Here is a 68,385-nt window from a genome sequence, read left to right on the forward strand (position 1 = left end):
AACATGACGGCTCACTGCATCAAAGCCAGCAAGGGAGTCAGCTGGCAAGATGGAAATCATAGGCTGTGCAGCCTAACCACGGAAGCGACGCCATCACCTTCCCAGAGTTCTGTTGGTCAGAACCTGCCACGAGGCCAGCCTGCTCTCCAGGGGGTGGGGAGCAGGAGGTGGGGCTACATGGGGGCCACTCTGGGGCCTGCCTGCCACAGACAAGATTAATAACAGCACGTCAGCCCCAGGGTCTCTACAAAGAGACAGCACTATTTGTAAGTGCTTGCATGGGCCAGATACACTGGGAGGTGCTTTATGACCACAAAGTGGTTCCCTGTGCCCTTAACTGACAGATTGAGGATGCCAAGGCTGCACTGAGCAAGATAACCCGGGTCAGGGGGCAGAGGTAATCTCCAAAGCAAGGACACCTGCTCATGTTACCCACTGAAGACGCTGGGGAATTTGCCCTCAGCACAGAGGTGCTTTGGATACTGAAAGGGCAGGTGTGAGTCCAAAGGGAAACGTGGTTTCTACCCGGAAGTCTCTATCAGAAAGGCTGGATGGGTGAGGGCCCCGCCCCTGCCCCTATCGAGACAGACCATTGTGTCCACCTCCTACCGCCATCTCCCAGGGCCTGACATGGGGCCCACAGAGTGGCATGACTGGGGAAATGACGGCTGGATGAATGCTATTCACTGGTCCCCTGAGGCCTTCAGGGAGCCTCCGGCTCACACCCCTCGGGGTCTGGAGACCCTCTAGCACTGCACGGAAGCTCCTCCCTTCCCGTTGGAGGCACCCAGACCACAGCCTACTGATGTTATACAACTATCCATGCTGGGTGCCCCTTTCCTGCCGCGGGCCGACCGCGCTTTGCAACGCACCATCGGGGGATCTGCTGCTCAGAGTCCTGCCTTGAAGGCCTAATAACCAGGTGACAGCTGTGGAGGAATCACAGACCAACTGGAGAAACCTGAGTGGGTCCAACCATTCAACAAAGTGAAATTTACTGAGATTTTAAAAGTGGAAGTTGTTGGTCAAAAACAAATGAAAAGGGATGAATTGTACAGTAAGCCTTATCTCAATTTTTCTAAATTTAGTTTTAAAAAACTGGTGCGGGGAGGGATGCATGGAACGAGGCAACAGAAGGTCGAGCAGGCCGCTGGGAAGGAGGAAGAGGGTCAGAAGGGCCCTCTTTGGAACCACGTTCCAGACCCAGAGGCCGAGGCGAGTGGGAGCAGGAGCGGCAAGGACATCTCCTCCGGGAGGGCCCAGCGCGGTGCAGGGCAGCCCACATGTGATCCAGCAGCGTCTCAGGAGGAGCCAAGGGACAGGAAACCCCTCCAAACCCACTCTAGCTGCCTGGACGCCTCCACCTCACGGCAACAACAAGAGGCCCAGTCCACCTGAGCCCCAAGGTTGGAGCAGCCTCCAAGGCCCCCCAGGGCTGTGGGAGCAGGCAGTGACAGAGAGAGGGAGATACAAGAGGGCGGAGAGGCCGTGGCACCAGGTGACTGCCAAGGCTGGCCGCCCCTGCCCGGGCCCAAGCAGAGACGAGCAGGACGCCAGGGAAGCCACGCTTCACTTCCTCTAAGCTGACACACATGCCTCTGAGCAGCACACATACGATACGCTTAGAGGTGTGTGTGTCATGCAGTGGAGCTCGCGAGGGGCGTACAGCGGGCCCACCCCCACCCACGCCAAGCCCACATCTAGGTCCCAAGGCCTCCTCGGCCCCGCAGGGTCCTGGGCCTGAGCCCCAGCCAGGGCCACAGGTGGAGTACCCGCCCGCCTGCCCAGCTCCTCCCTGCACTCAGCCTGGGCTGGCCTCTGTCCCGAGGATTCCTCTCGGGCCAAGGGGGGCTGCACAGGGGTCCCTCAATTAACACAACCAGCAGCAGAGAACTCTGAGCTCAGAGTGGCCACCAGCCGGAGACCCACGTTCCACTGAAGCCTGGCTCTCAGGGCACTCTCTCTGGGGCGCAAGAACCCGCTCCAGGGCAGCACCTAGTGGCGCACAGCGGCACTGCCCGCTGAAACCCTCTTAACCCTGTGGTCCAGGCACGGAGCATGCGGTGGGGTGTTTGTAAGGGGCCCTGGGGCTCTCCAGGGAGGGGACGCTGCGAACACGGGACTCCAGCAGCTACTCCGTGGGGCCCACCCGAGAGGTGCTGTCCTGAAGGCAGCACTGGGGGAGGGAGTGACACGGGGCAGGGCAGTGGGTGGGACCCCCGCCGAAGAGTCAGCGTTGTGCGTTGACAGGGAGCTGGAGAGGAGGGGATGGTTCCGCAGCCTGCGGCTGCGGGAGGCTCCAAGCGGCCACAGCTCTTCCCCCCTTCCCGGCCCCCAGCAGGCCTGCCTCAGGGAGGGAGTGGAGACTCAGCTTTGCAGATGTTTCCTTTACTGCATCCAGGCGCTGTGCCCTGCCACACACTGCCCCCAATACAACCCCTAAACCCACATCTCCTCGAGGGCTGCATCATCTCCTCAGCTCTGGCCCTGGTGCCCAGCCCCAGGCTGGGGGCCCTGCGAGGGGCTGGGGGATCTGAAGAGCTGGGCTCAGAGACCACCTCCACCACAGACCCTGGAGGAGCAGCCATCCGTCTCCAGAACAGGAGGAGCCGGGGTGTCGAGCAGAGGCCCCTCCAATTCTGAGCCCCAGGGGTGAGCCCGGGGCACTCAGACACCCCCGTCCCCACACCAAGGCTCCACGCACTCAGACCACATGGAGGTCCTGCAGCCGCTGACCCAGGCCCTGCACATGGAGGCTGCCACCCCTACACCCTGCCACGTGTGAGGCATCTGTGTCCACCACGGCCAGAGCTGCCTTGGTGGCGTCAACCTCTTGCAGAGTTCCTGTGGTGATGCTGCCCCAGAAGCCCCCAGAGTCGAGTTGCAGGAGGGAGGGGCTGAGCTGGGGCCTGTGGGGGGAAGACTCGGGTTGCACAGAGAAGGCCCACATCAGCCACATCCTCCCGGTGCAGAGCCGGGCCAAAGCCCTCCCCTCAGCCGTGGACTCCTGGGCCATGTGGAGCGCATCCAGGGCCACACCAGGGTGACGGAGGGCTCCCCCCGGGGTGCAGGACACTGTGCCCCGAGCTGCCCTAGCGGAGGCTGCACTCCCCCCCCCTGCAGCTTCTCCTGCTCCATGGCACGCACCAAATCCTGCACAAACAGCATCTCGGAGGCCACCTGCTTGGCCAGCGCCTCATAGCGGTTCTCGAGGCGGCTGAAGCGGCGCCTGAGCCCGCTGGCCCCCAGCAGGGCGCCCTTGGCCTCCTCCTGGGCCTGCCGCTGGAGCGCCTCCGTCTTGTGCAGCTCCTGGCGCAGCCGCCGCAGGTCCTGGCCGATGCTCTCGTTCTCCTCGCGGTACCAGGCCTCCTTCTCCTCGTAGATTGCCGTCAGCGCCTCGATGTCCTCGTGGAACAGGCGCCGGCTGTGCTCGAGCCCACGCAGGCCCTCCTCGGCCACTGCCACCTCCTCCAGCACCTTGGAGAAGCGCTCGAAGTTGACGTAGGTGTTGTTGGGGGGCATGCTCGAGTGCGACTTGATGGTGTACTCCTTGAGGCGGGCCGTCTTCAGGCGCCGCCGCTCCGGCTTGCGGCCACTGTCCTCCCGCCGCACGTTCCGCCGCCGGATCGCCTACAGCGGGAGGGGAGGGTGCCTTGGACTGGGGGGCCGGCAGGGGGAGACCCCCCCGGCCCATGCCCGGCCCTCCGCTCACTTTTCATTGGCACTCAGCCCTGCCCATTCACGTACACGTGCTCCTGGTGCTTCCACGCTCTGACGGCCGAGCCGAGAATGGATGGCAGACTACCTGGCCGTGCCACAGACCACAGAGCCAAAAGCATTTACTCTCTGGCTCTTTACAGAGGTTGCCAACCCTAACCCGGGCCTGGAGGTGACCCCTTTCTGGGAAGTTCTGGGGAGGGAGCTCTGCTACGTGCAGAGGGGCTGTGGACTCCAGCCGGCGCCTCCATGAGATGGTTCCAACACCACGTCCATGCACACCCCACGCCCCACACTGTCCGGGTCCGCTCCCCTAGGGACCCTCCCCCATGCCAGGGGCTGCTCACACCTGCCATGCCTACGTGGGGGCAGCCCCACTGCCTCACCTTGATCCAGGAATGCTCCAGGCTCTGGGCGATGGTCATTCTCCTCCTGGAAGAGCCCCCAACCTTAGTTAGTTGCACGTGGGCCACTTTACCATCCTCTCCAACGCAGAGAGCAGGAAGGGGTGAGCCATATTCTCCCTGCTGCAGCTCTGGCTCTCAGCCCCACCTGTGGCTGACTCAGGCACCCGCCCCTGGGGACCCTCCCAAGTCCCTAAAGTCACCCTCCAGCCCAGCAGCAAGTCCCTGAAATGACCGTGAAAATACAGGCACCATGAAGAGCTTCCACTCTGCTTGGCCAACCACAAGGAGCCCATCAAGGGGACTGGGGGTGCGGACTCCAGGGTCTCCATGTTTTCTGAGGGGTTTCGTTCACAGTGTTGACACCTAACACTGGGGTCTCACAACTCAGGCACCTAGAGGAGGAGGCTGGGGAGGACTGTGGCCCACGGGAGCACCTCTGTGTGAATGAAGGCTCCGTGCTGCCAGCACAATTAGATTTTTTTTCTAGGAAAAAAGACAAACAGTAATCTGGAATCTTATAAAAAAACCTCCTATCTTAAACGTTGGCCACAGATTAAAAGCTTAAGAGACAGCTTCTTAAGAGGGCCGACCGGGCTTCCCTGGTGGTGCAGTGGTTGGGAGTCCGCCTGCCGATGCAGGGGACAAGGGTTCGTACCCCGGTCCGGGAAGATCCCACGTGCCGTGGAGCGGCTGGGCCCGTGAGCCGTGGCCGCTGGGCCTGCACGTCCGGAGTCTGTGCTCTGCAACTGGAGAGGCCGCAACAGTGAGAGGCCCACGTACCCGCAAAAAAAAAAAAAAAAAAAAAAAAAAAGGGCCGACCTAACTCCTCTGTGCTATCTCCAGCCCAAAGCAGAAGCCACGCCCGATTCCCAATAACAGGAAGGTGGCGGCTCGGACGGATGTGTTACTTGTCCTCGGCCAGAGCGCCCATCCTGGGGGCCTTGCCAGGCCCTCCCTGCCCAGCCCAGCGCTCCTACTTGGGGTCTTTGACGAGCAGCCGGCGGATGAAGTCCTTGGCCAGCTCGCTGGTGTTGCTGAAGTACTCCTCGTCAAAGTCGTAGTTCACGGCCGAGATGTTGGTCAGGGTCTCCTGCTTGGTCTCTCCCAGGAATGGTGACGCGCCACTCAAACTGGAAGGCGGACACCGGGCTCAGTGGGGCCGGACATCCCTGCGGTCACCCCACAACCAGGCCACTGCCCAGGCCACCACCCGACTCCTCCATGCCCATAAAGGGGGCAGACGTGGAGGAAGGCCGATGCCGGGCCCTGGGCCACCAACCACAACTGTGCCCAGCCTCCAACCAGAGGCAGTGAAAATCCACTGCCCAGCCAGTGAGGGGTGCTGAAATGAGCGGGCAAAATCTCTGCAGAATCTCAAGGTAGACGCACAGCCTCGAAGCACTTCCCTGAAGCGTGTAGTAGTCAGAGGGAAAACGGCTAACTTTGGGGGGAGGTGGCGGGAAGTCCTGGCCGACACTGCAGACGTCATGTGTCTTCCAGACATGCTGCACTGAGGCCACAGCACCACACTGTAAGGTTATGGGTACGTGATGCTGTGACTTAGGGTGACAAATGTATATGTGGTCTTCACTCCAATCCTCAAGTACACAGATCCAAAAACCCTTGTCATTTCCTAAAACCCAAGGTGGCAGCATCTTCTGTTATAATATTTGGTCTTTGTTCCCTTTCCTAAAACAGCTCGGGGTTTGAGATGAAAGGAGTGTTTTTGTTGTTCACAACAAGCCCCCTCCAACCACACCTGAGTTGATGCCATTGAGGTGACTTTGGAACGGCCCTAAGGAGGGGGCCAGTGGCCAGGGAACCAGCAAGTGGGGTTACAGTGATGGAACTTTCATCCTCACCCCTGACCTCCAGGAAGGGGAGGGCCTGGAGGCTGAGTTACTCTCCAACGGGCCCGTGACTGAGTCCACCATGCCTAGGAGCTGCCAGCCAGAGGATGAGGGGGACATGCCGTCCCGGCCCAGGGCCTTGCACGGTTGTTTCACACAATGAGGCCCTGCCTTCTGAACTCTCCTGAACACACCTCTCTCTCCTGCACAAATTCATTCATTCACTCATGCATTCGTCCATCCATCCAGAGTTCCCGAGTGCCGCGACACGTCAGAGAACTGAGGGTGCTGCCTTCCACTCGCTGTCCCCGCACAGAAGCCTCCCTACCCTCCTCTTGACCCACCAGGGCCCCAGGAAGGGGCAGGAAGCGCCGAGCAGGTACTCACAGGATGTAGGTGATGACGCCAATGCTCCTGGAAGAGAACACACAGAAGAGATGGGGGTCAGCTCAGCCAGGGGCACAGCACCCCAACCCCAGAGCCCCAAGGGGGCTGGGGGGCCCAGAGCCCGGTCGGCAGCAGGCCCATCAGCCCCAGGGACCCTCTCCCTCCAGGGGCTGCACAGCCCCCAGCAAGGCCCTCGCTCTGCTCGGAGGGTCTCAGGACTGGACACGGAAGTGCCTTTGACCACACCTGCCTGTTCAGGCTCAAACTGGCCGGGGTCGGGGCGGTGTGGACAGAGCCCAAAGGCACCACAGACATGCAGACGTGGGGCCCTCGACGGGGCTGCTATGGCCGAGGGCAGGGCTGGCAAACTCCTCCTCTAAAGGGCGAGACGCTGAGCGGGGCTTTGGGGGCCACAGATGGTCTCTGCCACATGTTCGTGTGTTTTTAACAACCCTCCAGAAACGTGAGAACCATTCCGAGCTCATGGGCCTGGGTCGTCGGCCAACCCTGTTCTAAGGCAGCAGTCTGTCCTGCCCCTGCCCCACAGCTCCAAGACCAGGAGAACAGGCTACACCCCGGCCTGCGGCTGTGACCGGCAGCTCCTGGGGACAGATGGGGGATGCCCTGAGGAGAAGCGACGAGGGCAGCCCCGGGCCCGCCGCCCCCCACTCACCACATGTCCGCCTCCAGACCCAGGGGCTCGTAGTTGACAATCTCGGGAGCTGCAGAGACAGGGAGACAGGGTCAGGTGCCGGGTATGGCTAAGGGGGAACCAGCGGACAGTGCCCACTCAGGCAAGGCTGGCCCTCGGCAGGGAAGGCCGGGACGGTGACAGCACCAACGCCAGGCCTTGAGTTCCCCATGTCCAGCGCCAGGGCCAGGAAGGGAAACCTGAGGCCAGTGGGCCTGCCTCATCCCATGCCAGCTGGAAATCCTCCAGTGCCCCCCAAGGCCCACACCGGGCCTTACCCACGAACTCCGGGGTGCCAAAGATGTTCTTGAACTCATTCCCTGCTTCGATTTTGTGGGCGATGCCGAAGTCGATGAGCTTGATCCGCGGGTTGGGCACATTTTTGTCCAGGAGCATGATGTTCTCCGGCTGGAGGCAGGGCGGGAAGGCAGGGCGCTGGGCGGGAGGCAGTGCTGCTGCCAGCCCGCCACCTCAGGGAACAGCACCAGGTTGTCCCTGAGCACCTCCCAATCCCAGCATGCAGGGTTTGTGCAGGCTGACCCCGCACAGGTCCAGGCCTGAGCCAGTCCGTCTCCCCAGTGCCCCAGGCAAGGACATCCTGTGCCGAGGGGAGGTGGACCCTCTCGGCCCCCATCCTCACCCTCCCCGGTCAGGCTGGTCCCCAGCTTTGTCCTGAGGGCCCAGCGGGGCTACCTTGAGGTCGAAGTGGGCGATACGCTTGGAGTGCAGGTAATGGACGCCGTCCAGGATCTGCTTGAGGAACTGGGTGGCCTCGTCCTCTGTCAGCGACTCCTTCTCCGCCAGGAAATCGAAGAGCTCCCCGCCCGAGACCAGCTCCAGGATGAGCACCACGTCGGTCTTGTTCTCAAAGATGTCGTGCAGCGTGATGATGTTGGGGTGCCGGATCTCCCGCAGGATGTTCACCTCCCGCTCGATCTCCTCCCGGCTGACCCCCCGGCGGCTGGACGACAAGCGGCGCTTCTTGATGAACTTGGCCGCGTACTCCTTCCCGGTGCCCTTCTGCCGGCATTTCCGCACAATTGCAAACTGGCCGCTGCAGGGACAGAGGGGGAGGGGAGAGTGGGGAGTGGGCGCCGAGAGGGACACAGGACTCTTGGGACCGGGCCACGCGCGGATGACGCAACCTCCTGGGACAGTTCGTCCCAGCTCCTGGCACCATGCTGAGGTGCACCCCACCAGCTGGAGAATGCACCCCACCCAGCAGGGGTGCTCCCACGCGAGTGCAAATTGGTGCATAATACAGTGGCTAACTGGCGTTTCTGCAGCAGTGAAAGAACAGAAACGGCTCCACGTTTATCAAAAGGGAGCTGGACTCCCATCATGGTAAGTCAGGCAGAATTTTCGCAGTCTTGGAAAAGAACGACTCTCCATGTGCTGACCAGAAAGACACCCATGGACTTCCCGGGTGATGCAGTGGTTAAGAATCCACCTGCCAATGCAGGGGGCATGGGTTCAAGCCCTGCTCTGGGAAGATCCCAAATGCCGCACAGCAACTACGCCCGTGCGCCACAACTACTAAGCCTGTGCTCTAGAGCCTGCGAGCCACAACTACTGAGCCCGTGTGCCACAACTACTGAAGTCCGCGTGCCTAGAGCCCATGCTCTGCAAGAAGAGCCATGGCAATGTGAAGGCTGTGCACCGCAACGAAGAGTAGCCCCTGCTCGCTGCAACTAGAGAAAGCCCATGCACAGCAACGAAGACCCAACGCAGCCAAAGATAAATAGTTAAAATAATAAAATAATTTTAAAAAAAGACAAGACAGATACCCATGAAGACCGGCTCAGTGAAGACAACTGCAGGATAACACAAGGAACGAGATTTTTCTGGGTAAAAAAGGTACATGCTGTACCCACCTGTATACAGGTATGTTTATGTGTGTAGATGCAGGAAAAGAGGTCTGAAGGACACACACCAAGCTGTGAGCAAGAGACATCTCTGAGGAGCACGACTGAGGGCAGTGAAAAGGGGTTTTTACTTTTTATTTGATATGACTCTATAAGATTCAACTTCTCACAGCGTTATTTCATCATTGTTTAAAATCTAAGAAAAGATAAAAAACCACTGAGTTCAAAAGAGCTTCTTATTCAGGGACTTCCCTGGAGTGCAAGTGTTTAAGACTCCATGCTCCCAGTGCAGGGGGCACGGGGCCAATCCCTAGTCGGGGAACTAAGATCCTGCATGCCATGTGGCTCTGCCAAAAAATAAATAAATAAAAGGATGTCTATCACTTAAAAAAAAAAAAGAGCTTCTTATTCAATAGGCAGAGTGAAAGAAGTACACACATTTTCACAACAAGAGAGAACAGTGAGGATGTGGAGAAACCAGAACCCAGGTGCATGGCTGGTAGGAGTGTGAGACGGGGCAGCCACAGTGGAAAACAGTCTGGCGGTTCCTCAAAAGGTGAAACATGGAGTTACCATCGGACCCAGGAACATCGCTCCACAGAAGCTTGCACACAAATGTGCACAGCACCATTATTCACAGTAGCCATAAGATGGAAATAACCCAAATGTCCCTCAGCGGATGATGGATACACAAAATGTGGTCCCTCCACACACAGGCACATCGCTCAGCCATGAAGAGGAGAGAGGCACTGACACTCGCTGCAACGTGGATGGACCCTGAGAACACAATGCTCAGCGAGAGAAACCAGACACAGAAGGACACACAGGGTGTGATTCCATTGATGGGAAACGTCCAGAACAGGCAAATCCACAGACACAGAGGGTGGATTCCTGGTTGTTGGGCTGGGGGAGGGGATGGAGGTGTGCCTGCTCGTGGGGATGAGGTTTCCTTTTGGAGTGATGGAAACGTTCTGAAAGTATTTAATAGTGATGGTTGTAAGACCCTGTGAATGTACGAAAGATCATTAAATTGTACACTTTAAATGAGTAAATTGTATGGTGTGTGACTTGTATCTCAAGACCCCTGGTATCTGAAGAGAAAGAGAAACTCTCTTTACTGCACTCCAGGGAGCTGTCCAATGTCCGTATTCTTTCGTTATCTAGGAACTTACTTTAACTTGCCTTCACTCAGGAATTGAGTGAAAAAGGCCAGAGGGTAAATATTTTAAGTTTTACGGGCCATGTGGTCTCTGTCACAATTCTTGTGTGTTTTTATAACCCTTTAAACAAGGAAAAAACCATCCTACGTTTGTGGGCGGGCCATACTGAACTAGGTGAGGGCCGGATGTGGCCCAAAGGCCATGGGTCGTGCACCCCAGCCTCCAGAGGATATATGAACACACACATGAGCAGAGAAACTAATTCTAAGACAGAAGGCACACATTCCAGACAAGAAACATCAACCAGGCACCACTGGGGGTCAAGGGAAAGGAGACTAGGTGACTATGTGACATCTTGTGGAAATGGGGGACGAGCACGCAGAGGAAGGAATTGTGCAGACGGGCCTTGGGGACAGGAGGGGTCTCTTACGTTGGTGACAGCACAGGGAGGACAGGCCAGACAGAACGAGAAACGAATGAGGGGTGCCTCTGCCAAGCCAGCAGGGCCCTCAGAAAAGCCAAAGGACCCAACTGGGTGTGTCCCAGTAAGTGGACCTCACTGGGACGCCCAGGACCACCTGCAGCCAGCAAACACCTGAAGCGCTGCCCTCGTGAGCATCGAGACACAAAGGCGCCCACGGCAGACCACTGCAGACATGCTCCGAGCACACTCAGGCAGGTGAGGATCAAGGTGGGGAGTGCAAATTATTACCAACCAGGGTAGGCTAAATAAGGGTCCACATCCGAATCCCCAGAACCTGTGGACACGTCATCTCATGGGGCAGGGGGCCTTTGCAGACAGAATTAAGTTAAGGCCCCTGAGATGGGGATGACCCTGGATTCCCTGGGGGGCCCAGTGTCATCACAGGGTCCTTGTAAGAGGGAGGCGGGAGGGTCAGAGGCAGAGAGACAGGAGATGCTGCACTGCTGGCTGTGAGGATGCAGGAGGGGCCGCGAGCCAGGGATGCGGCGCCTCTAGAAGCTGAAGGCGGGAACCAATGCTGCCCTGGAGCCTCCGGAAGGACCAGCCCTGCAGGTCCATTTTAGACTCCTGACTCCCAGACCTTTATGATAATAAATGGGTGTTCTTCTAAGCCACTAAGTTCTGGTAATTTGTTACAGCAGCAACAGGACACTCAAACACTAGTCTAAAAGCCAAGAGGACAGGTCAGACGAGAAGTGTCAAGTGTCCCTGATCAGGCCTCGCCCCCCGCACGGAAATCCACGCTGTGCTCCTGCCCCTACCTCCACATCTTAGCTAACATTCCCCACACCTGAAAGGCCTTTCCCCCTCCCCTCTGCCGACATCAACCAAGCAAGTTCTTCCAGGTCCACCTTCCATCCCACAATGACGCCAGACAGTAATAACTTCGAGGGCTGAGTGTTCGCCACGTGCCAGGAACACTGCTAAGCACTGGACGTGTGGCCTAATTCTCAAATACAAGGATTTTTCTCCCCTCTAGCTTTATTCCAAGCTGAACTAACAAAAAAACTAACAAAGAAAGAGTTCATGGGAAGAGGGACAAAGACACTGTTAGGTGCTGAATTGTGTCCCCCAAAATCCTAACCCCCAGAACCTCAAAATGTGAGGTAATTAAGTACAAATGAAATCACTGGCGTGGGTCCTAATCCAGTATGACTGCTGTCCTTATAAGGAGATTATAATAAGGACAGGAGATTAGGATACAGACATGCACAGCGGAAGAAAATGTGAGGACATGGGGAGAAGGCAGCCGTCTACACACCAAGGAGAGAGGCCTCAGAGGGAACCAAGCCTGCTGACACCTCAACCTTGGACGTCCAGCCTTCAGCACCGTGAGAGAATCAACCTCCACTGTTCAGGCCCTCCAGTCTGAGGCACTTTGCTACAGCAGCCCAAGCTGACGAATACAGACACACACAGCTCTCCATGACGTGGAAGCCAGGCTGGAGGTCTACAATGACCAACAGCAGATTCATTTATTTCCCAAGACTGTCCAGGTGACTTGAATTAGGAGGAAAGAACCCTCCATACACATCTGCACAGGCACACAAAGAAACTCACTCCCAGTTCATTCAGCCCGTGACTCTTGGGACAAGGAAACACGACCGTGCTTTGCTCGAGACAGGCAGAAGAAGCTGGACGCCCACCTCTGGTTCCAGCACTGGCTCCAGCACGCCTGGGCTTTGCAGCCGGCAGGGCGTGGCCTCAAGGTCTGAATCCTGCCTGGCCACTTTTAGTCTGTATAGCCTTGGGCAAGACGCTTCCCTGCTCTCAGCCTCAGTTTCTTTATCTATAAAATGAGGATAATAACAGTACCTCCCTGGTAGGGCCTTTCACAGATGAATGGAAATGTAACAAAAAAACAGCCCAGGACTCAGATGTCCAAACAACATCTGTAATTTATACAAATTGCAGCAGAGTATGCACAGTGTTCTGTGGCATTAATCCTTCACCTCATGTGTCTCCAAGAATGTTCCGGATCATTACATAGGGCAGCGCTGTCCAAGATGGCAGCTACTGGCCACATGTTAGCTGTCCAGCCCATTCGAATTGACATGTGCTGTGAGTGTACAAGGCACACCAGATTTCAAAGGTGCACATCAATAAAAAGCAGTAAGCTATTTCATTAGTAATTTCTATAATGATCACAAGCAAAATGATAACAGTTTGACATATTGGGTTAAGTAAAATACATTATTAAAATCATTAAAATTAGGACTTCCCTGGCGGCCCAGTGGCTAAGACTCCACGCTCCCAATGCAGGGGGCCTGGGTTCGATCTCCAGTCAGGGAACTAGATCCCTCATGCATGCCACAACTAAGAAGTCCGCAAGCCACAACTGAAGACCCCGCATGCTGCAACTAAAGACCACGCATGCGGCAACAAAGATCCCGCGTGCCGCAACCAAGACCCAGTGCAGCCAAATAAATTTTAAAAATTTAATTAAAAAAAGTTAATTATAAAAAATATTATTAAAATTGACAGAGCTACTAGAAAATTTCAATAAACTCCCTACAAGGCTTGCATTATACAAGTTGCTGGGCTCTTTTTTTTATTTAACATTTTCATTGGAGTATAATTGCTTTACAATGGTATGTTAGTTTCTACTGTATAATAAAGTGAATCAGCTATACATATACATATATCCCCATATCCCCTCCCTCTTGCGTCTCCCTGCCACCCTCCCTATCCCACCGTTCTAGGTGGTCACAAAGCACCGAGCTGATCTCCCTGTGCTATGCGGCTGCTTCCCACTAGCTATCTATTTTACATTCAGTAGTATATATAAGTCCATGCTACTCTCTCACTTCGTCCCAGCTTCCCCTTCCCCCTCCCCATGTCCTCAAGTCCATTCTCTATGTCTGCGTCTTTATTCCTGTCCTGCCCCTAGGTTCTTCAGAACCTTTTTTTTTTTTTTTAGATTCCATATATCCGTGTTAGCATACAGCATTTGTTTTTCTCTTTCTGACTTACTTCACTCTACGACAGACTCTAGGTCCATTCACCTCACTACAGATAACTCAGTTTTGTTTCTTTTCAGGCTCTTTTTAATGGCTGCATAATATTCCATCGATGAGCCTATGGTGCTGTGACGGGCACTGAAGAGGCTTCCCGTCTTTTGCTCACAGAAAGTCCTTATAGCAACTTTCCCTGTCCCTAGATCCTTAGGTCCATGTATGTACTACTTCCACAGAATTAACTCCTAGCAGCAGAATCAGTGGGTTAAAGGGAACATACATGGTATTTTTGCTGACTTTTGCCAAACTACTCTCAGCAGCAGGTCCTAATACATTTTCAACAACAGAGTCTGAGACTTTTTTGGGGGTGGGGAGACGGCCTGCATTCTCTACCACTCTACCGGAGGAAATTCCTAAAGGAGGGACTTCAGAATCCTAAATGAGCCCCATACACTCTCTCAGCAAAGGCCTGATGAACAGCTCAGTTATGGCTCAGTTATTTACATTCCATTCTGGTGACATCATGGGGCTGGCCAGCAACAAACTCACCAAATAAGGTCTGAAGCTCTGTGGGGGGGGGGGGGGGGGGGGGGCCGGGCGGGTCGGGGGGGGGGGGGGGGGGGCGCTCCCAGGGGACGCTCCAAGGCCCAGCCCAGCAGGAAATCAGCTGCTGGCTGGATCGGGAAACCTCTGCTCTTTCCCACAAGAATGCCAACCATTGGCAAGGGTGTAGGCCCAGACGGGAGGCCTTCCCTGGAAACGTACGAGAGCCGGGGAGACTCAACTGCCCTCCCACAAGAGAGGATTAAAGAGAGGGACAGACCCTCACCAACAAAACCTGCCAACATCTACTGCTCTCACGCCCATGCCAAGCACCGTATTAGGTGCCATTTGTGCTCAGTTATGTTTCTCCCCAAAGGAAATGCACAGAGGATGTCAGAGCAAGAATTCCAGGCCCAGACTGGCTGACTCCAAAGCCCAAACTCGTTCCACAGCACATGATATCGACTCATCCCTTCTTGGAGAGTGGGATAAAGGACAGGAGAGGAGATACACCCAGAAAACCCCACAGCGGGTCTCTCCCCCGGTCGGAGCCCCATCAGAGGGGAGAACTCACCTGCCCAGCTCCTCCCCCATCTCATAGTGGTCTTCCACATCTTCCTGCCTGAATGTGGACATAGCGGCCGGTCTGCCTTCCAGCGCCTTCCACTCCAGTGCAAACCCAGTCACAGTGGCCCGGGGGACAGGACCTCAGGGAGTCCTCTAGCCGTGACCCTGGAGGAGGACACAGGGAAATAAGAAAGGAGTGAGATGCCAGCCATTACTTCTAGGTCAATGGAGTGACCTGCTCCCCCAAAAGAGGTTTCACATCACACCATGCTGAAATTCCACGGTCCTTGTAGAAAGCACTTGCAATTGGTGGGCGGGGCACGTCCATGTGTCGGTTCATTTAGATACCACACCGCCCCGAGGTCAGTGTTAGCCCCGCTGTGCCACCTCCACCCCCATAGCTCCCAGCCACAGACCTCTGCTTCCACACACAGCACCGCAGTCTTCTTCTGCCTCTCCCTCCTAGGCTTCTCCCAACCTGCTTGTCCAGAGCCCCACACACTCCTGCAAGCTCCCCACACTCTTCACACCCCCAAACCCTGGGGCTCCCTGATTCCCTGCCAGACCTCCAACACGCTTCCATCTCCCTACCCATCAGCGGCCTCAACCCCTCTTTCCCTTACCCACTAACCCCTCCTCCTCGGCTGGTCTCTTAAGACCCTCTGCAGCGCTGTGGGTAATCTCTTGCTCCCCCCAATCCTGAATTCCCCAGGAACTGGACAATGGCTTCCAAGCTCCTCCGAAGGCCCCGACCCGCTCTTGCTTCCCCTGACCTCCACCGTCCTAGCAAAGCTAACTTCTTCCTCCCCCCGTCCCCGAAGGCACCCCTCCAGGTTTCAAAGGCCCCCACCCCGGTCTCCACACTCCCAACGGGCCTCTTCAAAGGGCCACAGCTGAGAGTCTCCTCCATAGTCCTTCTCCCCCGACCTTCTCCCAAGCTCCAAGGCAGACCCCGACGGCTTCCTTCAGAGACGCCTCAAAGATCTCCCCAGCCTCTGACGTCCCTGCTCCAGCGTCCCAGAGACCGCCACGCCCCTCACAGGCCCCGGCCCAGCTTCTCTCCCGCCCAGTCATCCCACGGGCCCCCAAACGTCCCCCCCCGCTAAGACCCCCAAAGGCCCCCCCAACCCGCCAGCCTCGGACCGAGCCCGCTCCGCACCCTCCTCGGCCCCGCGCCGCGAACCGACCCCTCAGCCGCGCTGCCAGCCGCCGCGTCCTCAGGCCCCGCAGCCTTGGCTGCCTCGACGCGCCGACCCGTGCGACGTCACCGCGCCCTCCAGGGCCCGCCCCCAAGAGGTGGACCCCACCACCCATTGGTCAGTGCGCCCGCCGCTCGTGAAGCCCGCCCACCGCCGCCTTCCAGGCCCAGGCCCTCGCGCGTCCCGCCCTCCTCACCAAAATGCTGCCTCGCCTTTGGCACAGGCTAGGCTTCCCGCAGGTGATTGGCTGTAAAGAACGCCTGTCAAACTTACGGAAGTCGGCCTTCCGACTTCCGGCCCCTGGACCGCCCCGCCCGTTCTCCTCTGACCGGGGTCCTGAAGCTGGGAGGCGGGATGCTGAAATCCTGCATCCCTATTCCTGCCTACCTTGGGCATGAGATAACGCGAATCCAAGGCCCAGCTCCGGCATGACAGCCCGTGAGGTGAACCCTTGGGCTGCTTTAGTCCCTGAGTGGCAGTTTGCTTCTCTGTAAAATGCTAACCATATTCCAAATACATAAAGATGCAAATTAGGAGATTGGTCTGGTGTTGCCATTAATGCTTGAGAATTTTTAAATTTTTATTTATGTATTTATTTTTGGCTGTGTTGGGTCTTCGTTGCTAAGTGCGGACTTTCTCTAGTTGTGGCGAGCAGGGGCTACTCTTCGTTGCGGTGCGTGGGCTTCTCATTGCGGTGGCTTCTCTTGTTGCGGAGCACAGGCTCTAAGCGCGCGGGCTTCAGTAGTTGTGGCACGCAGGCTCAGTAGTTTTGGCGCAAGAGCTTAGTTGCTCCGCAGCATGTGGGATCTTCCCAGACCAGGGCTCGAACCCATGTCCTCTGCATTGGCAGGCGGATTCTTTCTTGTTTTGTCTTTTTGCGGTACGCGGGCCTCTCACTGTCGTGGCCTCTCCCGTTGCGGAGCACAGGCTCCGGACGCACAGGCTCAGCGGCCATGGCTCACGGGCCCAGCCGCTCTGCAGCATGTGGGATCTTCCCAGACCGGGGCACGAACCCGTGTCCCCTGAATCAGCAGGCACTCTCAACCAATGCACCACCAGGGAAGCCCTGGCAGGTGGATTTTTAACCACTGAGCCAACCAGGGAAGCCCCTTGAGGATTGTTTTGACTCCTTTTAAGCTCAAGATACATGATAACAGCTAGCATTGATCGAGCCTTACTGAGTACCAATCAACAACCCGAGAAGGTAAAACACATTAATATTTTACCCATTCTATAGTTGGGGAAACAAGACCCCAGAGAGGTTAGGTAACCCACCCGGAGTCACACAGCCGGCGAAGGCGTAACTGAGATTCATTCCCAGAGAGGCCCGAACCCAAGCCCACGCTAAACTAGCTCAGATACCATCTGACACGGACCTGTGTCTTTTGGTCCTTGCTGGCCACCCTAACCTCGTGCAACCGCCCCCCCCCGCCCTTTTTCACTCCACCATTTGCCTTCTCGCCTCAAGCATCTCATTGAGATGGCACCAACTCTTTCTTCCTCCTGCCTGGGAACCACCTTCCTCCACTCTTTTAACTCCTAAGCACACTTCAGTGCACAGCTAAAGCAGCACTTTCTCCCATATCCAGTTTCCCCTATTACATCTTGTATTTGTCACCATTAATGAACCAAGAGTGATACGTTATTAACCAGTCTGTACTTTATTCAGAGTTCCTTGTTTTTCCCTAATGTCCTTTTCCTGTTCGAGGATCCCACGTCATATTTAGTTATGTCTCCTTAGGTTCCTCTGGGCTTTGAGCTTCTCACACTTTCCAGTTTTTGATGACTTAGACAGTTTTGAGGATTGGTCTACCCCCTCAATTGGAATTTGTCTTTCTTGTGGTTAAAGAGGGGTGACGGGTTTTAGGAAGACCATACAGTGCCATTTTCATCACTCCTTATCAAGGGTCCATAGTATCATCCTGACTTATCACTGATGTTGACCTTGGTCATCTGGCTCTAGGCAACGTTCATCAGGTTTCTACAGCTCTTTTCCTCCCCTTTCCATACCTTAACAAGACACATATTAGTGGAGGTATAGGTCTGGGCAGCCTGGGAGCACAATGGCCACCCTCCTGGCCTGGAACCCCACACCAGCACCTCATTGTCCCCATCCGCCTTCCTGAGGACTGGCATGTAGAGTGATAACCCACGCATAACGTTACAAATCTTTAGGGTCCAAGTTTGAATGGACAAATCCAGAGAATCCTACAAAGGAATCCTTGCTGTTTTTTCAAAGAGCTGCTCCTAGCATGGAAGTTAGACTGAGGCTCCTCCCACAACCCAGGCACAAATCAGCTCCCAGTGTGCTAGTCAGCACTGCAGTAACCACAGGGAAGTTTTGATGGGACAAAGCTAAGCACATGGGCAATTTTCCCAGCCTGCACTGACTGCTAAGACAGCACCAGCGCCATCAGACTATGGAAATATGTTTACAGCTAAAAGTAACGGTCCTGGGCTGCACTGCCCCCATTTCAAATGCTCAGTAGACACATGAGGCCAGTGGCTGCCCCTGCAAACAGCACAGATGTAGGACAGTTCCACCGGCTGGCCCCACGTGACAGGTGGACAACTCGACTCGCCTGGATCACGTGAAGTCTCACGGACCTCTGCCTCAGCCCTGGACATTTGGAGATGATACTGAACACTGTGTATTGGAGCGTAAACAATGGCCTTGCTCACCGGCACAGGGAGTCCATTCTAGCCTGAGAGGATGGAGAAAGACCATGGACATGCATGCACGATCACCACCATATCAAATTTATTATTCCAATGGCACTAATACAGCTGGAGGTGCTCATGGTGACACTGCACAGGATTTCCTGCCTTCTAGCTTCTGTCCAAAGAGAACATCTACCCGCTTGTTCCTTCCCCCTTTCCGGAGGAAAATCCACTACGGGCCATTTACCCAAATAAACCTCTTAATGCGTTTATTTTTAACTTTTTTTGGACATGTGAATTTCCCTCTTAACAAAAAAGCTTTGGGTGTCCCATCTCCTCCCCCATCCCTACCAGCCAGATAAGTCCCTGCTGTGAGGGCACTTCTGTTGCCTCTGAAATCTAGAAATAAATATCGAAAGAAACGGCATCAAGTGTTCATGTTGAGCGATGGCACGGAGTGGGCCCCAGAAACTTGTCAGGCAGAACATTACTGGGTCTGGACAGCCTCAAGGTGTCGTGGAGAATGTGGGGCTGTTGCTGTGGTCACCTGTCCCTGGGCGCAGGGGCTGCGCCGAGTCCCACCAGGCAGCGGGCTGCGGGGAGGCTGCCTACAACTTGTCCAGGAAGTTGTCCAGGGCCGGGATGCCTTCCTTCAGGCCTTTGCGCTTGCGCGTCTCTGCCACCACCTGGCTGGGGCGGCTGGTGCTGTCGAAGGGGTCACCGGGCAGGATCTGCCAGTGGTCGAACACACACTGGGGAAAGGCCTGGCCGCCCGTGTTGGACCTCAGGTCAGCGGTGAAGCCTGTAGGAGGCACAGAAACGGCGCTCACCGGGCAGCCCAGGCAGCCTCATGGCTCCCTGGCGGAGGCCAGGAGGGGAAGGTGGGAACACAGGCCCACACCAGAGGATCAGAGTCCGGACTACCTGGCTCATGTCCGATGCCAGGCCCATTATCCCATCCCTCACCCAAAGGCTCCCTCAAAGGCTACTGATTAGTAAGTGGGGCAAGGCTGGCCCTTCCTGGGCCTCTGGTCTCCACCTGCTCCTTCTCAGGATGAACCAGGGCTCCAGCACAGCTTCTCTGCAGGCTTTGCTCTTAGATTTACAGGCCCAAGGACCTTCCCCCTAATTCAACAGTCCAGAGGCCCAAATGAGAAACAGGGCACCTCCTCCACAACTGCGATGCAGAAAGCAACAGCTCCCATCAGACCCACCCTGTGCCATGCACAACAAGAAAGAACTGGGCCCCTGGGACTTCCCTGGTGGCGCAGTGGTTAAGACTGCGTTCCCAATGCAGCGGGCCCAGGTTCAATCCCTGGTCAGGGAACTAGAGAGCCCACATGAATGCCGCAACTACAAGTTCGCATACCACAACTAAGGAGCCCGTGAGCCGCAACTAAGGAGCAAGCCTACCGCAACTAAGATCCAGCCCGACCAAATAAATACTAAAAAAGGTGAGAAGAAATGGGTCCCGTCCTAGACCAGATGGGCTGAATGTCTGCTGGGCTCCACCCCAAAGGCAGCAGGCATCTGAGGACCACACCAGACTGGCACTTACCAAAGGACTCATTGACAGGCAGGTAGGCCTTCACAACAAACATGGGGGTGCCGGCCACCTGGGTCTCCTCAAAGACGTGGCCCCGCTTCCTGTTCAGGACACCATAGATACCACCAACCACTTGTTCTGGACACTGTCAGGCAAAGAAAGGCTATTAGCAACTGTTGGGCAGGGTGGGACCGGGAGCAGCAGCTGGGGGGGCCAGGCCTCCCCACCTGGATCTCCACAAGATAGATGGGCTCCATGAGCCGGGGCTGGGCAGTCAGCACGCTGGCGTACAGGCAGCGCCGGGCCGTGGGGATGATCTGGCCGCCCCCGCGGTGAATGGCGTCCGCGTGCAGTGTCACATCGTGGACGTCGAAGCGCACGCCCCGCATGTTCTCCTCACACAGCGCCCCCTATGGAGGAAGGGGAACACCATCAAGAAACCGCCTCTACTGCAGCTCCTGAGAACAGGTCAGCCAGAACTGTCTGTGCCAGCTCCTCCAGGTCTCACCGACAGGGGCCACCATCTCGGCCTCCCTAGGGTCCCCTTCCCAGGAGGCAGGACCACAGCCCCACCTTGCCAACAGGGAAACAAGGACAGGAGGACGCCCCAGTGACAAACCCACCAGAGCTGTGCCTGAGCAGCCCCTCACCTCCTTGGTGGCCCACTGGAAGCCGGCCACCACACTGTCCTTGATCTCATTGAGGTACTGCACGCCCTTGGTGATGTCAGTGAGGATGTTGGGGCCGGTGCCATCAGGGCCAAAGCACCAGATCTTGCGGGCCTCGGCCACGTCCCACTCGTACTTCTCGGCTAGGTAGCGGGCCCGCTGCTTGAGCTCCTGGCGGTTAGACACCTCACCCTTGTCGATGTCCTCGGCCAGGCCGTCGGGGAAGGGCCGTGCCTTCATGTACAGCCTGTTGTGCTTATTGGGGGACTTGGACAGGCAGAGCACGTTAGACTCCTCACTGACGGTCTCTCGGTACGAGACAACTGGGTCGGATTTCTGCAAAAGGAGCGCGCAGGTCAGGTCAGGTCTGCCACAGGAACCAGACACCTGAGAGGCATCTTAACAGACGGTCTTCCTAATAACGAGGCCCACTTAACAGTGGCAGTGGCACAGAAAACAGAGTGAGTTTGATCTGACGCCACAGAGCCATGCATGTCTTCTGTGTAAACATGAGGTGTGCAGCTACTCCCTTGTAGGAGGAAGCCCACTGCCAAGAGGGCTGGTGAAACAGTGAAACTCCACATATGCGGTATTAACTGGGGGAAAAAAATCTCAAAAGATACAAGTGCTAGGCCTAACCCCACACCCCAGCATATTAGTTTTCTAACATAGAGAACAATGGGGAAAAGCTGTCACCATACCTGAAAAAAGAAAATTTCATTCCTGTAAGTAGAGAGAAACGAAAAGACAGAAGCTTAACAAAGAGAACCACACGTAAAGAAACCCAAATCCACGTCTGAGAACAGACACAGATCTGCGCTCAGTTCTGTGGGGAAAAAAAAAGGAGAATGGAAACCAGAACGCACCAGCTGGGCGTGGGGCCGGCTACGTAAGCCTCAGTGTCTGCACTTCCCAAGAGCTTTGTAAAAAATTTGTTAAGAAGCAGACCGCTCACACTCCAGCCTTGCCAACGCATCTAAGCTGGTGTCACGACAGCACATATCACCTGGCAGTAACGGATGGAAGGACAGAGAACTGAGTGGCCCAGTCAATGGGCCCCTCAGAGCCCAGCCTGGACCCAGGGCCCTGCCTTGCCCTCCGTCCTGGGGACAGCGGGCCTCCGGCCACCAGAGCAGCGCCAGGCCTCACCTTGATGGGAATGCAGGCGTGGTCCTCCTCCAGGTCCTTGAGGCAGATCTCCAGATGCAGCTCCCCGGCACCCGCGATAATGTGCTCCCCAGACTCCTCAATGATGCACTGAAAAGGGCCACGTGTCAGCCTGAGCACAGACCCCGGGACAAATGCGGGAAACCCAAGGGATTCTAGGGACAGGTAGAAAGCCGGCTCCAAGCTTTCCTCCAGATGGAAAAGGCAGACTCCCAAAATGGGGTTTTGGGGGGAAGACAGCAGGGTCCTCTTTACTCGTTTTCAACATTAACCTTCTGTAAGGACCCTCCATGCACAGGCAGCCTGTAAAGACCCAAGGAGCCTACGAAAGAAATCGGGTTCCTGGGTGGAAAACCACCATTTAAATTAAGGGCAGCACCTCTACCAGGGCAGGTGTACCCAGCACAGCTGGTTTTCTCAACACAGAATCTCTACTTGTGTGAGAAGCCAGCAGAATCCTTCGGCTCAGCCACACCACATAAGCCAACAAACCACCACCGCCGCCGGGGCCCACCCACCTGCACCATGGGGTCCGACTTGGCCAGCCGCTTCAGGCCTTCCACCAGCTTGGGCAGGTCGGCCGGGTTCTTGGCCTCCACAGCCACCCTGACGACAGGGCTCACGCTGAACTTCATCACCCGCATGTTGTGGGCATGCTCGAAGGTGGTGATGGTGCCTGTCTTCACCAGGAACTGGTCCACGCCCACCAGGCCCACGATGTTGCCACAAGGCACATCCTCGATGGGCTCGACGTAGCGGCCCATCATCAGGATTGTCCTGGGGGAGACACAAAAGGCCACAATGCATCGGCACTGGGGTGGCAGATCCCCAAATGACCAAAGACAAGCCTCCTTTGTCTTGGAGCCTGCGGCTGTCTTCTTGTCTGAAGGGGCAGTGCCACCCCACCCTGGGCCAAGCCCTGAATCTATCTTGCAAGCCAGGTCTCAATGAGAGTTTTGGCTCCTGGACACCAGGACAGAGCCACCTGCTCATTAACACGTGCCCTGTGCAGGACTCTGCACCGACCCAGGCCAGACATGCGTGCCACAGGGAAACCGGTGGCACTCGCAGGTCGCAATACAGTCAGGGCCCCGAGGAACTAGCAGGAATGGAGGCTCTTCCCACTACCCACACCTGGACTGGGTGGCCACCCGCCACATGACATCTCTGGGGTCAGAGCCTGCTCTCTGGGTATTTTAAAATGTATGCTGCCACCGTAATTTCAGCCTAACTGCTTCCCAACTCCGGGCTGTGCCTCACTGTGAATCCCTAGTGGGGAGGAGGAGACACTATTTCCTGGTGGGCCTCCCCCGGCCAAGTCTACATTCAGATAACCCTCACCCTTCCCCCTTCACTGGCTTGAGGGATGAAAGGGAGGCTGCTGGGCACCCTCTGCCTCACGGAGCACCTCACCTCTGGATTGGCTTCAGGTATAGATCTTCCTTCTTCCCGGGCGTGTAGTTGGGCCCCATGATCCTGACCTTCAGGCCGGTGGACACCAGCCCTGAGAAGACCCGGCCGAAGGCATAGAACCGACCTTTGTCAGAGGTCGGCACCATTTTGGAAATGTACATCATAAGAGGGCCTTTGGGGTCACAGCTTTTAATGCCTGAGGAGAGAAAAAGGAACCCCCCACAGGGGAAACTGATTCCCTGGCAGCGCTGTCCAGCGTTCTAACCCCAGGATGCAGGCACACCCACGTACCCATGGCGGCCTCGTCGTCCGGGGGCCCCTCGTACAGGAGCTCACAGCGGTACTTCTGGGCCGTCACGGGCGAGGGCAGGTGGATGGTAATCATCTGCAGCAGGGCATCCCCGGCAGGCAGCCAGCGGCGCATCACTGCCTGAGGTAGGGGATGTGAGAGAGGAACAAAAGAAATGACTTGAGAAAGAACCTACAAGAGCAGCGTAAAACACCTGACGTCTCCTACCCACCCCTGCTGGTGACAGAGCTCCTGCTGCTCATACTTCTAACGTCAGCCTGGGCCCAGCGTGGAGCCCTGAGACCCTTACAGCCAGCTGTCTGATTACCTGAGAAAATGGCACTCAAGCTGGGATGGGGACTCACAGGATGGCCGCTCCACTCACCTTCAGAAGTGGTTTGCCTTCTTTGTCTTTATCTTCACTGTCCAACTTGATGTCCAGTTTTTCAATTAGTTTTGCCGTCTCCTCTTTCTTGAAATTCATGATTGCATCAAACACCTGACACCCAAGAGACATGGCAAAGTGGGTTTGGGAACATACTGGAAGCCTGAAGCTACCTGCTTCCTGCTCTGGAGCTTTAAAGGCCATCTTCACTTACCGCCAAAGGCCTGACCCAATTAAGCAAATCACGGGGACACTTCTCGACAGATTGTTAAAAGAAAAAAAAAAAACCCTTTCTATTTTCAGATATCGAGCATACACTCACTAAACTCACAGGCTTGCAAACCCTAGACCCTCCTACCTCATCTCACCTGCTGCCCAGTCAGGGAGGCTGATGGTCCCCCCGATGATGAATATAGCCCAGGGGTCAGGGAGACTTCCCTGTCAGGGTGGAACCCTGAGGGCGTTCTGACCTCATGCTGACTCATCCTTGTCCCAGGAGCTGCCTCTGCAGCCTGGCCCTGCCTTGCCCCACGGCACCTTGCTACTGGCTGCAGCAGGTTGGGTACCAGATTCTCAGGGAGCCCAAGGACAGCCCTGGGGACGCCTACTACATCAAGCACACGCCAGCTCACCTTGAAGATGGGGTCCAGGATGAGCTGGCAGAATGTCCGCGGCAGCTTCTTGCCATCTGGGCTGTTGGCTGACTTGCTGAATTTGCCGTTGGCTGGATCAAAGTACCTGTCAGACAAGACTCAACCCAAGTTAGGGGAATCTGGGGGGATGCAGGTGTGAAGGACCCCACGGACACTTGGGCTATGTCTCCAGCACTCACCGGTCTCCCCATAGCTTCTTCATCATGTCCTCCACCTTCTTGGCCCGCTCGGCAGGCCCCAGCTGACCCTCGCCCTTGGCAGCAAACTTGGCCACGTACATCTCTGCAAACTGCTTCAGAGTGAAGGCCCAGCCGTGAAGACCAGACCCGAAGCCAACAGTACCGAGGACAGGGTCAATCTGAGAGAGCAGGAGGAAGCTGTGAGTTGGGACAGTTGGACACAAACCACATCAATGAAGCCCCCAAGCACCCTGGCCCTCAGACACTGGATTTCTTCAACAGCCGTCAGGTCAAAGTGAAGAAATTTTAGTCATCATGTACAGGGTGCCCAGCTCTGCCCCCATCACGAGGGGGTGTGCGATGATGCCACAGGCACTGCCCCATGCCCCTCTGTTAGCAGGCTGAGCTGCTACCCCACAGCTTCCACCGAAGTCCAGCCTTCTTGCCATTCCAAGGTTCCTGGCAACCTCACCTTCCAACCTCCCAAGAATCCCCAAGAGGCCATGGCTTCACAACAGTGGTTTCCCAAGGGCAGCCCCGAAGGAGAAGACCACAACCCTTCCAGTCTGCATGAGGAATGCTGCCCACCCGGTGGGAGAAGGAACACAGCAGGAAACGGCGATCTGCCAAGGGACCCCGACTTCAGCAGTCAGGCAATCTTACCATGATGTTGCCCATGGGGCCGCTCTCGCCCTCCCCGTAGGTGGAAATGATGACGTTTACATTCTCCACGATGCGCTGGAAGGTCTGGTAGAGCTCCTCGGGCTCCAGCTGCAGCTCAAGCAGGGCCCGGTCCATCTTGTTCATCATCAGCACAGGCTTGATGCGCTCGGCAATGGCCTGGCGCAGCACCGTCTCTGTCTGCACGCACACGCCTGTGGACCAGCAGGGGATGAGGCGTCTCCGTCGGCCAAAGAGGGGACAGCCCCAGGTTCCCCGCCATCCGTGGGGAAGCCTGCTGCTTACCTGACACGCAGTCCACCACCACCAAGGCACCATCGGTGACACGGAGGGCGGCTGTCACCTCTGAGGAGAAGTCCACATGCCCAGGGGAGTCAATGAGGTTGATGAGGAAGCCAGAGCCATCCTTGCTCTGCTTGATGAAGTTCAAGTCATTCTCTGAGAGCTCGTAGAAGAGGGAAATGGCCCTGAGAGATTGGGACAGGTTACCCGGATGGAGGCACACCTCAGCCTGGCTCCTAACCTGTTCCCACTAGCCCTGTGGTCCATCAGGTTCCTGCCCACGGGAGTCGGGGTGGATGCTCTTGATTCTGAAGTGAGGCTGTAATCCAGTAAAAAGCCAGACAGATGCTGCAACCTGTCTCCTCCCCCCACATTACTCATCCCTAGAGATGAACTACAAACTTCCCACACAAGAGCTATCCTATCCAGGGACATTTACCTCTGCAGCACCCTCTGCCGGGAACCACCACCTCCCTGGTACAGGTGCAATGGTACCAGAGTCCACCTGGTTCCTCTCAGGCTCAACACACCTGATTTCAAAGAGCTGCTACACAATCAGGCAAGATCCAGAAACCCCAAAGACTACCTTTCACCCTTCCCTCCCCAGCTGAAACGAGTCTCAGAGCCAATGACCAAGGAGATGTTACCAGATGAAGACAACTGTTGTTACAGCCTTTTTTTTTCCTTTTTTTGCAGGGGAGGGGGGTTTTCTCACCCTCTTAACATCTGGGGCCAGAAAACTCACAGGGGGCCACCATAGGTAAGGCAAGACCTTTAGCAGTATCCTTGGATGCCAGCAGCACCCACCCAGACTTCTCCAGACAATGCCAAGAGCCCCTCGGCCCCCCTCCTCTCCAAATCCCCTTAATACCACCCATCACTGTGCCTCTCCCACAGGAGACAAAGGTTCCCATCTCACTAGCTGAAGCCCCATTGTCCCTCACAGTCCAAAAACCCAACCCCAATGTGCTCATCTCCCCAGAAACCTGTCAGGAAAGGGTTGGCTACTGTCTGTCCTCCCTACCCACCGCCCAAGGACTCAGAGTAAGCACCTCCCCCCCTCCCTGTCCAGAGGGTGCCAAGGCTTTGCTCACGTCGACTTGATGGTGATGCAACGCTCCTGCTCGTCCTTTCGGGTGTCAGTGAAGCGGGTCTCCCCAGCCCGGGCGGAGGCTATGATACCCGCCTTGCACACCAGGGAGTCCGTCAGAGTGGACTTGCCATGGTCCACGTGGGCGATGACGGACATGTTTCGGATGTTGGCCTTCTTGTCCATGATGGCCCGGATCTGGTCTACAGTGAAGTTCACCTGGGTGGGTGGGGGGGGGGGGGGACGACTCAGGATGGCCGGGCACTCCAGGAATGAGGCTTGGCACTGAGACCTTGATCAATAGAGGCTGCTAGGCCATGGCCAGAGAGAGCTGGTCCTGGCACTGCCTCAACTCCCACCCAGATTCTCCTTTCTCTGTTGACACCCCTTTAAAAATGCAATTCACCCCGTCCCTGAAAAGACAGACGCTGGTTGTCACAACCCAGAATGAGTACTGGGGAGTAATTCTCAAAGAGTGACAACAGATTTCCTTTATAGTATATTGGCGTATCTGGGATCCAGCCGAAGTTCCCCCCACTGTGTTGCCACTGGTTATACCCCCAGCCTTCCCCCAACCAAAGGGCCTCTTTAAAATCCAAGGTCACCTCTCGCTGTGCAGGGTGGGGGTCAATCAGGTAGAGCCACGCACCCTGCCCCTGATTCTTAAATATGCCACCCCCGGTCGGGTGGGAGGCTTGCGCAGCCCTAACAGGCACGAGCCTCCACCTCGTAGTTCTGGAATCAGGTGTTCACAACTGGGAGGTACAGGGAGGACCAAGGTTACACAACGTCAGAAGACGAGACACTTCTAAAGGTCTTACTCTTCTCTTCTTTTGCCATTTCCTTGCCTCCCCCGGCTCCCGACAGAAAATCGGACTCAAACTCCCAGCCCACGGGTTACATAAGGCGGCTCCCCTCTCCCCGCTCGCACCGCGGCGCCCGCCATTACAGCGTCTGCCACATCATCATACCCCCGCCCCGCCTCCGCCCCAGCTCCAGCCGGGCCCGGGGTCCTGGAGGCGGCGGCGCCCCCGGAAGCGGAGCTCGGCTAGCAGTGTATCGCGCAGACATGGCGGCAGCCGCTTCCCCAGCCCCGGGCCCGCCGGCCCCGCCGCCGCCGCCATGTCTCCTCTCAGTCAGGGAGACCACAGCTCTCCAGGCCTGGTAGGGCCGGCCCTACGGAGGCCCCGCCGCCGATTCAGGCCGCCCGTTGAACAGCGCTGCTCACCATGGTGGCGGATGGCGGTGGATTCTCCCAGGCAGATCCGAGTGTGGCTAGCCGCGCCGAGGATGGCGGCGACGACGGCGGAAGAGAACGCTGACGTCAACACCCGAGCTTTTATAGGCCGACGCCGGTTGGGCGGGTCATCTGACCCCGCTTCTGGGGCGGGGCGAAGCGACGCCCCGCGCAGGCGCATGGACGGCCTCCCACAGGGTAACCCTTGTGCGTCGGCGCCGCTGCTCTAATATAGAGGGTCTGCGTTCCACACTTGAATTTTCCCCGGGGCGTGGTCCGCCCGGTGCAGGGTGCACGCCTCCCGGATGCAATACTTAGGTGCAAAAAGCCGTTTTAGCTGAGAATATTAACCATATCATAGCAACTACATCAGTCTGCAAAGTGCCAAGCACTCCTATTAAAAGCAGATTACAATATTAATGGGGTCTGTAGATTGCACCAAGGTTAATTTCCTCGGTTTGATGTTAGGTAAGATGACAGTACAGGGGTAAGAGTACTAGGGACCTCTCAGTACCATTTTTGCAACTACCTGTCTATTTACAAGAAAAAAAAAGCTTTTTTAAAGGCAGGTATTAATCACTCATTTATTCCACAAAGACAGATCGAGCGTCTACTATACCAGGCACTGCTATAGGTGTTGTGGATATAGCAGTGAACAAAACACCTTATTAGCTCCACCACTTTAAGTGTTCTTACAGTAGATACTCGTATTTTTCTATTCTTCAGTTTCCTTATCTGCGCAATGGGGTCATCAGTACGACCTCACTGGGGGAGAGTAAAATTCACTAAGTATATGTACAGGGATTAGCGCCGTGCCTGACACAGTTCTCAATACACGTCAGCTATTTTTAATTAGCTATCATTACTATTAATAAAACACATTTCAGGTACTGGTTTGCCCTGTCGCAAGCACGGGGGCTAAGCGCTTTTCTACATGCGCAATCTCATTTTCTACTTCATTTTCTCTCCAGGGGGAGGCGCAGGAAGACTATTTTGCATTTGTGTCCTAATATGACCCTAAGAAACAGCTGTATTTCAGATCTCTGGCTCAAGAGAACGAATTGGCATTCAATTCAGTATTTTTATTCTTGGTAAAGAGCCCAGCTGAATGCCTGGTACACAGTAGGCGCTCATAAGTATTTCTTGCACCAATTAATGATATTCTCATTAGCGTAAATAAACCCCTTTCAGTAAATCTTCCCCTAAATTCACTCTGTCAAAAAGAGGGGGACTACAGTGCTTTCCCTGCGCTGGGAGCAGGGGAGATGTGCGTCTGTAAAAAGCCATGCAAGTTCGGGTCTGGACTCTAAGCCTATGCACTCCTCTCTCCGCAAAGGCTTTGAGCGTTTTGCTTTGTAAAGCGCTATCACAGCCCTGATTTCGTTTAATCGAAGACTGCCATCACTATCCCGCGTTTAACCCAGGGGGAAACTGAGGCAGGAAGGAGCTGCTCCAGAAATATCTACCGAACGACCGAGGATCGGAGCCGCAGAGTGGCAGGCAGCAGACGTCAATGCCCGAGCTCAATCCCGTATCTTTAACACCTGCGCCTGTGTTCCTGACACGTTATGTTAATTTTACATGGCAAGCGCATGCGCCGTTGGGGGGACGCGATTTCAGCAGATGGGTATCCAGTTTCCCATTCTTAATAAATGATTTATCTTAGTTTTTTTTTTTTTTTTTTTTGCGGTACGCGGGCCTCTCACTTTTGTGGCCTCTCCCGTTGCGGAGCACAGGCTCCGGACGCGCAGGCTCAGCGGCCATGGCTCACGGGCCCAGCCGCTCCGCGGCATGTGGGATCTTCCCGGACCGGGGCACGAACCCGCGTCCCCTGCATCGGCAGGCGGACTCGCAACCACTACGCCACCAGGGAAGCCCCTATCTTAATTTTTAAAAAATGTTTAAGTGCACTCAGCACTAACTGTGTGCTGGGCTCCGTCTTAGGCACTTCACAGCACTTCCTTGCAAATTGGAACATTTCAGAGATTAAAAGCAAAAGTTTTCTCGTTAAGAGGGTTGAATTTGCTCCCAAGTGAATAGATTGCTTATTGAGAAATTTTAACTTAATGTAAATTAAAGAGGCCGGGGAGAGTTTAAGGGGAATGGGGAAATTTAAGACATTCCCTCCCCTCTGTAACCCTCCATGCAGAGGTGTTCCACCCCCCAGCTGCAGGGATGAGGCCAGATGTTGGCAGGGGACAACTCCCCACCGCCATCCCCAGACCCAGAAGCCTGGGGAGGAGCAGGGCTTCAGCACAGAGCAAAAGCAGACAGCCAGGCTCAGGGTCTGCAGTAATAAATACAGCTGAGGGTAAAGGGCGGGGAAGAAGCACGAAAAAAAGCAACCGCTGCAGGAAAGCTCTGCTGCGCGTGCGCTCGCTGCGGCGCGGGGCGGACACGGAGGTCCCGGCAGCGGCTCCTGCTGACCAGAGGCCGCCACTGCACGCCCCTTGCATCTGCCTTTTGATGCTGTTGAGCGCGTATTGGATACCCATCACTACCCTTTAAATCAATTAATTCACGGGACTTCCCTGGTGGCCCAGTGGGTTGGACTCCGTGCTCCCAATGCAGGGGAGCCGGGTTCGACCCCTGGTCGCGGAGCTGGATCCCGCATGCATGCCACAACTAAGAGTCCACATGCTGCAACTAAAGATCCTGCATGCTGCAATGAAGATCCCATGGGCCGCAACTAAGACCCAGTGCAGCCTAAATATTAAAATATAATAATAATAAACCAATTAATTCACGTAATCCTCCCCACACCCTGGACTTTGTGTGGGCTCATTTATGCAGGAGCAAATTGAGGCTCAGAGAAGTTAAGTGATTTCCCCAAGGTCACACAGCTAATAAGGGCAGAGCCAAGTGACTTAAAAAGGCATGGTTTAGTGGTCCACCCATACGCTGGAATATTACTCAGCCTTAAAAAGGAAGGAAATTCTTCTCTCTTTTTTTTTGGCACTTTTATTATTATTTTTTGAATTTTATTGTATTTATTTTTTTATACAACAGGTTCTTATTAGTTATCCATTTTATACATATTAGTGTATATATGTCAACCCCAATCTCCCAATTCATCCCACCACCACCACCACCACCACTTTCCCCCCTTGGTGTCCATATGTTTGTTCTCTACATCTGTGTCTCAATTTCTGCCCTGCAAACCGGTTCATCTGTACCATTTTTCTAGGTTCCACATATATGCGTTAATATACGATATTTGTTTTTCTCTTTCTGACTTAGTTCACTCTGTATGACAGTCTCTAGATCCATCCACGTGTCTACAAATAACCTAATTTCGTTCCAAAAAGGAAGGAAATTCTGACACAGGCTACAACATGGATAAAATGGTATGCTCAGTGAAATAAGCTGGACACAGAAGCACAAATATTGGGGAATTCCCTTGCGGTCCAGTGGTTAGGACTCTGTGCTTTCACCACTGAGGGCCCAGGTTTCATCCTTGGTCAGGGAACTAAGATCCCACAAGCTGCATGGTGTAGCCAAAAAAAAAAAGGACAAATATTGTATAATTCTACCTATATAAGGTCCCTAAAGGAGTCAAATCCAAGGGACAGAAAGTAAAGTGGTGGAGGCCAGGGTCTGGGGGAGGGGGAGTCAGTGTTTCATGGGGACAGAGTTTCCGTTTGGAAAAATGGAAAAGTCCTGGAGATAGATGGTGGGGATGGCTGCACAACAATGTGAGTGTACTTAATACACTAAACTGTACACTCAAAAACGATTTAAAAGGTCAATTTTACGTTATGTATATTTTACCACAATTTAAAAGAAAAAATGCATGGTTTAGTCAGGGAGCAACTCTGCTCCACTACTACTTCCTAGATTGATTCCAGATTTGGTTGATCTGAAACCAGAAATCATGAGTTTAGATTCTGCCCTCGCAGCCTGTGTGAACTTGGGCAAGTTACATAATCTCTCTGAGCCTCAGGATCCTTCATGTAAAATGTTGAATAATAACAGAACCTATTCTATTCTGGGGCTCTTGTGAGACTTAAAGAAGTTAATATAAAGTACCTAGCACAGTGCCTGGCATACATTAAGCCCCGTTGAAGAATTTGCTCCTGTTATGGGCTAAATTGTGCCCCTCCCCCAAACATATATATTAAAGTCTTAACCCCCCAGTACCTCAGAATGTAACTTTATTTAGAGACAGGGTTTTTATGTTTGTTTGGGGTTTTTTTTTGGCAGTACGCAGGCCTCTCACTGCTGTGGCCTCTCCCGTTGCGGAGCACAGGATCCGGACGCGCAGGCTCAGCGGCCATGGCTCACAGGCCCAGCCACTCCGCGGCATGTGGGATCTTCCCGCACCGGGGCACGAACCCGCGTCCCCTGCATCGGCAGGCGCACTCTCAACCACTGAGCCACCAGGGAAGCCCTAGAGACAGGGTTTGAAAGAAGCAATTAAGTTAAAGTGAGGTCTTTAGGGTGGGCCCTAATTTAATATGACACCAGTCATATTGGTGAGATTGGGAAAAGACAGGCCCAGAGGGGAGACCACACAGGGACACAGGAAGAAGGCAGCCATCTGCAGGCCAAGGAGAGAGGCCTCAGCAGAAATCAACCCTGCCGACACCTGGATCTGGGGCTTCTGACCTCCAGAACTGTGAGACAATAAATTTGATGTTTATTTACCCATTTTGTTGTGGCCTCCCCAGCAAATTAAAACAGCCCCCATTGTGAGATAGAAACACCAGATTTTATATATTGCAACCATTCCTTCTAGGAGCATTTATTAGCACTTACTACCTGCTGCATTGAGGAGAGCGAGGTACTCTCCTCGGGCACAAAATTTAAGGGGGCGGAGCTCCAAAAAACTCAGTCCTGATGGTTTTTGTTTTTTTGTTTTTTTGACTGCACCACGAGGTATGTGGGGCCTTAGTTCCCCAACCAGGATAGAACGTGTGCCCCCTGTAGTGGAAGTGCAGAGTCTTAACCACTGGACTGACGGGGAAGTCCCCGATGATTATATTTTAGTATCACTTTTTAAACTTCAAATAAATGCAAAAACAGTCCATGATGAGCAAAGCATCCAAATTTTAAAGAAAGATAGGACCAGGGACTTCCCTGGTGGCACAGTGGTTAAGAATCCGCCTGCCAATACAGGGGACACGGGTTCGAGCCCTGGTCCGGGAAGATATCACATGCCATGGAGCAACTAAGCCTGTGCGCCTAGAACCCATGCACCGCAACAAGAGAAGCCACCACAATGAGAAGCCCACGCACCACGTTCGCGGCAACGAGAGAAAGCCCGCGCAGCTACAAGGACCCCAAAAATAATTAATAATTATTAAAATAATTAATTAATTAAAATAATTAATTTTTAAAAAGAAAGATAGGACCAGTAGTATTGATTTCTCCTTTTCTCTCAGGGTCCAGGATAACTGCACACATCTCAGGGTTAGGTAGTCCCACTACATGCTCTAGGGGTGTTCTGTAGCATGGAATGTTCTGGAATAGTCTTAGGAAGGGGTGTACTGCTTCTCTGGATGGTTGAACAGCTGAGTTTAGGGAGGTCTGGTGGGGCTGCATGGTGAGAATGGGTGGTCCAGTGTTGGTTCCTAAGATCACTGAACTGTGCAGAGGTCTCACGGAGGAGACGGATTTGCTGGCCCTTTCAGAAGGTTCTCACTGTACAGATCCAGTTGACAGAGGCTAAAACTGAGACTCTTAGAGGGTAAGTGAAGGTGGATCTGTTCCCGACTCCGCCTCCTGTGAGGGCTCCCAGCAGGTCCACAGGGACTCACTGAGAGCCCTAGGCAAACTGTTTTGCATTTCTTTGCAAATCTGCCCCTGGGACCTCAGGCTGAGGGACTTTCCACCCGCCCCGCCCTTCCCCGCCTGCAAACACACCCATCAGTTTTGCAGCCCAGCTCAACCTTTTTGCTTGGAATTCCTCACATCCCTCCAGTCTTGGCACTCATTCATCTAGCAAATGTTTTCCTGGGAGCCTGTCAGAGGAAAAAAAGAATCCCTGCCCACGAGGAGCTGACCCTCTGGTGAAGGAAATAGTCAATCGAATATCTGCACAAATGGAAGCTTTCAAATTGTGCCAGGAAGGAGAAAGAGAAGAGGCAAAGGAGAGGATAGAATAGGGAGGGCTATGACCTAGCCTGGGGGATTCCAGAGGGCTGCCTGGAGGAGGTGATTCCTTAACTGTTACCTGAAAGATGACCAAAGTGGAGATGGCATTCCAGGGAGAGGGAGCAGCAGATACAAAGACCCTGAGGTGGGAGGCACAGTGAAGAAACAGTGTGACTCTGAGTGTAAAAAGAGCAGAAGGGGTACTTCCCTGATGGTCCAGTGGTTAAGAGTCTGTGCTTCCACTACAGGGTGTGCGGGTTCGATCCCTGATCAGGGAACTAAGATCTGGCTTGCCGTGCAGCACCATCAGCAAAAAAAAAAAAAAAAAGCAGAGCGGGCAGCTTTAGATGGACCAGTCAAGGCATGACTCTGAGACAAATGTTGGCTCATTTTTTCAAAAAGGGCCAAGTAGAAAACATCTTGGCTTTTCCGGCCACACGGTTTCAATCACAGCTACACAACTCTGCACGTAAGCAGCCATAGATGACACATACTCAAATGGGCATGGCTGTGCTCCAATAAAACTTTATTTATGGGCTCTAAAATTTGAATTTCATACAATTTTCACGTGACATGAACTATGATTCTTCTTTTGATTCCCCTCTGGGACTTCCCTGGTGGTGCAGTGGTTAAGAATCCGCCTACCAATGCAGGGGACAGGGGTTCGATCCCTGCTCTGGGAAGATCCCACATGCCGCGGAGCAACTAAGCCCGTGTGCCGCAACTACTGAGCCTGCACTCTAGAGCCCGCGTGCCACAACTACTGAGCCCGTGTGCCACAACTACTGAAGCCCGCACGCCTAGAGCCTGTGCTCCACAGCAAGAGAAGCCACCGCAATGAGAAGCCCGCACACCGCAACAAAGAGTAACCCCTGCTCGCCGCAACTAGAGAAAGCCTGCACGCAGCAATGAAGACCCAACGCAGCCAAAAAAATAAATAACAAATAAATAATTTTTTTGAAAATGTAAAAACCATTCTTAGCTCACTGGGGCACACAAACAGGCAGTAGAGGGGGATACGGCCCCTGGGCCTTAGTTTCAGACCACCCCACCACCCTGCCCGGCTCTGGGAGAAGGGTGGCCCTATAATTTATCATCTAAATAAGAACACTTTACATTTGCAAAGTTGCGATTGAATTTTTTTTATATATATATATGTATGTATTCTTTTTCAGGTTCTTTTCCACTACAGGTTATTATAAGATATGGCATATAATTCCCTGTGCTCTACAATAGGTCCTTATTGTTCATCTCTTTCGTATATAGTACTGTGTAATTGTTAATCCCAAACTCCTAATTTATCCCTCCCCTCCCCCTTTCCCCTTTGGTAACCATAAATTTGTTTTCTCAGTCTGAAGCTGTGATCGAAGTTTTAACCAAAATACAGAAATGGCATAAATCAAACGTATAAAATCTGATGCCTTTCACAAAGTAAACACATGCCAGTAGCCAATATGAAAATCAAGATACAGAACGACCAGCCCTCAGAAACCCCCTGTGTCTCTTCCAGTCACTACCCAAAGATACCCAGCATCCTGTCTTCCAACAACACAAACTGGGGAGGGGGGGGCTATTTTTGAATTTCATACACCTTGAATCATGCAGCATCGCCTTTTCTTGTTTTTAACTCTTATTCCTTATTTTTTTGGCTGCGTTGGGTCTTAGCTGCGGCATGCGGGATCTTTCATTGCAGCATGTGGGCTTCTCTCTAGTTGTGGTGTGTGGGCTCAGTAGTTACTGCACACGGGGCTTAGTTGCTCTGCGGCATGTGGGATCTTAGTTCCCTGACCAGGGATTGAACCCGTGTCCCCTGCATTGCAAGATGGATTCTTAACCACTGGACCACCAGGGAAGTCACAGCAGCATGGTCTCTTTTCAATCCAGCTTCTTGCAGTCAACATTCATACGAAGGTTTACCCATGTTGGGGATGACTGAACTTCACCTGTTCTCACTGCTCCATTCTCTTTCTGAGACCCTGGCACAATTTACTTATCCGTTTCACTGTTGGTGCGCATTTGGGTTGTTTCCAGCTTGGGCCGGTTATGACTAATGCGGCTATGGAACATTCTAGCACGTGTCCTGGCAGCATTTCTGTTGCGTACATACATAGGAGTGGGAATGCTGAGTCATACACTGTGCCTGATTCCAGCTTGAGTGGATGTAGGCATTCACCAAATTGCAAATCAGGATGGGTTTGAAAGCAAAAGGGACACTAACTGATTTACACCAGAATGATGGTTGTAAACCAGGCTTATCCCAGGCCCCTGGGATGTGTGGTCCCCCAGGGTATAGGGGAGCATATGAGTGAAGAACCCCAATGAGCAGAACTCTGATACCTCCTGTGCCTGATGTAAGCCTCATTTGTAAAATGGAACGGGTAATCCTCACCCTCCAGCACAGGGTCACACCCAGGAGTGATTTTGCCCTCAGGGTACGCTGGGCCATGTCTGGGGACCTTGGTAATTATCACAGCTGGGGAGGGGGGCTCCTGGCATCAAGTGGGTGGGGGCCAGGGAGGCTGCTCCATACCCCACAGTGCCCAGGACGGCCCCCCAGATAATGATCTGGCCACAATGTCCACAGTGCCAAGGTTGAGAAAAACCCTATATTTGATTATTTACAACATGGTCTAAATTTTTCGAGTGCAGATAGTATTCATTCGTCCAACACATATTTAGCACCTCCTGTCTTCCCGACATTGAGTGAGGTTCTGGGGACACAGAACAAGCATCCCTGTCCTGGGGGGCTTATAGTTTAGTGAGAGATGGCAGGGAGGACAGTAAATAAGTATGTGATATGTCAGATGGTGAGAAGTGCCATGGAGAGAAGTGAAATAGCACTAGGGAACGCTGTACTGGGGGCGGACGGTAGCAAACACTTTATATGCATAAGGAGATATCAGAGCAGAGCCCTGAAGAAGATCAGGGAGGGGGCAATTGTGGGTGTCTGGGGGAAGGGCATTCCAGGTGGGAGAAACAGCTTGGGCAAAGGCCCTGGGGCAGCACCATGCTTGGCATATTGAAGGAACAGCTAGGAGTTGACTGAAGCAGAGTGAGTGAAGGGGAGAGAGAGAGGAGGGAGGTGAAGATGGGGGGTGGGCAGGGCCTTGTGGTTCACAGGGAAGATTTGGGCTTTTACCCTGAGGGAAGTAGGATCCCAGAAAGGCTGGAGGGCTGTGGGCAGAGGAGGGGCAGGACCTGACTCAGGTACTCGGGGGCGCCCTCTAGTGGCTTCTGTGGGGCGGACAGACCACGGTGGGGGAGGGGCTGCAGGGGGGAGGCATGGCCTTGGGGATTGTGCTGGTCCAGGAGAAAGATGGTGGGGGCGGGCTTCCCTGGTGGCGCAGTGGTTGAGAGTCTGCCTGCCAATGCAGGGAACACGGGTTCGAGCCCTGGTCTGGGAAGACCCCACATGCAGCTGAGCAACTGGGCCCGTGAGCCACAACTACTGAGCCTGCGATGAAGAGTGGCCCCCGCTCCCACAGAAAGGAAGACCCAACACAGCCAAAATATATATATATATATATATATACATAAATAAAAAAAGATGGTGGGGGTGGGAGGGAGGGAGACGCAAGAGAGAAGAGATATGGGAACATATGTATATGTATAACTGATTCACTTTGTTATAAAGCAGAAACTAACACACCATTGTAAAGCAATTATACCCCAATAAAGATGTTAAAAAAAATTAAAAAATAAAATTAAAAAAAGATGGTGGGGGCTGAGGAATGGAAAAATAAAATGTGGTCCATTCACACAGTGGGATATTATTACGCCATAAAAAGGAGTGAAGCACTGACACACGCTACAACGTGGATGACCCGAGAGAAGCCAGACACAAAAAGTCACGTAGTGTGTGATCCCATTTATATGAAATGTCCAGAACAGGCCAATCCACAGAGACAGAAAGTGGGTTAGTGGTTGTCAGGGCCTAGGGGACAGGGGAGTGACTGCTAATGGGGATGGGGTTTCTTTTTGGGGTGATAGAAATGCTTTAAAATTAGAGCACAGTGATATTAAAACTCATTAAATTCTACATTTAAAACAAACCCGGTGGACTTCCCTGGTGGCGCAGTAGTTAAGAATCCGCCTGCCAATGCAGGGGACACGTGTTTGAGCCCTGGTCCAGGAAGATCCCACATGCTGCAGAGCAACTAAGCCCGTGCACCATAACTACTGAGCCTGTGCACCACAACTACTGAAGCCCACGCGCCCTAGAGCCCGTGCTCGGCAACAAGGGAAGCCACCGCAATGAGAAGCCTGCGTACCGCAAAGAAGAGTAGCCCTCACTCGCCACAACTAGAGAAAGCCCGCGCAGCAACGAAGATCCAACGCAACCAAAAAATAAATAAATAAATTTATGAAATAAATAAATAAAATTTGTTTATTTAAATAAATAAAATAAAACAAACCTGTTGACTCTGTCCATTTCACCCCATCCCCCCTGGCCCCCACCCTGGTCCAGGACCCCATTATCAGTTGCCTGGGTGACTGCACCAGCCGCCTCCCTGGCCTCCTGCCTCTGCTATTATTCCCCACCAGCCATTTTCCACAGCTGCCAGGGGGATCTTTGTAAATACAAATCATATCTTACCCTGGGTTAATTAATTTTAATTTGGTTAATATTAATTTTTTTTTTTTTGGCCGTGCTGCATGGCATGCGGGATCTTAGTTCCCCAACCACGGATTTAACCTGTGCCCCCTGCGGTGGAAGCATGGAGCCTTAACCACTGGACCACCAGGGAAGTCCCACTGGTTAATTTTATGTGTCTGCTTGGTTGAGCCATGGTGCCCAGATGTTTGGTCAAACATTATTCTGGCTGTTTCTGTGAGGTATTTTCAGATGAGACTGATATTTTAAATCAGTGGACTTTTAAGTAAAGCAGATTCCCCTCCCTCATGTGGGTAGGCCTTATCCAATCTGTTGAAGGCCTGACTAGCACAAAAAGACTGATCTTACTAAGCAGGAATTCTGCCAGGAGACAGCCTTCAGACTTGAGCTGTGACTTCAGCTCTTCCCTGGGTCTGAATATTCAAGGGCAATTCCAATGTACTTGTTTCCCTAGGTGACACTGGCAAGTCACATAACCACTCAAGACCTCAGTTTTCTCATCTGTAAATTGGACCTAATAATGGTACCTATTTCATGGGGTTGCTGTGAGGATGAAATGGTAGCACATGTTAAGTGCTTAAAACAAGGCTTGGGACTCCTCTGGCAGTCCAGTGGTTAAGACCCATGCTTCCAATGCAAGGGATCGAACCCTGGTCGGGGAACGCGGCCAAGAAAACACAACAACAACAACAACAAAAAACACGAGGCTTGACAGCAAGTATTAACTGATACTGTTACCATCAGCAGATTACAGTGATTTCCGTGGAAAGTGGAATTGGTGGGTCAAAGGTTAATTGACCTCCTTTTTCTGAAAGGCAGTCAACCCAGCCATTTTCCACACTGGCTCTTTTAAATATTCTCAGCTTCTCTTTCTCCTCATATTTTGAAAAATCAAATACTAAACACCTGGTAGAAAGGCCTCAGGTAAAGCAATCAAAAATATCAATTTGGGGGCTTCCCTGGTGGCTCAGTGGTTGAGAGTCTGCCTGCCGATGCAGGGAACAGGGGTTCGTGCCCTGGTCCGGGAAGATCCCACATGCCGCAGAGCAGCTAGGCCCGTGAGCCATGGCCACTGAGCCTGCGCGTCCGGGCCTGTGCTCCACAACAGTGAGAGGCCTGCGTACTGCAAAAAAAAAAAAAAAAAAAAGCAGGTTGGAAGGAAAGAGGAAAGGGAGGGAGGAAGGAAGGAAGGGCCAAATCTAGCCTGACAACTGTTTCTGTACAGCCTTTGAGCTAAAAATGTTTCTTTTTCTCTTTTCACTGTTTGAACCAAAGAATAATATTTCATAATATGTAAAAATTATATAAAACTCAAATTCAATGTTTAGAAATGAAGTTTTACTGGCACACAGCCATGCCCATTGAGTTAAGTCGTTGCTACAGATGCTGTAGCCCACAAAGCTGAAAATATTTATTATCTGGGCCTTCACAGAAAATGTTTTCCCACCTCTAATTCAAAACAGTGACTAGCATGTAGTAAGTGTTTGATATTTGGAGAAATTATTACTGAATATCTGATGGAAGAATCTGATGCAGTTTACCACTTGACTCTGCTCTTTGGAGAGGGTCAGGCCTGGATTAAGATTCTGGCTCTGGGGGACTTCCCTGGTGGTCCAGGGGTAAAGAATCTGCCTTACAATGCAGGGGACACGGGTTTGATCCCTGGTTAAGGAACTAAGATCCCACATGCCCCGGGGCAACTAAGCCGGTACGCCTCAACTAGAGCCCAAGTCCTGCAGTCTACAGAGCCCAGGCACCCTGGAGCCTGCGCACCGCAACTAGAGAAGAGAAAACCCTCACGCCACAACGAAGAGCCTGTGTGCCACAACGAAAGATCCTGCATGCTTCAACAAAAGAACCCCCATGCGGCATCTAAGACCCGATGCAGCCAAAAATAAATAATTAATTAACTAAATCTTAAAAAAATAAAAAGATTCTGGCTCTGCCTATGTCTGGGCAGGTTGCTTCCCATGTCTGAGCCTGGGTTTCATCATCAAAAAACAGGGGTCAACAAGAATGCTGATCACACAGAAGGAGCTTGATCTGGTAGTTCTGTGAGAGCTCAGCAGCCTTAGCTACTGAATATCATGACTCCCTCATGAGTATATAACCCTGGCCTCAACGATAAACAACTTACAGTCCATTTTGTTTCTTCCACCTTTCCCCATGCCCTCCTCATTCTTTTTTTTTTTTTTTTTTTTTCCTGGCCAGGCCACACAGCCTGTGGCTTGTGGGATCTTAGTTCCCCGACCCAGACGCTCAGCAGTGAAAGCAGAGTCCTAACTACTGGACTGCCAGGGAATTCCCTCCTCATTAGTTTAAAGCAAATCCTATATCATTTCTTCTGTACATATGCCCTCATGTATTCTTTATTTTTTTTTATTTTTTATTTTTTATTTTTTTTGCGGTACGCGGCCTCTCACTGTCGTGGCCTCTCCCGTTGCGGAGCACAGGCTCTGGACGCGCAGGTTCAGCGGCCATGGCTCACGGGCCCAGCCGCTCCGCTGCATGTGGGATCTTTCTGGACCGGGGCACGAACCTGCGTCCCCTGCATCGGCAGGCGGACGCTCAACCACTGCACCACCAGGGAAGCCCTGCCCTCATGTATTCTTCACAAAGACTCTTTTTATTTTTTTCTCTTGTATTTTATTTATTTATTTAATTTTGTACTGAAGTATAGTTGATTTACAGTGTTGTGTTAATTTCTGGTGTACAGCAAAGTGACTCAGTTACACATATATACATATGTATATTCTTTTTCAGATTCTTTTCCATTATGGTTTATTACAGGATATTGAATATAGTTCCCTGTGTTATACAGCAGGACCTTGTTCTGTATCTATTTTACATATGGTAGTGTGTATCCGTTCATCCCAAACTCCTAATTTATCCTCCCCACCCTCCCAACCAGTGCCTTTCCCCTTTGGTAACTATAAATTTGTTTTCTATGTCTGTGAATCTATTTGTTTTGCAAATAAGTTCATTTGTATCATATTTTAGATTCCACATACAAGTGATATCATAGGTATTTCCCTTTCTCTTTGTGACTTACTTCACTTAGTGTGATAACCTCTAGATCCATCCATGTTGCTGCAAATGGCATTATTTCATTCTTTTTTTATAGCTGAGTAATACTCCATTGTATGTATAAACCACATCTTCTTTATCCATTCATCTGACAAATGCTCTTTCCATAACATAGCTGTAGCACCATTATCACACCTTCAGCTGTTCCAACCGTGATGGTTGCAAGAATCTATAAATGATCAAAGTTCATAAAACTATAAATGACCACCACCACCAGCAATGGAAACATGCATGTAAAAACCGGTGAAATCGGGCTTCCCTGGTGGCGCAGTGGTTAAGAATCTGCCTGCCAATGCAGGGGACACAGGTTCGAGCCCTGGTCCGGTATGATCCCACGTGCCGCAGAGCAACTAAGCCCGTGCGCCACAACTACTGAGCCTATGCTCTAGAGCCCGCAAGCCACAACTACTGAAGCCCGCACACCTAGAGCCTGTGCTCCGCAACAAGAGGAGCCACCTCAATGAGAAGCCCGCACACCGCAACGAAGAGCAGCCCCTGCTCGCAGCAACTAGAGAAAGCTCGTGTGCAGCAACGAAGGCCCAACACAGCCAAAAATAAATAAATAAAATAAAAATTCAAAAAAAACCCCCCAAAACCGGTGAAATCCAAATATCTGTACCTGAGTTGATTGTATGGTACCAACATCAATTTCCTGGTTTTGACAACACACTGTGGGAATGTGAGATATTATCATTGGGGGAAGCTGGGTGAAGGGTACATAAGTGTGAAGGGTGCTAGTTCTGCACCCTTTTCAAAATAAAAAAGTGTAGGAAAAGTAAAACAAAACCCTGCAGAGTCAGAGTTTGTGTGAGGTGAGGAAGGTCACCTGTACAATTGCGGAGTTGGATTCCCTCTTTACTTAAATTTTAGTATTTTCTTCATCATGGATTTTTTTGCATTAATTTTATTTTTAAAAATACCGCACAAACATACTTATCTTGATAACTGAGTCATTTGGGGCGCTGTCTTAATTTTGCCTAATTCTTGCCCTGAGATTGATCATCTCAAGGGATGGGCCCTGAAATACACATTTTTGTCCTCTTGCTTCCAGGTTTTGACACACGAAAGTTTGAGTACAGCGGCCCGTTGGCACTGGGGAGCCACGGAGAGCTCTTGAGCAGGGGAGTTTCCGGTTAGTGCAGATTCCATAGGTTTACTGTGGGTGGGGAGGCGGAACTAGGGGGGCGGGGTGGGGAGGGGCGGTTCGCCGGCATCCCGGGAATTGGGCAGGGGGTCCGGCATTTCTCCTCCAGGGGCCAACCAAGGAGGTGTAGCGCCCGCGCTCCTTCGGCCGCGCTGGGACCCGGATGTACAGTGCGCGGGTCGCCCGGCCAGCCGAGGCTGTCCCGCGCTGCGCTCCAAGGCGGCTCACTGCACGCACTGGCGGCCGCTGCGCGGGCCAACCGTCTCCTCCCCCCACGTCGCCGGGCGCCCAGTCACGCACCTGGAGGCCGCCTCGCGCCGGCGGCCGCGGCACCTGGCTGCATTGTTGTCGCCTCCGCTGTCTCCTCCCTTCCCAGACAGGACTCAGCACCCACCCCCACCTATGCCGGGCTCGTGCCACTTTAAGAAGCCAGACGCGGCCAGGGGTGGGCGTGGTCGCCGCGAGCGAAGGGGGGGGCGGTGTCGGGCCGCCCTGATTGGCCCGAGGCCCGGGCGGTGGCCGCGCGCGCCTGCGCAGTGCGCGGTCGCGCGCGCCCCGGGGAGGAGGGAGCGCGGGTGCTAATTGGCCGCGGTGGCGGCCCCGCCCGCGAGTGGAGGGTGATCACGTGACGAGACGGCTGGGGGCTCCCGGCGCGGGGGACGCTGGTGGCCAAGATGGCGGCGGAGCTGGTGGAGGCCAAAGTGAGTGAGCGGCGGCAGCGCCGGCCAGGGCGGGCGGGGGGGCGGGGGCCGGGCGGCCGGCCGAGGTCTGCGCCTTCCGCTCGGGGCCCCACAGTGCGGCCCGCCCGCGGCTCGGCGTCCGGCTCCCTCGCCAGCCCCTGGCCCCGGGGCTCCGGTTGCGGGCGGGGCGCGGGGAGGCCGGGGGCGGGGCCCCCCAAACCTCACCCCAGTTTTCGCGCCAGGGGTTCGGCCCCCAGGTGGGAGGTTGGGTTCTCCTACCTCCAGCTCAGGCGGTTGGGGTCTGGACCTTCCTAAGAACGGGCACAGGGCCGCGCCTCCCAGCTTGAGGTACAGTCCCCCCGGACAGCATGACTGACTGGACTGCTCGTCCACTCCTCGAGTTCGGCGCTCTTTGGCCTGGGGGAGTGTCTGCGCCTCCCAGCCCCCCATGGTACAGTGGGCTGGTACATCTGGGTCTCAGTCTCCTCGCCTAGCTGACCAGGCTGGGGTTGGCGACTCCTGCCCAGAAGGGTCCCCTGACTTTTCTGCCACCGTTTCCACCGTCCGGGGTGATGAGCTGGGGTCCTGAACTGCCCCCAAACACAGTGTGTTTCTTGGGGTCTCTACCCTAGGCTAGGGTTTGGAGCTAATATTCAGCTCCCGCTCTGGTCCCAGAGCCCCGCCCCCCTCCCGACACCCTCTTCACCCCAGAGTGCGCGCGGCGATAACAGCTTGCCGTCCCCGATGGGACTGAGCCCTGGCCTCTGTGTCGGCGCCTTCCTAATAACTCTCCTCTCAGCCTTGGGTCTTGGGCTCTGCCTTCCTCCTCCCTCTTTACCCTCAGGACAGCATCTGTGCTGCTTTGGACTGTTCCTGGGGTCTCTGGACCCCACACTCGCAGGATCAGAGTCCCATTTCCAAACCTTGTCTGCTTCCCTTATACTCTACCCCATCGTGAGTCTACTGCTCAGATCACACTCCCTTCCCACACAGCCGCCAGAACCCCTGCTTTAGATCTGTTTATGTACCCCAGCTCTGGCATCTGAGGCACCCTTCTCTTTTTGCCGGTCTCTTACGTCGGTCCTTGGAGAGTCCCTGGCTGGTTGCAGGGTAGGGTATTTAGGAGGGCGATCACGTGACGGGACAGCTGGGGGCTCCCGGCGCTGGGGGACGCTGGTGGTTAGTTTCTAGTCTTTCTCCCCCGTATTCCTGTTTGGGGTCCACATTCCACATCCCATAGATGCCACCTCTTCAAGCTTGGGGCCCCTTTTAATCCTCTTGGGACTAAGCTGGGAGCATCCCTCTCCTGGGGATGTATCTTCTCCCAGATGCCTCCCCGAGGTGAGGCTTCAGAACCCTTGCCCCTGACTAGGCTAGGGTTCTTCCCGGAGAAGTTTACTCAAGGCCGCTGATCCCAGGGAGGTGGGGGACCGGACCTTGCAGGACCGAGGCACCGCCCCCTCCCCCTGCTGCTCTCCCCTCCCCAGGGTCCTGACCTGTAAATGTTTTCTTTCTCTTGCTCCTCCCTCTCCTTACATCTCCCTTCCCTTCCCACTGGGATCTGAAATGCGGCCCTCAGGGTTCTGTGATTATAGGGTATTAGCTCCATTCACCCCTGAGTGCCCTCTCCATATACCTGCATCACACACATGGCTGCCCCTCTCCGGAGTTCTGAGAAATTGAGACTTGCCCTAGAGATGCAGAGGTCTGAACTCTGCCAGCCCAAGGCAACAACCTGCGGCCTGAAGTCCCCTGGAGCCCTGAAATTTAACCTCCTCGGGCCGCTGTGGGGCTGTGGCTCTGGGCGCCCGCCCCCACTCCAGCCAGAGAGTAGGATCTGAACTCTTATATCATCCAGGGCCTTGAAATATGATCTGATGAACTCTACTTCACCTTCCAGTGGCTGGGGCCCCCCTCCCCAATTAGATCAAGTTGACCCTTTTTCAAGTGCTCTAAAACACGAGCCTCGTGAGCCCAGCCTGCTCCCATCCTAGGGAGCCTTCTTTCTCCTTCAGTCCCTTGCTGTCACTGTGGAGTGCCTACCTGTCATTGAAATGTCCCCCTCTTTTAGGTGCTTTCCCAGCCTTTTGTAGCGAGAGCCGGAGACTTTGTCTTTTGGGGTGCAGAATGGGCTGGTCTGAGGGGAGAGCGAGGGGCTTGTTGATAAGCTTGGAAATCTGAGACTCTCAACCTGAGGCCCCTGGGAGGGGCTTGGAGGTGGGGGTGGGGGTGGGGAGTGGTCTGGGAACTCCCTGAGAGGGTGTGTAGCATTCTGCACGGAGCTCTTAGTTCCTGGAGAGGCAGCCCTGTTAAGTTCAGCGCAGCTGCTGTTTCTCCACACGGCTCCAAAGGAGCCCAGAGTTGAGGCTCTGGAAGCCGTTGGGGCCTGGCGCTGTTTATAAACACACATCTGAGGGGCAGGCAGGTCAGGATGAAGCCACGGCAGGAAGTGGTCTGCGCAGCACTTGGGGCTTCTTCCTGAACGTTTGCACCCTGCTTGCGCGGCCCCCCCTCCCTTCCAGTGTCAAGGGCAGGCTCCTCGGTGGTGGCAGCTGCTGAGAAATCCGAGTCATGAACATATGGCAGCTCAGGGGGTGTGCCCCGGGATGCGCGTGCATGAGGCGGCTCCGGATGGCCCCAACCTGGTGGAAGGGGTAGGTAGGGGCAGGGGCTCCCAGGGGCAGGAAGATGTGCTGTGGTCAGACTCCGAAAGGCCAGGCCCACCTGCCTTTGGCTCCATGGTGGGCGGTCAGCTTCCATATGACATTGCCTCTCCCCTGGAGCACCTTGGGGCTCTTCCAGAAGAAACATCTTGTCTGCAAGCCTTTCTTCTCTGTTCAAGGTAGGAAGTCAGGCCGAGGGAGGCGAAGCCTCTTTGTTTTCAAAAGTGTTCAGACTCTTGGAGGGCCAGCAGACTGCTAGGCCCCCAAGCAGCGGGTGTGCTGGGGAGTGAGGGGCTCCCAGGCAGCTGGGTGTGAGTGGAAGTAAGCAGCCTCAGGAGCCCGATGGCCCCGAGTCCAAATACCGCTAGCCCTGCCGCGGATGCACGGGGAGGCCTTGGGCCAGCTGCTTGCCTCTCAGAGCCTCAGTTTTCTCACCTGTGTAATGGGCACCAGTCCTTGTGAGATTAGTGACCATGAAGGCCCTTGTGCTTGGCATTGGTGGGCGCTCTCCGTCTGCAGTGCAGGAGTAGGAGAAACACCCTGCAGCAGGAAAAGCCTCCCCCTCTAAGCTTTGCAGGCAGGATGGGGCCTCCCCGCACCTTTGTCTGTGTCATGTTGGGCCCGTCAGACCCCTCTGCCATCAGCAGGAGCCTGGCGCCGTACAGCTGGAAAGAACGTTAGAGTTCCCATCTTGTCCAAAGTGCAGAGAAGCCTGACAGCAGACCCAGGGTCATCTGGGAACCTAGGGCAGGGTCTGGGCTTGAACCTAGGGCTCCTGACTCCTGGAGCCACCATCAGATTCCACAGCTCACTCTTTGACAGCCCGGAAACAGCAGCGTCTTGTGGCACCTAACCAGCCTGGCAGGGGGTCCCGCCCACCTCTGACCATCAGACTTTTTCTAGTTGAGTTTAAGTGATTTATTGGTTTCTTTGGGTGCTGTCCTGTCCCAGGCTCGCCAGCTTTCCATGTCCACTGTCATCGCTTGTACTTTCTCTTTCTCCATCCCCCCCTGGAAGTGTCTTTTTCCCACCTTTTCACTCATCACAGGTCAGCTTCAGGGTTTGGCACGGGTGGCCCCCATACCCCACTGGCCCATCCCTCCGGGATGCTTTGCTTATGTAGCTTATCGGGGAACCCAGAGGGTCATGGAGGGCAGGGCACTGCCGGCCAGTCCCACAGAAAACACTGGGCTCCACTGCTCTCTTGTATTTGGTCTGATTTCGTTGGAGGGGCCCTGCCAGGTAATAGTGGCCAGTCATCACTTTGCCACGGGTCAGTTCATAGCCTCTGTGGCTGCTGGATCCCCGCGCTCCTCTGTTGGGGCTGATCCTGCCCCCCAGGGGACATTTGGTGATGTCTGTGGGACGTTTGTGGTCGTCACGACTGGGGTTTGGGGGAGCTCTGGCATCGAGTGCGCAGGGCTAGGGATGCTGCTCCACACCCCACCATGCCCGGGATGGCCCCAGTGTCCACAGCACCAAGGGGAGGACGCCTGTGGGGGGGACCAGCAGACGCTTTGACGGCCTCGGCAGCGCTCAGCTGAAATAAGTCGGTGCTGGGGCAGCCTGGTAGAGAGGAGCCACCCCGGCTTCAGAGTATGGTTTGGATCTTGTCTGTAACTGGAGCTCACCCCCAACCTGGTAGGGGTGTTTGAAGGATCAGAGTTAAGTGCATAATCACACGCCCAGCTCAGTCCCCGGCAGGTGAGTCAGTACTAAGCAAGCGGTGGCTACCGTGCTCCAGACCAAAGGGAAAATGTGTTTGTGGCCGACCTTGGTCGAGCGCTCACTCTGCTTTACGTGCATCGCTTCATCTGGTCCTTCCCACACCCCGATGAGGTGGACCCGCCGTCCTCCCTGACGAAGAGGCCTAGGGTCAGAGAGGCCATCAGTGTTCTCAGCTGGAGAGCGACTGAGGCTGTTTATGGAGAAGCAAGATTCCCAGTTCCTGCCCTGGGGATGCTTTCAGGCTTGAAGATGGGAAAAGAGGACCTAAAATAGAAGCAGCTGGGGGTGGGGGGGGGTCAGTCAGACGAGCTTTTGCTGCGTTGGTGATGCTGAGGAAGGTTGGAGGGGGAGGACGGGAGCAGGGCTGAGCGGGGAGGGGGCCCCTCAGGGGAGGGCAAGGCGGCAGCCTGAGCACAGGCATGGAGGTGGGACCAAGCCCGGCCGGTGGGACTGGGGCAGAAGCTGCCGCCTCCTCCTCCTGGGGGCCCCAGGCCAGCCAGCTGCTAGCAGGGTCTCACTTCACTGTCCCCCCAGCTGGCCCAGGCAGTCCCTCACCCTGGCAGCGTGTCCCTCTGAACCTGTGTGTTTGTGGTTGCTCTTCCCCAGAACATGGTGATGAGTTTCCGAGTCTCTGATCTTCAGATGCTCCTGGGTTTTGTCGGCCGGAGTAAGAGCGGACTTAAACACGAACTTGTCACCCGGGCTCTCCAGCTGGTCCAGTTTGACTGTAGTCCTGAGCTGTTCAAGAAGATCAAGGAGCTCTACGAGACACGCTACGCCAAGAAGAGCTCGGAGCCCGTGCCGCAGCCCCACCGGCCCTTGGACCCCCTGACCATGCACTCCACCTACGACCGGGCCAGCTCGGTGCCCAGGACTCCCCTCACGGGCCCCAACATTGACTACCCCGTGCTCTACGGGAAGTACTTAAACGGACTCGGACGGTTGCCTGCCAAGACCCTCAAGCCAGAAGTGCGCCTGGTGAAGTTGCCCTTCTTTAACATGTTGGATGAATTGCTGAAGCCCACCGAGCTGGGTGAGTCCCCGCCGCCCCTGGGGGTGGCCCCACCTTCTGAGTTCTTCCAGCGCCCAAGGCCAGCCAAGCAGCCAACCCAGAGCATTTTCTGGGGAGCAGCAAGGGCCGAGGGACTGAGGGGGGCTTGTCCCTCCCAGGAAGCACAGGGGCCACCTTGGGGTCCTTGAATTAGTAACCTGTTGCCATGTAACAAGTTACCCCAAATCCCAGTGGCTCGAAACAGCCGACACCTCAGTTTCTGAAGGTCAGAACTCGGGAGCGGCCTGGCTGGGTGGTTCTGGCTTGGGGTCGCTCAGGGGAGTCACAGTCCACCTGTTGGCTGGGGGGCTGCCTAATCAGTAGGCTTGACTGGGGCTGGGGGCAGGGCGCTTACTCACGTGGTTGCCAGCTGCTGGCTGGAAACCCCAGTTCTTGCCGCCTGGGCCTCTGGGGGCTGATTGAGTGTCCTCCCAGCATGGTGTGGTGGCTTGCTTCCCCCGGAACCATGATTGGGGCGAGGGGGACTGCGGTGGAAAGAGGGAGAGAGAAAGCATGTGCACCTGTGTGAGTGCATGACCCCACTGGAAGCTGAGGGCTCTCTCGCAGCCTCAGCTTGGAAGTGGCATATCTTCGCTTCTGCCACATTCCACTGGTCAGAGGAACCAACTCTGGTGCAACGTGGGCGAGGGCTCCACCATGCTGGACCACCAGGAGGTGGGGGCACTGGGGGCCACCTGCAAGGCTGGCTTCTGTGGTCTTACTCCTGGTGGCGAAGGGGCTGGAGGTTCGACCTTCCCTCCCGCCCCCTGCGGAAGGCTGTTTCCTAGTAGGTAGCCTGCGGGAGTGACCTCGGTCAGCGGGTTCAGGCCTGTCAACACGGGCCGGCCCGTCAGCACATGGCCAGGTGTGCCTCTGAGAGGCGGGGTGCAGCGCGGATAGAGGAGATGATGCTGGGGAACCTTGTCCTCGTTTCTCTGTGCCTTACGTTGACTGAGGGACAGGCCTGCTGTGTATCAGGCCTGTAGCAGCCCCCTCCCACCCTGATGACAGGGCTGGGAGTGGGTGTCAGCCTGGACTCAGCCTCAGATGCTGCCCTGAGCTCTGGGGCCAGGACACCAACCAGCCACAGCTTCCTGGGCCTCCAGGGCTCCAGAGAGCGAGTGGAATGCGATGGGGCTCCTGTCACCCCTCAGGTTTTACCAGGTGCCTGAGTGTTCCTGGAGACCCCTCCTGCGACTCATCACCCACCCAGTCACACAGCATATACCTGAGCACCTGCTGGGTGGGCACCCATCAGGGGGTGCAGCAGGGAGCAGACAGAGCCCCCCACCCTTGTGGAGGTTCACTTCTAGCACCCCTTGTTCAGAGCCTCGGGGTGCCCCCAGCCTACCCACGCTGTGGGTCCTGCCGCTCGTCACAGTAGGCCCTGGTTGTGAGTCGGTCCCTGTGTGCTGTGGCCGAGGTCATGGTCCCTCCACGCCCCCACCCGCTGTGCCCTTGGCCACGCGGCTCAGTCCCTCCCAACCATGCTGACCCAGCAGCCTGCCTTGATCGTCCAGGGGGCCCTTGTCTGCACACAGGCTTTAGCTCCAGCCCCGGGCGCGCCTACTGGCCCCCTCCGTCCTGCCCTGGGTGGGGGGTGGGGGAGGGATGGCGGCTCTCTCTGAGGGCCTGTGGCTCCAGGTGAGGCTGTAGGAGGTGGAGGAAAGCGCTTCAAGTGCTCCTGGCCCTGGGGTCTGAGGCCCCACACTCTGGCCTGGGGCTCCGCCCTCCCCTGCCTTCTCTCTGACCCCAGGAGGGGTTTCTCGCCAGCCCCCAGGTGGGGGGCAGGTTGGCTCACCAGCACCTATCGTGGGGGTGACGTGGCAGCACTGGGGACCCAGGGCCCCTTCCCGAGTTTCTCCAGGATGACCTTCCCTGTCTCTGCTCCCGCAACCTCTCTCTAGATGCCAGGACCCATCCCCCTGCCCCCTCCCAACCTCCCCAGACCTCCCACCCCCCCTGCAGGCTTTGGAGTCTCAGGCCTGGCTGGCTGGCTGGTTCTGGAGGTCGAGCTGAAGATTCAGACTCCTTCCTAAGGACTCGAGCACGATCTTTATATCAGGGAGGCTGGGTTTTTACAGGGAGGCTGCAAGGTGGGCTTGGGAGACTGCAAGGCGGGCTTGGCGCTGGGCAGGGGCCTGGGACTGGAGGTGACTTTGAACTCAGGGCCGGCAGCCTCCCTCCCCTGCCTGGACCATGGGCTTCCTTCCTGCCCGCAAACATGCAACCATTCCCGCCCCACAATGCATCACTTTGCCCTGAGCCCCCAGGGACCCCAGTCACCTGATCTCCGGGAGAGTCTGCTCCCCTGTCTACACCAGGAATCACTCTGCTCTTGGCTCAGAACAAAGAGGCCAACCCCACCCTGCCTTTGCTCCCCCCCACTCCCCTGCCCCTCTCCCAGGATGTACCCTTTTCCCGAGACTCCCATCTCCTCAGGGACTCCCTGGGGGCTGCCCGGGTTCCTGGGGGAGGCCTCATCGAGCGCTGACGGTGGCCCTGAAGCCATCTGGTCCCTGCTGTTCCAGCACCGGCAGTTCTGTCCGCCCACCCCTCACCCTGGGCGCCTCCCCACAGGGAGTTCTGCAGCACTGGCATTGCCAGGAGCCACCTCAGGAGGCTCTAGCCAGCTTCCCCTCCCCCTCACCCCTGGTCATGCCCTGCCGACCAAAACGAGGCCCAAACAGTCTGGTCCTATTTCCCCGGAAGAGCCGCAGGCAGGCTCCGGGATGGAGACCGCGCCAGGCAGACAGGAGACATAAATCACGTGGAGGGGAATGTTCTGGTTGGGGGAGGGGAGGGGAATAATAGAGCCACAGACAGGGAGCTGGAAGGACCTTAGGAGAAAGATGATCCACTCCAGCGGGGGCTGGGGGTTGGCACCCAGAAAGGTCAGGAGACTAGCCCAAGGTCACACGGCATCCTGAGGGAAGGGACTCCAGGGCCGCATGCTCACCCATCTTCCCTCCTCTGACCCCCTCTCTGCGCCATTGGCACCTTGCTTCCCTGTGGGGAAGCCCTGGTACTGAACCACACGAAGGTTCTGGACCTCAGGCCTCTTCTCAGAACAGGGAGCCCAGCCATCTGGGCCAGGCACCCCGGGGGCAGAGGCACTTGCTCCTCACCCACAGCAGAACTCAGAGGGACCGGGGATGCAGTCTCGGGTCCAACACTGCTGCTTGGGGCTCAACCCTCTTATGGCCGGAGGATCCCCTAAGCCTGGCCACTTGGGGTGTCAGCAGGCAGAGGCTGAGTGTCCGCTCTGGGAGGCCCAGACCTCAGGGCCAGGGAGCGTGGGGGAGACAAGGTACCATCATGAGACTCACCACGGGCAGAAGGAAGGAGACGCGACCTGTCCCACTGCTGCTCCCCGAGGCTCCCGGCGTCCTGTGGCCAGCGCCTTGTGGGCTGGGACCACTCCCGTGGCCCAGCAGGGTGAGCAAGCTGCCCCCCAGTTCTCCTTATGCTCCAGGACGTAGTCGGCGCTGACTCTGGTGGAGAGCCACTGGTCTAGCCCTGTCCCCACTGGGCAGGGCCAGTGTATCAATACGTCCCTCATTCAGGCTCCGAGCCCTTTGGCTGGTATTGCCCAAGCAAGGTAGTGGGGTCCCTGACCTGGCGAGTTTTGCCAGGAAGGTGCCCTAGAGGTGATTAAACGGTGACGGGCGAGGAATGCTCCGGTCAGGGAGTGCAGGGTTCCCCGGGGGTGGGGGGGGGGGCAGGGTGCTGTCAGTACCAGGAGCCCCTTATTGTGCATTTGTGGGGAGGTGGCAGTCAGGAAACCTTCCTGGAGGAGGTCACAATCCCATTGAGACCCAAGGGATAAGTAGCAATCAAGCCGGATAAAGGGGGTGGGTGGGTGAGTGTGTTGCAGGCAGAGGCCCGGTGGTGAGAGAGCTCATGAATGGAGGCCATTGTGACCAGAGTGTGGTGTGCCGCAGGCTGGGGAAGGGAGAGTGGCCTGGACGTGGGTGGCAGAGGCCAGAAAAACCAAGATCGGTGGGGCATGGGGAACAGTGGTGGCCGACTGGGCTGTCCTGAGGGCTTCCCAGGTCTTGTTCTTTCGCGTCCTTTCTGAGGTGGATAATACCCCTGCGGCAGGCCTGCCTGCCGCCCCACAGCCCAGCGTGGTACCCACCAGGCCCATGGGCTGTCTGTGGCATCCAGGGGCAGGTGGCCTGACCCACTGGGCTGGCTGGGCCTCCCCTGCCCATGGTGGTGGGAGGGGCTCCATCAGCTCTGCAGCAGGTGGGTGCCTTGGGGAGCACCCAGCATTACCTGTGAGGGGGCCCTCAGGTGGGCGTGTAGGTTGTCCCAGGCGAGGCCTCCAGCCCACCCAAAGTCCTGCCAGAGGTGGCTCACCTCCACCTGCTGTGATCCCCCGACTTTGTGCCCGCCCCTGGCTTTAATCTGCCCAACCTCCTTCCTGGTGTCTTCCCCACACACTTTACCCCCAGCAGCCAGAGGAAGCTTTTATTTTTCTTAATTTTTAAAATTTTTTATTATTTTTTTAAGATGATTATTTTTTTTTTCAGTATTTAATTTTTTATTTGTCTGCACTGGGTCTTAGTTGTGGCACGTGGGCTCTTAGTTGTGGCATGTGGGATCTAGTTCCCTGAACAGGGATCAAACTCGGGCCCCCTGCATTGCAAGTGTGGAGTCTTAGCCACTGGACCACCAGGGAAGTCCCCAGAGGAAGCTTTTAGAATAGCAGGCTGGTCACGTTCCTCCTCCCTCCCCTCACCTCCTCTCTCTTGCCTGGCCTAACCCTAACCCTAACCCTCGCTTACTCTGCTCCAGCTTTCTCCAGCACTCCGGGCTTGGTCCTGCCCCAGGGCCTTTGCATGTGCTGTTCCTTCTGTCTGTCACACTCTTCCCCAGACACCCACATGGCCCTCCCTGCCCCATCATTGCCTGATCTACAGCTCATCTCCCTCACCTCCTTACCACTCTATCCTCCTCTGGGGCCTTGCTCCCAACCCTGGCATTGTTGATCGCCTGGGACTGGCTTGTTCCCCACTGCATCCAGAGGACAGAGTGAGGTGGAGGTAGGTGAGCAAAGGCTTGGAGATGAGGAGCAGCCTGAAGGATGCAGTGAGAAAGACATTGAGTCATTCCTTCAGTGCTTGTTCCTCCCATAACCCCAAGAGCAGGAAGTCCGGGTTCCTCGCCCCGTGCGTGAAGGAGCTGGGATTCGAACCCAGAGCCCTTAGTTGGGGCTTGTACCTGTCCGCCCCCTCCTGTTGTGAGGCCCCTGCGCCCAGCCTGGGGCACCTGTTTTCCTGCCTCCTCCAGGACGCCCCCGCCATCACCACTGGGGCCAGGCCTCAGCCTGGAGGAGCGGGCCTCGGGGGCCCAGGGGCAGGGGCTGCCCGCCGAAGGGCTTCAGGCCAATGGGAGGAAGTCCCTGCTGATCAAATTCTCTTATTTTTTTAAATTAGAAAAAAAATATTATTTATTTATTTATTTGGTTGCGCCGGGTCTCAGTTGCGGCAGGCAGGGGCTCCTGAGTTGCGGCATGCGTACTCTTAGTTGCAGCGTGTATGTGGGATATAGTTCCCTGACCAGGGATCGAACCCAGGCCCCCTGCATTGGGAACACAGAATCTTAACCACCGCGCCACCAGAAGTCCCCCGATCGAATTCTTAAAATGTCCTTTTCTTTCTGTTTAAACTTTTGTAAAAATATGTGTTCATCATAGAACACACTGGTTAACAGCGATGAAGTCACACGCTCGTTCTTGCCGCTGCTGCCTTCTGTCTGCGTGTGCAACCTCGGATGTGTGGTATGTCCTGACTGCTGGTTTGTCAGAACACCCCGCCCCCCACCCCAGTATGTGGTGAGCACCTGCTGAGGTCATTAAATACTCGTCCCTGGTGACAGTTTGCAAGGCTGCCTGGCAGCCGCCTGCGTGTGCCAGGCCCCCTTTCGGGGTCTCGGATTGAGCCTGTGGGCTGAGTCCCTGGTCCACTGGCTCCTCCTGGGATTCCAGCTCCCTGAGGACCTTGGGGCAGGGGTTCTCCCTTTAGTCCCGGAGAGGCATTGAGGCTGAGGCCTTTGGGTGTGCTTGGGGCTGGGAGGGTGTGTACCTCATCCCAGCCCCCAAGCCGCCTGGCGGGGGACCCCCATGGCCACCCTGCTGTGCAGCATGGGTGACAGGAGAGGTAGTTTTGGTTCTGTGTCCACGACGAACCAAAGACATGGGAAAATTGTGTTAATTCTTAGGAGGTGAGGGTTTGGGAGAAAAATGGAGCCTGGAAGGAGGTTGGGAGTGCCCGTGTCGCTGGTGGGTTGGGGTGGAGGGTGCAGTTTTTAGATACAAGCACTCGGGGAAGGCTTCATTCCAGTGGCATTTGCACAGGCTTAAAACACACCAGGGCTGTGTAGATGGTTGGGGGAGGAATGTTCTGGAAGAGGGGATGGCGAGTGCAAAGGCCCCGAGGTATGTTCTTGGCAGGTGGGGAGCACAAGGAGGCGCCCAGGGTGGCTGCGGTGGAATCAAGGCTACCAGGGCTGGGGACAGAGCTTCCCCCGAAGCCCAGAGCTGGGGGGAGCCAGGAGACCGGCAAGGGGTCTTCATACTGATCAGATGAGCACTGGGGGGGAAGGGACCTCCCTGGGCGCGTTCGGAAATCCTCAACAACGGGATTGGCCAAGGGAGCTGATAGTGGGGGTGGGGGTGAGGGTGAGGGTCACGGACTCCGCCCGAATCTCAGCCCTGAAAGCTGGAAGGGTGGGGCTGCCACTGGTGGTGGATGGCCCAGGTCCGGGTTTGGGGGACCCTTGCCCGCTGTGTCCCAGCTGAGCTGGCAGCTGGCCTCCCACCGGCCACTTGGCTTCGTGGGGGAACAGTCGGCCACCCCAGGCTGATGGCACAGCAGAAAATCGGGATTCGGAATGCATCCCCTGCCTCTGCAGCAGGCTCATCTAGAAATAGGAGTCCTTCTGGGAAAAGGGACTCCGCAGCCAGTTCTTCGGCAACCCCTCTCGCGGTTTCTGCAGGAAGAGCTCCTTGGCTGGCGGGTGCACCGTCCCCTCCCCTGCCTCCCAGGGGACTCTGTGGTGTGGGGGAGTATTTTTTTGGGGGGGGAGTATTTTTGACACGCCCCCCCAGGCTTGGCGGCCCAGCTCAGATGTTGTGAGACCCCCTCCCCCCATAAATAATTGCCCGGGGCTCTTCGGGCAGGTATGGGCGCATCTGCAGGTAGCCTATGTTCACCCCAGCCCTCCAGTTAGCCGGCCCTTTTCAAGGGCCCCACCCGGGTCTCCGGAGGGACCAGCCCTCCCTCCACAACGAGCAGGAACTGGCGGCAGCAGCGTGGCGGTTTCAGCAGCCACCTGTTCCTGAGCGCCAGCTCCGGCCCCGGCACTGTGAACCCCGAGAAACTGGTCCCTTGCGTGGAGGGCGCACAGGCTTGGGTGGGGATGGGGGCGTGGCTGAGCAGAGCTGGGGTATGAACCCCGGCCCGGGAGCTCTGGTTTCTGAGCCCGAGCTGCTTTTAAATTCAAATTGTGTTTGCTTTTTAAGTAGCCTACCCGAGGCTGCGCTTTGGAATTCAGAAGGTTCTGAAGCAGGGGTGGGCCGACCAGGCCTGGGCCCAGCCCCAGGGCTCCCTATTGTCAGCCCCCAACCCGGGCCGCGCCAGGCGGGCGTGTGCTCGCCCTCACCGGCAGCTTTCATGGTACAGGGCAGAGTGGGGACGTAGAGGCAGAAACAGTGTGGCTTGCCGAGCTGAAAATATTTACACTCCAGCCCTTTGTAGGGACAGTTTGCCCACCGCTGTCCTAAAGGGTTTGTAGTATAAAAAGAGCAGACGCCTTACCTCCCCCGGCTCCAGGGCTGCGGTAGTGGCCACTTCTGGCACCCACCCTCCCTAGAGGCGGCTCTTGCACAGACCCCCCTCCTTGGTTTTGGTTACACAAATAGCAGCCTGAGGTACACACTGCTCTGCACCTGCTCTTTCCACTTAAAACCATCTTGGGGATTAGTCTCTGTCGGAGCACAAAGAGCTGCTTAATTCGTGGCTCCCTGTGTTCGTGGGAGCATAGTATTCCTCCACATGGGGCCTGGAGCCGATCTTCCTTTTTTGGCTGCGCCGGGTCTTAGTTGCAGCACACAGGATCTTTGTTGCGTCATGTGGACTCTTAGTTGTGGCATCCGGGGTCTAGTTCCCTGACCAGGGATCGAACCCGGACCCCCTGCATTGGGAGCACGGAGGCTTAACCACTGGACTGCCAGGGAAGTCCCTTGTTTAGTTTTGGTGGGGTTTTTTTTTTTGGTTTTGGGTTTTTTTTTTGGCTTCATCAAATTTATTTTTAAATTGAAGTATGATTGCTTACAATCTAATATTAATTCCGGGTACAACACAGTGACTTGATATTTTTATTCGTTACAGAATGATCACCACTTCTCAGTGTAGTTTCAAAATTTTAAACATTGAGGTATAGTTTACATACAATGAAATCCACAGATATTTAGTGGGTAACTTGAGTTTTAGAGAATGCATGTGACCGAGTAACCCCAATGCCACCAAATACAGAACATTTCCATCACCGTTAAGTTCCCAAGGGGCCCCCCTCCCAGGCAGTCCTTGCCTTCCCCCAACCCCCAGAGGCCGCCTCTCTTCTGAGTTCTATCACCATAGATTAGTTTTGCCTGTTCAGGAAGGTGGTATAATGCACACGCAGCATGTACTTCTCTGTGTCTGCCTTCTTTGGCTCAGCTTTGGGGCTTCAGATTCGTCCGTGTCGATGCATGGAGTACAAGCTTTACTGTATGAATGTACCACAGCTTGTCCATTTGTTCTTCCGTTGTGGGGCACTTGGGTTGTTTCCAGTTTAGAGCTGCCAGGAATAAATTAGCCAGGCGTTCTTGCACAGGTCTTTTTGTAGACATACTTCCATTTAATTGGGAAATAGCTACCAGCAGATTGCTGGTTACAGGGTAAGTGTATGTTTAACTTTACTAGTCATTGCCCGACGGTTTTCCAAAGTGTCTGTACCATGTTACAACCACCCCTACCCCCAGCAGAGAGTCCTGGTTGCTCCAGGTCCTTGCCAACACTTGGAATTGTTGGTCTTGTCATTTTAGCCACTTTAAGTGGACGTGTGGAGGTTTTCAACCAATCTTGCATTCCAGGGCCAGATCCCAGGGGCCCTGGCTGTTTGCTAAAATTTTGTTAAGGATTTTTTACATCCACGTTCATGAGGGATATTCAGCTGTGTTTTTCCTTTCTTGATGCATTTTTGTCAGGTTTTGGAAGCAGGGTTATGCTGGCCTCATTAAAATGAGTTGAGGGGCTTCCCTGGTGGCACAGCGGTTGAGAGTCCGCCTGCTGATGCAGGGGACACGGGTTCGTGCTCAGGTCCGGGAAGATCCCACGTGCCATGGAGCGGCTGGGCCCGTGAGCCATGGCCGCTGAGCCTGCGCGTCTGGAGCGTGTGCTCCGCAACGGGAGAGGCCACAACAGTGAGAGGCCCGCATACCGGGTGGGGGGAAAAGAAAATGAGTTGAGACGTGTCCTTCCTCCTCTAGTTTCTGGAAGAGTTTATTTATTTATTTGTTTTTAGCTATGCCGCACATCTTGCAGGATCTCAGTTCCCTGACCGGGGATTGAACCTGGGCCCCAGCAGTGAAAGCCCAGAATCCTAACCACTAGACCACCAGGGGACTCCCTGGAAGAGTTTATATAAAGTTTATATGGTTTCTTCCTTAAACATCTGATTGAATCTACCAAGCTGGACCTGCAGTTTCCTTTGTGGAAAGGTTTTTAATTATGAGTTCAGTTTTTTTAACTGATAAAAAGCTTTTCAGGGGCTTCCCTGGTGGGGCAGAGGTTGGGAGTCCGCCTGCCGATGCAGGGGACACGGGTTTGTGCCCCAGTCCGGGAGGATCCCACATGCCGCGGAGCGGCTGGGCCCGCAAAAAAAAAAAAAAAAAAAAAAAAAAAAAAAAAAGCTTTTCAAACTTTCTACATGTTTTGGTGCCAGTTTTGATAGTTGGCATCTTTGGAAGAGTTTGTTCATCTAAATTGTCAAATTCATTGGCATGAAGTTACAGCCCCCTATTGAAGGCTATAGGATCTGTACTGATGTCCACCTTTCATTCATGATAGTTTGTGTTCTCACGATCTTATCATTCAGTCTAGCTAGGTATGTATCAAAGAACTTTGGCTTTGTTGGTTTTCTCTGTTGTTGGCTTTTTGGTTCATTGACTTACATCTTTATCTTTAATTTTCTCCCTTCTAATGGCTTTGGCTTTTAGTTTGGGCTTCTTTTTCTAGCTTCTTGTGGAGGAAGCATACATCATTCATTTCAAACACTTTTCATTCTTTTTTAATAGAAGCATTTAAAGCTATAGCTTTCCCTCTCACAACTGCTTTAGCTGCCTCTCACAAGTTTTGGAGTATTGTATTTTCTCGTTCAGTTCAGAGTGCTTTCTGATCTCACCTGGGGTTCTCAGTACAGTTATGACTGAGAGTGAAGAGCCAGCTCTTCACTGCCAAGGTCTCCATCCCCGGCAGACTCTCTCCCGACTTCTGCACCCAGTGCTCCATGCTGGCGAGCAGCGCTCTGTGCTGTCCCTGCTGCCCTCCTCACACCTCCTGCTGTGAGCCAGGCCAGGCTGCTCTGTGACTCTTATTTTGTGCACTTGGAGGTTCACTGCCGGTTCACTTCCGTATCTCCTTGGCCAACCCGTGAGTGCCAGAGGCAGGACCTTGTTCAACTTGTCCCCATTCCCTCTGGCAGTGCCGTGCTGAGAACTCATTACGTGCGGGGCCTGGGCCGAGTGCTGCATGGTTGGGTACATGGCTCACCAGATGCCCGGAACAGCCCTGGGAGTTGGGGACAGAGTTGTTACTGGCGTCTCACAGACCTGGAGAAAGTGGCTGGCCCGAGGGCACGCAGCCTGGTGTGCTGCATCCTGCTGGCCCAGCAAAGCTCTTATGCCCCTGCCGAGCAGTTCTCGGTCCTCTTGAGTAGATGCCTGAGCCCCAGAGGGCTGAAGAGGCTGCTGCTCCCCGAGTGGCCCTCAGTGGGGGACATGGGGGGACGTGAGTGCTCCCTGAACCATGGGCTGTGGTTCTCCTTACCCAGGAAGGGGCAGGATCCCCCAAATACATCCCACCTGGGTGGGGCTCAGCTTCCCGTTTCCTACTTCCCAGTCTGAAGAGGGCCAGGCCTGTAGGAATGACTGTGGTCGGTGCCCTCGCCAGGGCTCAGACGTGACCCTGACCCCAAATTTGTCTCCAGTTCCACAGAATAACGAGAAGCTTCAGGAGAGCCCGTGCATCTTTGCCTTGACGCCCAGACAGGTGGAGCTGATCCGGAACTCCAGGTGCGCTGTGCCCGCCCCCTGCCCGCCTCTGTGGCAGCCCAGGACAGCCTTCGCCAGGCCCGCAGCAGACCCTGGGCTCAGCATGGCGGGGAAGGGTGGCCCCCACCCCGTGCTCATGGCCCGCGCGTTCTCACCACCTTTGACCCACAGCCCCAAGGTGGGCCAATCGTCCCCCTTTAACAGGGTCCCCCCCTCACTGCTCCGGACATCAGGGTCGGGGCATGTTCTCTGTGGGGTGTGGAGCAGCATCCCTGCCCCTACCCCCTTGACGCCAGGAGCACCCCAGTCGTGGCCACCACAGATGTCCCCAGACATCCCCAGTGTCCCCTGGGGGCAGAGCTGCCCCCGGTGAGCAGATGAGGGATGCAGGCTGGTTCCAGGGCTCTGACTCTGCTCTCTGAGGCCTTCAGTCTCCAGCTGAGATAGAAGTCACCATTAGGGTTGCCATTCCTCGGGCACAAGGCCCACACCCACCAACCCTCTTACTACCCATACCAGCCCCCCATTTTCCAGAGAGAGGCGGTCATTTGCCCAAATCACCCGTGAGTAAATGTCAGGAGAGAACGCTCTAGGCAGTACCCTTGGCCTTCGGTCGCCATGGGAAGGAAGTAGTGGGTTAGTCCGTCTGGCTGGTCCCCCCAGTGAAGGGTCAGAGGTGGCTGCTGGGCGCTGTCCTGCTATTGACCCTCCCCTCCTCCCCCCGCACAGAGAACTGCAGCCTGGGGTCAAGGCCGTGCAGGTCGTCCTAAGGTAAGCCCAGGTGTGCCCAGGCCCGGGGGTGGGTGGGGACACGACCCTTGCCCACCTTCCCTTCCTGTGAGAGATAGAGAGAGAGAGAGAGAGAGAGAGAGAGAGAGACACACACACACACACACACACACACACACACACACCCCAACACACCTCTGCTATCTGGCCTTGTCCGTGGGTACACCAGCACGCAGCCCCACTCAGGCCAGATATGGGTCCTGTCACCTCCACCCTCGCCCCCCATCTGTCCTCCCTGCCCCTCCCAGCGTGCCCTCCCCTGCCCGAGGTGCCGAGGTGCCTATGGTCCCCGGTGTCCTTGCAGAATCTGCTATTCAGACACCAGCAGCCCTCAGGAAGACCAGTACCCACCCAACATCGCCGTGAAGGTCAACCACAGCTACTGCTCGGTCCCGGTGAGTGGGCCCCCCAGATCTGCTGCGGGGGGCGAGGCAGAGAGTGCAGAGTGGGGCGGGTGGGACACATGGAACACCTTGTGATGGGCGCAGCTGTGGTGTCTGCTTCCAGGGCTACTACCCCTCGAACAAGCCAGGAGTGGAGCCCAAGAGGCCGTGCCGCCCCATTAACCTCACCCACCTCATGTACCTGTCCTCGGCCACCAACCGCATCACCGTCACCTGGGGGAACTACGGCAAGGTGAGCAGGCCCTGGAACTCCCTCCCTCTGCCCTCCCTCCCCTGCCCACCCTGCCTCCACTGGCGCAGCCCTGACTCCACTCCCCTCCCCCACCGCCAGAGTTACTCCGTGGCCTTGTACTTGGTGCGGCAACTGACCTCCTCGGAGCTGCTGCAGAGGTTGAAGACCATCGGGGTCAAGCACCCGGAGCTGTGCAAGGCACTGGGTGAGCCCCGGGGCTTTCTGCACTGCTGGGTGGGGCTCCCCACGGTCCCTGGGGGTGGCCATGGCTCCATCACTGCTGACCCAATTTGCTGGGCACAAGGCACAGGCCTGGTCCTCAGGAGCTTGTTGCCTGTGGGGGACCTGGACCTCCCCGGGTCTGGCCATCACCCTGGTGGTTGGGGAGCTCTGGGAGGTCTCTGGAGGATACAGAAGGAGGAGGGGGAGCCAGGCAGCGAACCATCAGTGCAAAGGCCCTGAGGCAGGGATGGGCTGGGTGTGCCGAAAGCCCCCCAGTGAGCTCCGTGAATGGGGCGAGGAGAGCCGGGGTTGGTGGGTGAGGAGCCTTGGAGGGCTTGCGGGGGTGGGGAGAAGACCCCAGGTGATCAGCTTTCCAGGCAGGTGCTTCTGGCGGCTGTGCGGGACCGGGAGGGGGCGGGGGCCAGCGCTCAGTGGGAGTGGAGGATGGATTCCCAGTTGGAGGCACACGTGATGATGAGGGTCTGCCCCAGAATGCTGAGACCATTGTTTTTTTTTCTTTTTTGTACTTTTAAGAACCAGAAAAAAGGGGGTGGGGATACGCAGAGCATTAATAAACCCCAGAAGAGCCACTCAGACGGGCAGATAGAACCTTCCTGTGTCCTGCCCCGGGGGCTGCCCACCACACAGCAGGGGCTCAGGAGTTCCCTCTCTGGTCGCCTGGAGGCCCTTGCGGGGTGCCTTCTGACTCCATCCTCACTGCGGATCCAAGCAGTGGGGCCTGGCCACATCCCAGTCTGACCAGTGGGGACACTGAGGCCAGTGTAGCAGAGTTAGGGCTCTGTGACCCCAGGACCTCAGCCTAGGCACCCTGCCCTGCCGCCTGCCTGTTTCCTCAAATGGCCCTTTCTTCGATCCCCCCCACACACACCTGCCCGCTTGGCAGGTTCAGGCATTGGCGCAGGGCTGGGCAGGGCTCATCCAGGCACCCGTGGGCCCCAGAGTGGGGATGGGCATGGGGAGGCCTGGCTTAACTCCTCCGTGACCGGCCTGGAGCCAAGGCCTGGGGCAGTGCAGGGGCCGCAGCAGCATATGTCGCGGCTCATGGGAAGCCTGGGCCCCTGCTGGGGTGGGCAGGGCCTCCCATTTGAAGCAAGCCCCCAGCTTCCTTCCCACAGCCAGCTCAGGCTGGGCATCGTGCCTGCTGGGTTGCTGTCTGATTGCAGCTGGGAAGTCCTGTTCTCTGTCTCACTTGAACCCTTCCTGCTGCGCGTGCCCTCCCTCTATTAGGTAGAGGAGGACTGAGGCCCTGCTTTGAAGCATGATATGCAGTGCACCCGTCCTCAGCTGCCCAGGGTCTTTTTGAGGGGCCAGGGTCTCTGGGTCTACCATTTATCTGCACCTGTTAGCCAGAGATGGGAGCCACAGGGTGACTGAGGACAGTAGGGGCGTTGAGGGGGTGGGAGGACAAGCTGGCAGGTCACCCTCAACCCCGTGTGGGAGGCGGAGGAAGGCTCTCTGGAGGAGGGGACGCAGGCGTTGTATCAAGGAGGGAAGGGCAGTCCCATCGTCCAAGACGAGTGCCCTCCACTCTGCAGGGCCTGGGCATAGTCCCGAGCCATCTGGGGATGGAGCTGAACCGCTGCCCCTCTCAGGTTGGTTGGCCAGCCTCCCTGCGCCCCCTGCAGGCCCATCCCCAGGGCTGCAGTGGGCCAGTTTCCTTCCAGGCTTTTTTCCTCCACCTCGTGGGCTCAGCGTGCCGTGGCTTTATGGTGGGCGCCTGCTGTCTTCTGATCTGTTAGAGAAGCAGACTCGGACAGTGCAAGGGAGCTGTGCTCGTGGGCTCACTCCGCCCTCTGAGGGTCCCTGGTGGGGCTCTCCTGGCCTTGGGACGTCCCAGCCCTTGGAGTGGTGCGGGAGGTCCTGGCGGTTTTCATCAGAGCTAACAGTCACAGCAGGTGGCCGAAGGCAGCTCTTTGTTGCCTGGATCTTTCCAGAAAAGGGCGGTCTTGTTGGGGGGCTGGCCCCCCTCGTTGTGCACCCAGGTTATTGTCAAAAATAAATGTCTGCTGCCGAGGGCTTTTTTTCTTTTTTTGGCTGCTTTGGGTCTTCGTTGCTGCGTGCAGGCTTTCTCTAGTTGCGGCGAGCAGGGGCTACTCTTCGTTGCGGTGCGTGGGCTTCTCATTGCGGTGGCTTCTCGTTGCAGAGCATGGACTTCAGGCACACGGCTCAGTAGTTATGGCTCGCGGGCTCTAGAGCGCAGGCTCAGTAGTTGTGGCGCGTGGGCTTAATTGCTCCGCGGCACGTGGGATCTTCCCAGACCAGGGCTTGAACCCGTGTCCCCTGCACTGGCAGGTGGATTCTTAACCAGTGCGCCACGAGGGGAAGTCCCTGCCCAGGGCTTTTTTTTTTTAACATAGATTCTCCTCCTAGTCCTGGGTCCTGGAGCTAAAGCATGTGTCTCATGGTCCTGGGAGGTGAATATGGGGTGCTCACCGTGTCTAGCTGAGGCGAGGGGTGCTGAGGGTGTTCACTGCTGCCCTCCCGAGCATCTCTGGCTGCTGGGAAAACCTGCCCCTCAGCCCCGCTGACACCGGCCGCCCCTTCCCCACAGTCAAAGAGAAGCTGCGCCTGGACCCCGACAGTGAGATTGCCACCACTGGCGTGCGGGTCTCCCTCATCTGCCCGGTGAGTCGGGGCACGTGGGTTTGTGGGTGCGGCTGGGTGGACAGTGCTCGTTGCGTGGCTGCTCACACCCATCACCTCCCACCCCCACAGCTGGTGAAGATGCGGCTGTCGGTGCCCTGCCGCGCGGAGACCTGCGCACACCTGCAGTGCTTCGACGCCGTCTTCTACCTCCAGATGAACGAGAAGAAGCCCACCTGGATGTGCCCGGTGTGTGACAAGCCAGCCCCCTACGACCAGCTCATCATCGATGGGTGAGTCGCTGGGGCGCACGGGGGCCCTGCCGCCTGCCAGGCTGTGCTGGGCTTGGCCCCTTGCCTGTCTGGGCCTCTGGAAGGAGGAGAGGGGCCATGCAGCTTCTGAGGCCTCCTGGGGCCTCCGGGCTACCCAGCAGCACCCTGTGGCAGCTCTGCAAGCCCTGGGCTACAGAGAGAGGCGGGTGTCAGCCCTGTGGGACTTGTCAGGGCCTTTGCTGTTTGTGTGGCAATGGCGTAGCTTAGGGTTCAGAAGTGGGGCTCCAGATCCACGAGGTCCACTGTTGCTCCCCACGTCACCTTGCGTTTTGTGAGTCTGTTCCTCCCCCATGTAAAACAGGGACCCGAGAACCCCTAGCTTCCACCCTATTGCACAATTCGGGGAGCTGCTTCTCAAATGGCGTTCAGCAAAGGCTTGGTCACATCCTCCACATAGGAAGGTGAAGGGGACGCACATCTTCCCAAAACTCTGACCACCTTCTGTTGGGCCCTTTCCTAGGTGACACCAGCGTGCGGCCAGGCTGTCCCCTGAGCCTAACCAGCAGGCCCTCCCCATGCCGCAGGGGGGACAAGGGGAAAAAGGCCATTCTCCCTAAAAGGGAAACTTTGCTCTGGTCTTAAGTTTCCAGAAACTGAGCCCAGCACCTGACTGACTGGCTCCTGCCAGGCGCCAGCCACACCCACTTCTGTCCCCAGAGCCGGGGCTGGGGTAGGGAACCTGGTGGCCCAGGCAGGAGCGGACCATGGGGCAGCCCTAGACCGCTGACTGCATGGCTCCCGCCCACACACAATGGCTGAGGCGCGGCTGCGGTGTGTGCCACGGGGTAGGGGGTAGCCCTGACCTGCAGTGGCCGCGTGTGAACTGTCCCCACGATCGGGCACTCGTCTCCCTCTGGTCACTGCGCTTGAGGTCTCAGAAGCCCTCCCTCCCAGCCGTCCAGGGAGGTGGACCTTGATCATCCTCTCCTTACAGATGAGGAGACAGATTCAGAAGGGGTGGCCACCAGCCCAGGCCCCCAGCTCACAGGTAGCCAGGCAAGGACTTCAAACCCAGTCTGACCAGCTCTGAGCCTGGGTCCCCTCCCTGGAGGAGCTGAGCAGCCACCCCAACGCTGTCCAGCCTTGGGGTGGAGTGAGGAGGCCCCTGGGGCCGGGCACAAGGGCTGGGCCTGAATGGCAGCTCTGTTCCCAGCCTGGCAGCTGTGCAGCCCAGGGCCCGTCTTCCCCCCTCACAGGCCTAGAGCAGGTCACTCAGGCCCGGGTGGTGGTAACTGACAGCTCTAGGGACAGATGGGGCTGGGGCTGGGTAGTGTGACTGTGCCCCACATGGACTGCCATTCCATCAGCCCATGCGGCCTGGGTATATCCAGGGAGGCTTCCTGGGGGAAGGGTCCTTGGGTCGTGCATTTATTCCACAAGGCCCTGCCACTTGGTTTCTGGCCCTTAGCTGGGTGGCTTCGGGGTCAAAAGGACTCCATCCCAGACCCTGCCCTCAGGGAACTCCCAGCTGGACGTGTGGGATGGGAGGACCGAGCCAGAGACAGACATTCCTATTGCTTGTGCTCTGCTTGGAGAATAGGAGCCATAGAGTAGGGCTTTGGAGGGTGAGTAGGAGTTTTCCAGGTGCAAAGTATGTTTCAGGCAGAGCTGTAGTCATACTGTGGTGACCCTCTGCCGTACTATGGCAGAGCTGTATTCATACTATGGTGATGAGGCTGGGAGGGGCCCCATCTGCCACAGAGGGTGTCCTGGAGAAGGCCTCCCTCCTGTGTGATCATGACTGAGGTGGTCAGAGTCACCTGGAGGCAGGTGCAGTGTTGACGCTGAACGAACGCTGGGGGCTCTGGTGTGTCCCTGCTCCCGGCCTGGCATGGGCCTCCGCCGCGAACCTCAGGTCAGCAGGTGCAGCCAGTGCTGTCCTGAAGCCACTTTTGGAGAGCAGGAAGTGGCTCAGCGAGCATCCCACCCCCAGCCAGGGGAGCAGGGTGGGGCCCAGGAGTCAGCAGGCCCTCCTCCCGCCCCCAGGCTCCTCTCCAAGATCCTGAGCGAGTGCGAGGATGCTGATGAGATCGAGTACCTGGTGGACGGCTCGTGGTGCCCGATCCGTGCTGAGAAGGAGCGCAGCTGCAGCCCCCAGTGCCCCATCCTTGTGCTTGGTGAGGCCTCAGCCGGGCTTTGCCCGAGTTTCTGTTCCCGGAGTTTGCCGATTGCTGAGTTTGACTCTATCCCACCGCGTGGCCTTTTTATCTGAAACGCAACCGTCCCGGTGGAGTTGATCCCCCTGGAGCGGGGCGTCTGAGGTGGTTAGTGAGCACCTGCTGTGTGCCGGGCCTCATCCAGAGCATGGGGGAGCCGGTGGCCTGAGGCCACCTCGCTCCGTCCTCCGAGGTGTGCTGCTGCGCAAGGCTGTCCCCGCCCCTCGCCGGCCTTGATTTCCTTGCTCTGCGGGTCACCTGCCATCCTGAGCATCTGTCCCTGTCTCTCTTCCGCAGGCACCTCGGATGCTAATGGGCTCCCAACCACCCCCAACGTCAACGGTGGGGGTGGCAGCGCGCTCGGGGGCGCGGGCGGCGGGGGCAGCGCGGCGGGAGGCGTGGAGAACGGGAAGCCAGGAGCTGATGTGGTGGACCTCACGCTGGACAGCTCGTCGTCCTCGGAGGAGGACGAGGACGAGGATGAGGAGGACGAGGACGAGGACGAGGACGGCCCCCGGCCCAAGCGTCGCTGCCCCTTCCAGAAGGGCCTGGTGTCGGCCTGCTGACCGCTGGCCACCGCCGCGACCAGCCGGACACTCGACTTTCCTGGTGCTCACCACGCAGAGGGGCGCAGACGGGCCTCGGGCACAGCGGGAGGAGTGATTTTTTTTTTTTTTTTTCTTTTTATTGTTGTTCATTTTGTTTTTCCACCCCTTTCCCTGGCTCCTGGCACCTGTACCTCTGGACTCTCCTATCGGAGGATTAAACAAAAAAAAAAAAGTAAAACGACAAAAAAAAAAAAAGTCAAAAAAAAAAAGAAAAACAAACAAAAATCAAACTTAAAAACAAGACAAGCCACCCACACAGCCGCTTCCCTGGCCGGAGTTGGAGGCCGAAGTCAGAGCCAACCCTGGGAAGGGCGGGTGGGCCCAGGTTGCCGCGCCCCCCGACGACCATTCCAGCTGGTGCGAGGGACCGGGCGGTGGGGATGCGGGGAGGACAGCCTCTCCCCCGGCAGCAGCCCCCGACTCTGACGTTCGTCTGTTCCTTTACTTTCTCTCTCTCTGCAAGCGTGTCCTCTCCTGAGAGCCGGGAGCAGGGAGCGTTTTTTTTTTTTTAGCCAAGAAGCCATGGAGGGGGGGCGGGGCCGGGCAGTGGGGGGCGGGGCGGGGGGGGCCAGGGAG

The 68,385-nt window shown here is 55.7% G+C and overlaps 3 protein-coding genes and 1 non-coding gene across 6 annotated transcripts; 1 reads left to right on the plus strand and 3 right to left on the minus strand.

Moving 5' to 3' along the window:
- Positions 1-973: 973 nt before the first annotated feature.
- DAPK3 (death associated protein kinase 3) lies at positions 974-15,909 on the minus strand. Of its 2 annotated transcripts, none has more exons than XM_029218691.1 (9): positions 15,816-15,909; positions 14,636-14,793; positions 7,746-8,106; positions 7,331-7,460; positions 7,035-7,083; positions 6,362-6,388; positions 5,102-5,254; positions 4,104-4,149; positions 974-3,630 (listed from the first exon to the last, which is right to left on the minus strand). In XM_029218691.1, the coding sequence occupies exons 2-9, from the start codon at positions 14,695-14,697 to the stop codon at positions 2,950-2,952; spliced, it is 1,509 nt and encodes a 502-aa protein (XP_029074524.1). In that variant the 5' UTR covers positions 14,698-14,793; positions 15,816-15,909; the 3' UTR covers positions 974-2,949. The 2 variants fall into 2 exon arrangements, with proteins under 2 accessions (XP_029074524.1, XP_029074525.1); XM_029218692.1 differs by having other exon boundaries at positions 15,788-15,829.
- A 2,657-nt stretch (positions 15,910-18,566) lies between these two features.
- EEF2 (eukaryotic translation elongation factor 2) lies at positions 18,567-28,150 on the minus strand. Its single transcript, XM_029217087.1, has 15 exons — positions 28,070-28,150; positions 26,846-27,060; positions 25,755-25,936; positions 25,452-25,663; positions 24,789-24,967; positions 24,589-24,694; positions 23,957-24,070; positions 23,574-23,712; positions 23,283-23,478; positions 22,388-22,646; positions 21,852-21,959; positions 20,685-21,038; positions 20,262-20,444; positions 20,047-20,179; positions 18,567-19,290 (listed from the first exon to the last, which is right to left on the minus strand). The coding sequence occupies exons 1-15, from the start codon at positions 28,070-28,072 to the stop codon at positions 19,097-19,099; spliced, it is 2,577 nt and encodes an 858-aa protein (XP_029072920.1). The 5' UTR covers positions 28,073-28,150; the 3' UTR covers positions 18,567-19,096.
- Positions 25,045-25,109, minus strand: LOC114893514. Its single transcript, XR_003792932.1, has one exon. It is a non-coding gene; the product is annotated as a small nucleolar RNA SNORD37 (small nucleolar RNA).
- A 15,500-nt stretch (positions 28,151-43,650) lies between the features above and the next one.
- Positions 43,651-68,000, plus strand: PIAS4 (protein inhibitor of activated STAT 4). 2 transcript variants are annotated; one of them, XM_029215879.1, is made up of 11 exons: positions 43,651-43,721; positions 48,698-49,124; positions 60,399-60,483; positions 61,192-61,233; positions 61,556-61,646; positions 61,759-61,887; positions 61,987-62,092; positions 64,682-64,755; positions 64,846-65,006; positions 67,032-67,162; positions 67,499-68,000. In XM_029215879.1, the coding sequence occupies exons 1-11, from the start codon at positions 43,695-43,697 to the stop codon at positions 67,765-67,767; spliced, it is 1,542 nt and encodes a 513-aa protein (XP_029071712.1). In that variant the 5' UTR covers positions 43,651-43,694; the 3' UTR covers positions 67,768-68,000. The 2 variants fall into 2 exon arrangements, with proteins under 2 accessions (XP_029071712.1, XP_029071713.1); XM_029215880.1 differs by having other exon boundaries at positions 43,689-43,721; positions 48,734-49,124.
- The last annotated feature ends 385 nt before the right edge of the window (positions 68,001-68,385 follow it).

Source organism: Monodon monoceros, unplaced genomic scaffold (genome assembly GCF_005190385.1).
Source record: "Monodon monoceros isolate NGI ecotype Baffin Bay Population unplaced genomic scaffold, NGI_Narwhal_1 Super_Scaffold_12, whole genome shotgun sequence".
Lineage (NCBI taxonomy): Eukaryota > Metazoa > Chordata > Mammalia > Artiodactyla > Monodontidae > Monodon > Monodon monoceros.

Coding starts and splice junctions, on each gene's coding strand:
- DAPK3 (XM_029218691.1), bottom strand. CDS start 14,697: ATGTCCACATTCAGGCAGGAAGATGTGGAAGACCACTATGAGATGGGG. Junction 4,150..5,101: donor CTGCTCGTCAAAGACCCCAA/GTAGGAGCGCTG, acceptor GGGCTCTTCCAG/GAGGAGAATGACCATCGCCC. Junction 3,631..4,103: donor TGGAGCATTCCTGGATCAAG/GTGAGGCAGTGG, acceptor CTCCCGCTGTAG/GCGATCCGGCGGCGGAACGT.
- EEF2 (XM_029217087.1), bottom strand. Junction 24,695..24,788: donor AAGAAGCTATGGGGAGACCG/GTGAGTGCTGGA, acceptor CTTGTCTGACAG/GTACTTTGATCCAGCCAACG. Junction 21,960..22,387: donor AGTCGGACCCCATGGTGCAG/GTGGGTGGGCCC, acceptor GGCCCTTTTCAG/TGCATCATTGAGGAGTCTGG.
- PIAS4 (XM_029215879.1), top strand. CDS start 43,695: ATGGCGGCGGAGCTGGTGGAGGCCAAA. Junction 60,484..61,191: donor GAGCTGATCCGGAACTCCAG/GTGCGCTGTGCC, acceptor CCCCCCGCACAG/AGAACTGCAGCCTGGGGTCA. Junction 61,647..61,758: donor ACAGCTACTGCTCGGTCCCG/GTGAGTGGGCCC, acceptor GTCTGCTTCCAG/GGCTACTACCCCTCGAACAA.